The 72,089-nt window shown below is 38.0% G+C and overlaps 1 protein-coding gene across 2 annotated transcripts; it reads left to right on the top strand.

Moving 5' to 3' along the window:
• The first annotated feature begins 17,481 nt into the window (after positions 1-17,481).
• Positions 17,482-47,698, top strand: SOCS6 (suppressor of cytokine signaling 6). Of its 2 annotated transcripts, none has more exons than XM_035317915.1 (2): positions 17,482-17,951; positions 42,788-47,698. In XM_035317915.1, exon 2 carries the CDS (start codon positions 42,913-42,915, stop codon positions 44,515-44,517), a length of 1,605 nt encoding a protein of 534 aa, XP_035173806.1. In that variant the 5' UTR covers positions 17,482-17,951; positions 42,788-42,912; the 3' UTR covers positions 44,518-47,698. The 2 variants fall into 2 exon arrangements, with proteins under 2 accessions (XP_035173806.1, XP_035173805.1); XM_035317914.1 differs by having other exon boundaries at positions 17,482-18,084.
• Positions 47,699-72,089: the final 24,391 nt, after the last annotated feature.

Below are 72,089 nucleotides of genomic sequence, written 5' to 3'. Positions count from 1 at the left end.
CCCGTTTCCTCATTGGCTGAGTACTACAGGTTCACAAGCTACTCAACGCTCCTCTATACCATATATGTACAATTTTTCTTTTTTTTTTCAACCCTTTAATTTCTCCTTTCTTATGTTTTGAGAACTTGTGATCTTGTTGTATTGTTCTCACACTGCTCATTCTGTTTTTCTCAAGCTTCTGCCTTATTTTGGAAGAGTGAGGCCTTCTACTGTCCACTTATCTACTTAGCATTTCTCCTTATGACTACACAACTACCTTGGAATACAGAAAAGTAATTCTCTACTGCAAAAACACAACTTTGTTTTTCACAGATATGAATGAATTACTTTACATATGTGCAATGGAAAACAAACTGGTTAAAGGCAAAGGCAGACTCAGACTCGGTCTCGATGGGAGGATGGCACAGCCTCCTGCCTGCTTCTCTGTCACATGAAGTTGGCACACATGCACCATGGCAGGTGGAGATATGGCTAGGCCCTCCTTTGTGTTGCTCTTTCATATATAACCAAAAGCAACATTTTTATGAGTACCTTCAAATGAGAAGCACATGTCTGATTGATTATCCTTGCTTTCCCTAGGTCTGATTTTCAGGTGTTAATTACCTCTTGCCTCTTGTCTTTGGCTAAGTTTGGAGATGCTTGGGGATCTCTCAAGAATAGTTCGCAAACGTTTAATTAGAAGTTTAGTTTCTTCTTTGAGATCTGTAGAGCTTACACCAGGAACAGTTTTTGTGTTCTGTTTTTAGTTTTACTAAAAACATTTACTTGTAGATGTACCATGTTGAAGCATGTTGTCCCCCCACAGTCAACAAAGGACTATGCTGGAGCAAATATCCATGTCTCTGTAGAGGACCCCAAGCTGCAGCAAGGGGATTTGCCCTGAAGGTAGATGCAGCTCATGAAGGACCATGCTGGAGCAGTTCGTGAAGGACCCCACTCTGGAGCAGGGGACCAGTGTGAGGAGCAGCAGAGAGGGGCTATAGTATTTTTGATAAAGGAAAAGCACAGATAAATAAGGTCAAAACTTATACCTATTTTCAGAAGAAAAGAGCATGGTATTGTATTCCAAATACTGAAACTGTTCAGAGATAAACAAATTGTCCTACCTAGCTTATAGGTCCTCTTTTTGGATTCTTCCAAAGATCTATTCTCAATTTACGTCTTAGGCACTTCATCAGTGTGACAAACAAGAAATTAAGAAAGCTTTTGAAAGCGTTCCTTAAGCTATCCTTATGCTGCAAGATACTTCTTTCAATTATTGTCCTATAACAGAGAAAAGTAGATACATATCTAAGAGCCTAAAGCTTCTGCTTTCTGGTAGCATTCAGCCATCAGTACATCCTGATCTGGTGTCCAAACATCAGACTGTAACAGATAGTTGTTAAATACCCTACCAAACACTATGCCTTTAGAAGATAAGGCTAGTAGATGTGATAGATGGGATTTGCCCATGTGATTACACAGTTTCATTTTGCAAGCTGGGTGTCACCTATCTTAGGTTACAGTAGGTGATATGGCAACCTATAGAATGATTCATACTTCTGAAAATATCTAAGAACAGCAAAGATTTCTGCCATTTTTTAAAGACAGCAAAAGCTTTTAGATATATAAAGAACTTCAGCATTTTTTTTTAACGTTGCACTGTCAGACAAGATGTCACTTCAGTTGAGAACAATTTTCTGTGGCAATTTGAAGAAGCCATGAGAAGTTTTGATAAGGAAAAACAAAACAAAACAAACAAACAAACAAAAAGCAAGCTATGAAATGGCCTTCTGATGAGATGGTTTCCGGGTAACTAAAAATTGCCTCCTCAGCCAAGATTTCTTTCCTGTTCTGTGTTACTGCTTGATTTCACTTCCATGCCTAGTGGGAAGTATTGCTAGTGTTCTTTCTGGCTTTCCATTTTACTCTTCTGTATTCTCCAGATGCCACTCCTCACAATGCTCAATAGAAAATGATCATCTCTGAAATGAAAACCTCTGCTCTGTGATGGTCATTGCCATGCAATGAGAAAACATTGAGATGAACTCTGCAGAGTCTGAAAAAAGCAACTTACTCCATGACACAGTGTCATCTAACAGAAAGTGACCTTTGCCAGAAAGCAGGCTGAGGATGCTTTCTCTTCTATTTATTACTATCTTGACAACAAGATAGTTGAACTACAATATGATCTTGAACCTAGCCAGATAACAATGCACTTAATTCTTAATAAAGAATATTAATTAACTTTTCTAACTACAGAACTTTAGCAATGAAATCAACATCTTTACAAATGGATTGCAAAAATGCACAATTTTGCAGAAAGTTTTCTGGCTATGAAGTTTTGCAATAATATACTTCACAGTTTTGCACGATCTGCTTTCTTATGCTGTACATTTATTCAAGATGGATGACAAATTAATTGGGAACTAAGGAGAATAAGGAGAGTTACTGTAAGCTCTGAATACTGTTCCCAACCAGAAAGCCCCCAACCAATTGCTTTCTCTGCCTATATAAGACTTAACTGCAGATCTTGAAAGAATCTCTTGTGAGGAAAGCAGATTTAGTTATTTAGAGACTAAAGAGCTGACTAGCTTGTATCTATATTTGATTCTGTGTTTCTAGACAGTTGAAAAAAAATCCAAGCCTGATGCTTACACTGTTAAACCTTTCTCACAGTTTTACAAGAACTGACAAGGTCATAGCCTGAGGTAGTATGGTTGCCAGATGTCACACCATTAGTTACAATTTCAGACAGAATAGGTGTAAGTAGGGAAAAGCAAGACTTAAAATAACTGTTCATGTAATGTTTTTCCTGCTGATGCTCTTCTAACAATGTAAGCACTACTTCTTATTCTATAGTATTAGGTAGTTCTTACTATTTCTATTTAACAGACACTATTTTTACTTAACAGAAGTGAGCTCAAATTATAATGAAGTGGAAATAACTGTAGCACCTTCTCCTGTACTGTGTTTTTAATTATCAAGCTTTTCATTGGAAAAAATCCCTTGAACACTTCAGGTCCTACTGGTGACCTAAGATCTCTTTGAACTGAAGATTTCCACAATCACTTTCAGATATATTTGTTATCTATTTCACTTTAATATATTGTGTTCAATAGAAAGAGTAGGGCTTAGTTTTGTCTTGTTTTGTTTTGAAGCAGAGGCATTATTTTTTCAAAACACCCCTCCTAGCTTTGAAAGTCACTTTCTCATACTGGGATGCACATAAATAAATCATTGCCTCACTTCATTGGCTTTTGATGCTAGTTTTCTGCAGTCCATTCTTCACTGAATGAAAGCTATATATCTTTAGTAGCAAGCCTGGTAATGTCAAGCTGACGGTGGTTAGTTGTCCTGAAACTTCCCACCAGAAGCTGGAAAATTGCAAGTCATTTTCTGTACTTTTGCTTTTGTTCAGCTTGTCTCTCCTGGGCAATGCATTCTTACTTCTTAAATAAAATTTAATACAGGGAACTATTTTACCTGCTGAAAGTTTTCTAGAAATTACTCATCATTGTAAAAAAGAAAAGGAAAAAAATGGTACAATTACCAAAACAAGTAGATCAAATTTTCTTCTATAAGAAGATTAGCAATTCAGAAAGAAGAAAATAACTTGTACAAAGAAATGAATGTGTGGAAATGTGCGTATATGTCTGTACCTGTATTCTGTTTGCACAAAAATGCTGTTCTGTATAGTTTTGTGTACAACCTATTGCATATATATGTAAAGTGATACAAAACATTTAACCGTATTCTACCATTCAGGTGTTATTTCTCCCCATTTCACAGCAGAATAATAGAGACTGAGGTCTGGTAAATACTTCATCATTGATAATGCTGGCCAATGGATTCAGGAACATTCATATACTGACTGGTATGGATCCGGTACAGATGCTAGACTAGAAATCACCAAAACCACATCCAAAGTCTGTAAGAATATCCATTCTTCTTCCAATAAGTTCTCCAAACCATTCCTAACCAGGCAAATGAGAAAATTACAGTACAGGGAATAATAAAAATGGTGGTTATACTGAATAGTAAATCTGAACTTTGAAATAAGGAAATGAGCAAGGCTGACTTAGAAACATTTTAAACTGTTAAACGTTATTGCTCTTTGATGTGTTTAAATCTGGTAAACTATATATTACAGTACCTTTCACCCTTATACAGAGCAACACCATTACAAATTCAAGTCAGGGTAATATGTAAATTATTGTATTGAGAAAAAGAAAACGCACAAGCCCTGTACATAGACTGACCAATGTAATTTCACTAGCATGTGTTCAGAGGCATAGCAAAGGGAGTAGTCCATGCATGAGAACATAGTAGACCACTGCATGTAAGTAAATAGTTGTTCTATGCCTGTTTTCATATGGTGGTCATTAGAAAAACAAAAGAAGTGCCTCCAGCAGATTTTCTTTACAAGCAGACAATGTAGCTTTTGTCTTTTGAATCTATATAAGAGAGTTACAGACTGGAGAAACATTTAGGTTTTCCCTGTGAATTAATGATAACTTAAAAAAAAAAAAAATGTTTTGACTAGTAGATGGATGTTAAAGTGTAAGAAGTGTAAGTAATGCTCTATTAAATTTTATTCTTGGAGAAAAATGACCCTTCCAGATGCATTGCCTATTTGCTTAGGGCAATCTTACTAAGAAATGTGACAGTAAATTATCATACACAAATTAAGCTTTGATATGAAGGGCGTCCTTAGAGAGCTGGTGAGAACTACCTGCATATAAATAGTCACAATATGGTACTGATGAATCTAATGACTTACAGGGTAGTGACAGGAAAAGTAGTATAAATTACTATAGAGAAATAAAGTCACCATAGTGATTATCTTATGTGCCAGTAACCTAAAAGTTTTCACTGCAAGGCTCCCATTTACTTTCTACTGCACCAGTGACTGATTAGTAAATGGCTAAAAAACAGACTCTCTGTTAGTGTCAATTACTGTATTTTCACTGAAATTAATCAATTTTCATCAAAGATCAGTTATTTAGTTTATATCAACATGCAGACTGGAAAAGCTGAAAGTTCTAAGCATTCCCAGAAGAATCCTCCCATGGCATAAAGTAAGTAGTTAAGATTATTCTGATGTTTATGAATTGTGTCCCTTTCAGAAACTTTTTAGCAAAACCAGGATTTTTCCCACTAAATGCTTTACAGCTCTTACCTGTTAAGGAAGATAAATTCTGGAACCAGAACAGCAGTAGTCAGCTGAAATAAAAAATAAAACCTCTGGAAAGCTGTGTGCTCGCTGCTGCTGAAGTGCTGTTTAACCTTGGTCAAAACACAGCACCTTCCACTCATCCTCTAGCTGTCTTGCCTATTCACACTGCAGTGTCTTTAAATCAGGGACTTCAGAGACTTTCTTTTCATGTACGCAAGGCCCAAGAGAGTGAGATCTTAACCTCAGAGCTTCTAGAAGCCAGTTACCAGGATAGAAATGCTGAGAACTGATGGAGTTGCTTCTTTGCATCACCCTACACAGGCATGAAGTGCACGTCTCATTTGCTCATTTGACCTCAGTGCCAGGGAAGCTCATGGAGCAGATTATCTCGAGAGTCATCACGCAGCACTTGCAGGGCAAGCAGGCGATCAGGCCCAGTCAGCATGGGTTTATGAAGGGCAGGTCCTGCTTGACAAACCTGATCTCCTTCTATGACAAAGTGACGCGCTGGGTGGATGAGGGAAAGGCTGTGAATGTGGTCTACCTTGACTTCAGCAAGGCTTTTGACACCGTTTCCCACAGCATTCTCCTCAGGAAACTGGCTGTTCTTGGCTTGGACTGGCGCATGCTTCGTTGGGTTAGAAACTGGCTGGATAGCCGGGCCCAAAGAGTCGTGGTAAATGGAGTCAAATCCAGTTGGAGGCCGGTCACTAGTGGCGTTCCCCAGGGCTCGGTGCTGGGGCCGGTCCTCTTCGATATCTTCATTGATGATCTGGATGAGGGCATTGAGTGCACCTTCAGTAAGTTTGCAGATGACACCAAGTTAGGTACGTGTGTCGATCTGCTCGAGGGTAGGAAGGCTCTGCAGGAGGATCTGGAGAGGCTGGACCGATGGGCCGAGGTCAACTGCATGAAGTTCAACAAGGCCAAGTGCCGGGTCCTGCACCTGGGGCGCAATAACCCCAAGCAGAGCTACAGGCTGGGAGATGAGTGGTTGGAGAGCTGCCAGGCAGAGAAGGACCTGGGAGTGATGGTTGATAGTCGGCTGAATATGAGCCAGCAGTGTGCTCAGGTGGCCAAGAAAGCCAACAGCATCCTGGCTTGTATAAGAAACAGTGTGGCCAGCAGGGCCAGGGAGGTGATCTTCCCCCTGTACTCGGCTCTGGTGAGGCCGCACCTCGAGTACTGTGTTCAGTTTTGGGCCCCTCGCTACAAGAAGGACATGGAGGTGCTCGAGCGAGTCCAGAGAAGGGCTACGAAGCTGGTGAGGGGCCTGGAGAACAAGTCCTACGAGGAGCGGCTGAGGGAGCTGGACTTGTTCAGCCTGGAGAAAAGGAGGCTCAGGGGTGACCTTATCGCTCTCTACAGGTACCTCAAGGGAGGCTGTAGAGAGGTGGGGGTTGGTCTGTTCTCCCACGTGCCTGGTGGCAGGATGAGGGGGAATGGGCTAAAGTTGCGCCAGGGGAGTTTTAGGTTGGATGTTAGGAAGAACTTCTTTACCGAAAGGGTTGTTAGACATTGGAACGGGCTGCCCAGGGAAGTGGTTGAGTCACCATCCCTGGAGGTCTTTAAAAGACGTTCAGATGTAGAGCTTAGGGATATGGTTTAGTGGGGACTGTTAGTGTTAGGTCAGAGGTTGGACTTGATGATCTTGAGGTCTCTTCCAACCTAGAAAATTCTGTGATTCTGTGATTCTGTTCTGTCCCTACCATAATAACACAATTCTCATAGAAATTTCTGGATTGGTCAAAAATGTTGTTCTGTTTTGTGGAAAATGCAAAGAGTATGTAGTAGCTTAGGCGCCATCAATGTGTTTCATTTAAAGTATATTTCCACATTTATTTTTATGTGTGTCCTTTTTACAGAGGAAATCCAGCTTTGTAGGCTTGCAGAACAAGTGGGATTTTTTTCTCCTCTGTACAAAGTGTTACTTCATTAAGTGTGTTATTAAATGATATACAAAGTTATAAAAAGTACCAACACTAATTTATTCTTCTATAAAAAAAATGTTTAAAATGAAAGAAGTCTTTGAAGAAAACCATTACTGTTGAAAACCTGTTTTAAGACACAGCAAATCTAGCTTCAACAGCAGAAAAATCCCACTGTGATGTTCCTAGGGGACAGGATGCAGTTTGTGGCAAAGGGTTTGAATTTAATTGTTCCACGTGCTGCTCCCTCTTCCCCTTCTCCCCAGTAGCACCAGTAACAGCAGCAATGGGCCCAGCAGTGCTCCACGTTCAGAGGAGAGAACCTGGGGCACTTTGCTCCGTGGGTGGGGAACGAAGTGAAGAAGTTTGCAGCCTACACCTGCTGGAGTGTGGCAGCACCTGCTGAAATGCATGTAGCTGCTTCCCAGCTCATGGCACCACCGGGCAAGAGCCAGTTGGAGAAGGGCAGTGGCTGGGCCCATGCCAGCTTGGTGCCAGTTCTGCCAAAAACATAAACCTCTGCTTGACAGCAAGTCTGAAAGCACTGCCATGGAGAGTGGAAAAGCCTCCCACTGGCCCCACAGCCACACCGCTGCACAGTGCTCAGCCCCAGTGGTTCTCTCAGGGCTATGGGAGACTGGGAAAAGGCTATAAAATAACAAGTGAGAGGGGTTTTGGTAAGAAGGACTCAAAGGAGAGAAGTCTGGTTATTTGCCAGACATCATAGTTTTACATATATATACATATGTATATATATATAAAGTTGGCCTTGGTGATCTGGAAGGCCTTTAAGAGCCTGAAGGGTTCTGTGATTCTATGACTCCACATGAAACTGCTCACTAGAAATAGGCTGGGTCTTACACTACTGATCATACAACTAAGTGTTTGATTAAGAAATGAAACCACCTCAGAATAAAAGCCCACTAATTGATAGATCTGAAGATGTAACAGCAAAAAGAGAACTGCCATGGATAGTCTGTTTCGCACGGAATTTCACTGGATTCCTCTTTGACCCAATGCAACACCTTATCAGTGAGCTGAAAAATAACAAAAAATTCTGCAGATGACAAAAAGACAAAAGACTAGTAAATAAAGAAGAGAAAAATACATATACAAGGAAATCTGAATCACTAAATAAACCAGGTGAAAACAATAGAAAACAATATATATATATATATTTTAATACAGCCAAAAGAAAATGTTATGATAATGTTTAGATTAACTCTCATGGAAATCCTACACTGAAGTACAGTTTTTCATTTATTGTTCAATACTTTTATTTATTTATTTTCAGAACACAGGGAAATGCAAGATCTTTTAAGAAGTGGGACAAAGGAGCTGAATAGCAGAACAGTTGGTGTTTATTGATACCAATTCAACAAAGAATGAGCAACAGTCAGCACTAATTTGGTGTAATGATCAATAATAGTAAGATATATCTCATAAAATTTTAGAGAATTAGTAAACCAGCACTTTTTTATAACAGCGATGGCCTCCTCTAAAACAACAAAAATTAGCCACTTCTGTTTGCATTAATTTGGTTTTTATGCTCCATTTAGCTAATTGTGATGTTTTTAACTAAATTTTAAAAAGTAGTTTGTCTTCTTCTGAATCTGAAGCAGGAATATTTTAATATTACATTTCTTTAGTTTTTACTGTTGTCTTAGATTAATACAGGAGTGACTTATATTCAGTAGTATACATAATATTGGCCATTCTAATCAGGCTTCTCTCAAGAGTGAGAAAACCACAGTCCTCCTGAAGTGAATGGCAATTCTACTAAAAATTTAAATGGGATTAAGACTTCATTTTGAGCTGCTGGCTAGATAAAACTTCATGCTGATTGATAATTATATTAAAAAAGCATACCTTTAGTTATTCTGGTATTTTTTTCCCATAGTGTATCTACTTACATATTACAAGCTTTTAAAGTGTTTTATTATTTTTTAGCAAACATGGCTATCGTAATGGCTATATGTGTCAATGTGTTCCAATGCAGAATATGTTTTTGAATATTGTTGCTTCAATTTTTGTTTCAGATCAGACAAAAAGAGCTTTTATTTCTTTTCATGTATGACCAAGTAGCCTCTCTGGTGCGATCACAGAGAGATTGTAAAGCATTTTTCTAGCTTTTGAATACTATTTAAGTCAATATTCCTCAATTCACACTCTACACTTTTTCTAAGTATCCTTCAGCTTTACACTGATTAATGTTTTCCATGCTGCCTATCAACACATTTATAAAACCAAGAGAACATTTTATTTACAGCAAAGAAATTATAGATATGAGTCGTAAAAGGAAAAGAAATTGTGCATTAAAAAAAAAAAATCCTAACAGAGCACAGAAGGATATTTCATCAAAGGCATGAAGATCCATGAGACATCTAACTGATCTATCTAAGTGCCCTTCATGTCTTTGAAATGCCCTGAATTCATACCACTTTCAGATGTCTGACATTGCTTCCATCAAAGTAGGCACTTCCTTTTCTAGAGCAACATTTGAAATCCAGGTAGAGACTTATTTTTACCCACAAGGAAAAAAAAAAAAAAAAAAAAAAAAAAAAAGACTGTGGTTGTGTATTCACTATGTAAGCACATTTTGCAAATGTATCAACCTCCTTTTTCTAAATGAATAGCCCGTTTCAGATGAAAGCCCTCTCTCCTGGGGCTTAACATTATATCATTCTTTGTGTTGCCTTTACCGATGAAGATTTTAGTGGCATATCAAGAAGCGTGCTCAAATTCATAGTGAAAAGAAGATGCTGCAAAGTTATTTTGCATTAGTAATAATTTCCAGCTTTGGAAGAACATATTACATATTCAGTGCTGCTCTTTCCTTTGACAAAGTTCTTGGATGCAATCAGTGAGAGCTGTGATATGATCTTCAGCTGTCCATGCTGTAGCTTTTGAGCTTTTGAGTCTTTTTTTTTCTTCCAAAAGATGCTGTCAGTCACTTCTACCCAGAGCAGAGTAGGATGATTAATAAGACCTTTGCTACTCTATAATCACAGTGGAAAAAATGCACTTTTTCATAAATATAAAGCGGAGAAATGTTTAAGGGATCTGCAAAGCATCTGTGAAAGAAGAAGGCAGGATCAAAAGATCATTCACTTACTGCTGGAACTCTGTCCTCAGTCATCGAGGAGCAGCCAGAGAAGCTGATGGACCATTTCCTGGCTGTTTTACATACTGAGGACGGCCTACAAAACCAATCACAATCTGAGGATTTTTCACTTTTATGCTATTGAAACTGTGAAAATTAATCTTGTCCTTATGTGATATAAATATGCATTTAAATGTTCAAGATATTTGACAAGCTATTATTTCTGAGAAACAACTCAGATTCCATGAATTGATTGTAAAGCCTCCTCACACTTAAATGTAGACTATATTTCAGTGCGTCTCTGTACTTGCAGAGGAGTCTTCATATATGGCACCAGGAAGTTTTTGATAATAATATGCAGAATCACAGTGAACTATTTTCTAATGAATGCAATGCCATTTCAGGATCTTACAGTGATTTGAGAACAAAGCCTATTGAAAATGTGTGAGCAACAGAGGCTTTTCCACTCTGCCTTACCAGCCAGCTGTACCTCCACTGAGAGACCAATGTGCATGTGAGGAACTGAAGCTGAAAGCTTTGCCTTCAATGAAAAAGTAGGTTTCAGAGCTTTTAATGTCAATATTTTATTAATTGTTGGGACAAATTAATAAAACAGTGTTCTGGAAAACTGTAAAAGTCAGTAGTGTTGATTTTTTTTGAGAGGTTTTATTTTTGAAAAGAACCATATTTAACCTTGCAAGTTCAAAGCACATTTAGAAAAAAGTTCAACAATTATGTCCCGTGTGCTATCTACTTCAGAAAAAAAAAGAGAGCACCAACTCTTTTAATATTTGCTATGTAACAGATGTCAGTTATTGATAGTTTTAATTTGCAGGTAATGAAGACCATGATTGAACTTGTGACCCAAATGTGAAAGGTTTCATATGTACCTCCACAAGCCATTTAGATTTAAATATTTTTTTCTTCACCAATAGGGAATTTTGTTCCAGAAAGCTGTGAACTATTTTGCTTGACTGGTATAGTCTGAAGCAACATTTTATTTTATTTATTTATTTATTTATTTATTTTTAATTTGAACGTTATAAGTGTAATAAATAAGAGTTTAAATTATTTACAAACTATGTCCTATTGAAACTAGCAGCTGCAGGTGTGCTCTGTAATGATGAGCTCTTGACAAACAAGAGTATCGGAGCAACTCTTGATCTAGCTGAAAGTACAGCATATAATGGTAAGTCCCAGAGAAATGAGAATACTGGATCAAGCCTGGGTCCAGTTGCAATCAGTGGGAGTCCTGAAATCAAGAGAAATTGCTCATAGCATCAGAGACACTGTCTTATGGTGTAGCATTGATGTGGGTCTTTTCTGTGAACTGGAAGGGAAGGACAATCAAAGCCATAAAAAAGCCGCTCAGACGACATTTTGAAATCTGCTAACTTCCTGTAACTTTACACGCATCTTAAAAGGCAAAGACTTTTTGTTTTAATATCCCTACGCCCATGAACTAAGTATTGTTTATGCTTTGAGGAATGCTTTTAAAATTACATTCTTAAGAAGATGGCTGAAGAGAACTCATCCAACTTTCTTTTTCATAACTAGGGAAATGGCTGCAACATATAAAGCCAAGAGGAACAGTTTGTCATTATACAGATAGTAGAACAACATTAATTTCTAAACATACATGCTACATTTTTAAAGACATTTTTTAATTTAAGGTAATCCTTTGTAGTGAATGTTCTGATTTGATACCTATACTTTACCTTGGTCTCTTTCATGTGGTCTAATGAACTAGGTATAATTATTGTGTAACCAACTTTTATTTTGAGTTAGTTTAATAAAATTCTAGGTATCTAGAATTCTAAATTTTCTAGGTATGCTTAGATCTCATAATTCTGACAGGAGCTGGCTGAAGAAAAGTGGGAAATAATATCAACACTAACTACTACTGCTTTTCCTTCTAAGCTGTCCTGTTTAAGATCAATAGACTTCTAAAAAATAGAATTGTTTATTCTGAAGTGACAGAAAAAGTTTTGGGTGCACATTTGTCATAATCTCTAACCTGAAAAAACAATCCAAGTGCAACATTTGCTTGACCACATTCACCCTCCAGACAGGGAAAACAGGATACGGAAGCATTAAGCAACACATTCCCTTGCTGCAATCTCAGTCAAATCACAAAAATTTCCTTTTGATCCTCCAGACCTATGACAACCACATAGCCAAAAATTCAGAATGATTAAATATTATAAAGTGACATCTAGAGTTGCTTTGTTTTTGTCTTCAGTGCTTGGTCTCAAAAATTATTGCCTTGTGGTGAATTCTATAATTCTTGGACTGGTTGTGAATACTTATGTAAGGACTACAAAACTAAGCCCACAATCTATGTTGTAAAGAATGACAAAGAAATTAAATAGAATGAATTTGGCCACAGGGAAGTAGTTGCTAACTATGTCCTAATTCAGGTTAAAATTCACTATGCCAAGAAATTCAGTTAACCGTACTTGATGAGACTTGAGTCAGGACTAGTTCTCCACTTTGCATTCCTGTCTCTATCTGCAGATCTACATGACTCATGGCATACCTGAACTAGTGTACAAGCAGGTGTATAGGCAATATGGACAATCAATGAATAAGATGCATAGGCTAACTTAACAGTATATAGGCCTACTTACAGAGAATTTCCACGTTGCTTCTCCAGTGGGCAAGCACAACTACTCTCATGATTTATTGTGTGTCTTCAGAAAGAGAAAAGCGATATATCATTTCCCTGGTTTAAACAGAAATCCATTCGTGAGGCCCAATTTATGCTGACTTTATCCAGGTTTTGGTCCATAGACAATTAAAATGACTCCTCCGTTACTCAGCAGATTAGAATTTAGTCTTCCTGTGCAGTTATTGAAAATGCCATTTTGCTATACTCTAGTGTCTATCACACTATAATTCTCAGAGAACTTTGATCTAAGAAAGTATTGAGCTATTCTCTTGCTGAAAATGAACACCCCTATCATCAACAGAAACTTTGGTAATGGATTTAAGAATCTTAATTTCAGAAAAAACTCATCAAATATTTTAAAGAACATTTTGTCTTAAAATGAAATGAAACTGAAGAGAGTGGCACTCAAATCTAGGTGCAAATTAGAACAATTTTAAATAAACAAGCACTGATTTTAGACATAAGCATAACAAAGATACAGAATAACAAAACATAACCACAGTATGAAGTAGAAACAATAACACCATTCTGATAAAAATGTGACACATAATTTATATGTTTGTGTTATGGATAGTTTATCCTCAGTAGTTATAATGAAGTGTTAACACCTTCCATGCCTTCATATGATTTGAGTAGTTCCAGTAAACACTGCAAATGTAAGTCCAAAACTCCCATTTGAGAGAAAAGGGGAGGTAAAACTATTTCCTGTATTTTTTTATTTTATTTTATTTTCCTTGAATGGTACTGTTAAACTGTGTGGAGTTAAGACACTCAAAAAGGAAAAAAGAAAAAGAAATAAAAAACGAAAAATATACTTTGAAAATTTTTACATGCATTAACTGCTGTAATGGAAACTGAATTTATTTACAGAAAATGTACAAGATTCTATGATAAAACAAAGTGGAACAATCAACATACTGTGTCCATAAACTATGTGATGATGTTATATATAAAGATTGCTGATACATATTATAATATAGGAATATAAATATACAATATTCATATGAATAAAAACACAGTAATATATATAATACATAGGATAAATAATACAAGAATTAGAAAAACAACAAAAAAAAGCGCCATAGTTATCATAAATGTCCAGCAATCTACGCAATCTACAATGATTTTGTGTGTATTGCTTTCTTTAAAAGTCTGATTTTTCCAAACTGTTTGAACATCATTTGACGATTGCAATACAACGACAACAAATGCACTTTCAGAATTATACTTAACAGAATTGGAAAAGAAGGCATTTGTTTCCTTAGAATACAACCACATACAGTTACATGCCCGCAAAGAGCAATAATAATAAGAAGGCATTGACCTCCAGCCCCAGTTCAGGCCCAAGAGCTAGGAGAGTTATTGTTGTAAGACCACGGCAACCTGTGCCAGGCAGGTAGGCTGCAGTAAGATAAAAAGTGGATACAACAGTTAAAACATCGTCTTTGTTGTCAATGAGTGGTCATAAGTTAGGTCTCTGACCCATCTCTCTGATCTGCAGATTTGCATATACACAGATCAGGCACAAAAGTTATGAAATAATTTGCAATCACAGTTTTTAATATATATATAAAGGGGGGGGGGGGGAGGAGGGGATTTAATTATCAAAATGATGACTACATCAACTTTCAGACCCATTGAAAATAATTAGAATTAAGTGGAAAGTGGAGCTCCAGGTTGTAGAAGTTCATGCATACAAGCACATGAGATATGAAATATTTGAATTCTGATTCCTAAATTCTAATTTCTAGTCCTCATTATTTTGAATAAAAGACAGCAACTGTGAGGGAAGTGTAATAGGGTCATATAAGTAGGGAACATTACAACAAGATGTCTGAGTGTATGAACTGCCCAATTTAGTTCAATATGTGTATTTAAGCCAAGAACAAATTTATCTGTGCAACGCTGCTAACTTCCTCCTAGTCTGCCATCTATGTTGCAATGCCAGTGGCACTCTGAAGTGATTTCACCCTTGGTAGTAAAACTGTTGCTCTTACCGGGATGCAGCTGTTTGCTGACAAATTTGGATGGAAAAAGTCTATTCCAAACATGAAGTTACATGCTAAGGCTGAGACAAGCTAGCAGCACCCTGGTAACATACATGAGAAGCCACCATCCCTCATTCTCTTCTCCCTTTCTCTCTACCACCACCCAGTCGCACAAACTGCCTCTTTTTCTTTGTTTAGACTGTGATACTCACCTGATAACAGATTTCTGATCCAGCTGGGAAAGTATGGTTTGGTTTGGTTTTGCTTTTTCAGTTTGCCTGTCTGCCTTGACAGATCTTGATTTTTCACGAACTGCTTAATGCTAACAGTCTGAAAATGCAGCTCTCATAAACCAATACAGCAAGAGATGACATTTCTAACTGAAGAGAGTGAAAATTTAGGCACCTATTCAAATTTATGTCATGATTTATCATTAGTTAAATGAACTCCAAGAGATTTAGCTACCTGAGCTGGCTTAGAGAGGTCCACTGAGCACTAGAGCCACTATAAGAAAAATGTATGGGCAGGAGGAGGGAGGGAGACACAGAGAAAAATTAGGAAGGCCACTGCTTTTGGTAGTGATACTAATTTAAGCCATATTTACATACTCCTTAATAAAAATAAAGTACGGAAGACACACTGGGAAGAAAAAAAAAGGGGGGGGGGGGGGGGGCGGGGGTGTGGATTCCTTTCCTTCAACTCTGAAAGTCTATTAGTGCAATTTCTGCCAAAAACTAATCCTTTTGCCCCATAGGAGTGACAAGGGGACAGTTTCAGAAACATGGAAAACTTTGGTCAACACATGGGCAGGAAAACTTTATCTTTCAGAATCAACATTTTCTTTTATTTTTTTATTTTTATTTTTACTTTTTTTTTTTTTTTTTAACAAGGAAGAAGGCTCTAGAATAAGATTCCAAGGACCAACTTTTAATTTTATCTCACACATAATATATTCTAATGCAAAAGTTGCATATGGCAAAAGATGTCTGAAGGCAAAAAAGACATTTTTAGGTCATTTGGCTCCTTTGTGTACAGCAAGAACTCTTAAACTATGCTTTCCAATACTGCCATCATCCCACAGCTGCTGCTGAAGATTCTGGTTAAATTAATACTATGAACGCACATCAAGCAAGAATACCAGCTGGATCCTGAAATTAATTGCTCATTCAAATGCCTGCTATCCAAAGGAAAAGGAGTCCTGAGAAGCATGTATGAATGTAAAAATCATGTTTGAGAAAAAATTGTGTCTCAATTGAACTGAAATTTTCCTAGTCAGGGCCTTCCTTTCTAGCAAGGTTTTTTCTTAGTTCCTGTTTGGATTAGGTTGGTGAACTCCCAATGGTTTATCTAGGAAAGGGGGAACCTACTCTGTTGAAAAAAACTTTTGCTATTTATTGCATTTTTGTTCTTTCTTGGAATAACATGGCAGACCAGAAGATTGCTCATACTTTTCATACCAGCAGTACTAGTTTTACATACAAGAGCTACACTCAATAAGGATTCCTAAATGATCCACTTGGAGCTATTCTTAGTTTTGTTTGTTATACTACTGATATCATTTAATCACAACTGTAAAACATACAGTTTTGATACAAAACGTAACAAAAACATAAATAAGTCTATGTATTTGATATCTGAAAAAGCTAATGATTGTATTAAAAAAATAATAATTTCCTTTTACAACACTAATTAGAGTCATTGTGCCCTGAAATGGTTCTGGCCTGCCAGCAACTTCAGTCGATCAGACACATAAAGAACCAAAGACTCTTGGATGAAACTCAAGAAAAGCCTTTAACTCTCCATAAATATCTGAGGCATAAAAATGTAAATGCAATCAGGACACATTCTGACCTCAGATAACTCAGGCAATTAAACAACTCACAGACCTCAACCCACAGATACCCTCGATTTCAGCAGGACATGCAAGAATATTCTCACAGCCTCACGAGTTTCAGTGATTTCTCTTTCAACTTCAAATCAGTTGTGTGGGTGAGTAGCGAGTCACACAAATAATCTCACTGACTCTTAGGCGATTAGATAGATGAGCAAATCATGCATATCTTTGCAAAATCAGGTTCTCGATTTGCATCGGTTATGTGCCACAAGCAGGAAACAAACAATGAAAAAGCTTCTGAAGGCATTGTTTTACCAGCTCAACACCAGTCAGCAAGCATTACTTTCCACAATTTATATTGTCCACAGATTTGAAATCCTCATCCTCTGCTATTCACTTCCGTCACTCTCACGCATCCTAAGTTGGAAATTGTTTTGTTGCTCTTCATTTTATTTTCGAAAAGGGGCCGGCAAGGAAGCAAGCAGCCCGCCTGGCTAAAGTTTCTGTGGCACAGCTGATGTGGCTGGAGTTTAGCGGCACTGCAGGCAATCCGTGAAGCAAAGTTCAACGTGAAAATGCCTCTTCTCGCACATCGCTCTCAGGCCGAGGGAGGCGAAAGGGGCACGGAGGCACCGGAGGGGTCAGCCTCTGGGTGTGTGTGTGGGGACCCCCTCCGGGGGTGCAGCACGAGCGGAGTCTCCCCAAAACTGGGGAAAGATAGAGACACCCAGAGAGAAATCAAACAGCTCGCTGTGCATTTTATTTATGAGGTTCCACGGGCAAGGAGAGCCTTCAGCAGCTGGGGGAGGAAGGGGGCCGGGCACTAGGGAAGGCCCCGAGCAGGCGCCGGCACCCCCCGCAGGCTCCCCGCGGCCTGCCCGAGCCCCGCGGCGCGGAGCGGCCGAACCCAGGGGCGGGGAAGGGAACGAAGGGAAGGGAAGGGAAAGGAAGGGAAGAAGGGGTCCGGCCGCCCCGGCCGGGGCAAGCGGGGAGGCGGAGGCAGGGTTGGGCAGGAGGAAGGCGGGCGGCCCGCCGCCCCCGCCGCCGGGCTGAACGCGGCCTGCGGCAGGCTGCGGCCATCGCGGGCTCGCCGCCCCCGTGCGCCCCTCGGAGGACGGAGGGGTGGGGGCAGAGGAGGCGGAGGAAGTGGCGGCGGCGCCAGGAACAGGGAGGCGGCGGCGGCACGGCGAGGGAGGGAGCCGGAGCCGGGCCGGGCCCCGCCGGAGCAACAGCAGCGCCAGCTCCTCCTCCTCCTCCTCCTCCGGCTCGGTGAGTCCCGCTCCGCCGCCCGGGAGGCTGCTCGCCGCCCAGCCCGGATGCCGGCGCAGGCCGGGCCGCGCCGCCGAGGTGCCCGCGGAAGGAGAGGCCCGCGCCGGGAGCGGGGCACCGCGGCCTCCGCTGGGTGAGCGTTCCCGGGCAGCGGGCGCGCCGAGCCCGGCCGCTCCCTCCCCTCCCGTCCCGTCCCTCGGTGGCCGCGGGGGTAGAGCCGGCGATGGGCCTGGCGCAGGGCTCGGCTCGCCTGCCTGCCTCCTGCCGAGCCGCAGCCACGGCCCCGGCCCCGGCCTCTCCTCTCCCTTTGTTTGTGCCGTTCCCCGAGCCCGCGGCGGCGCCAGGCCCTGCGGAGGCAGCGGGGCTGCGGCGCGGCCTGCACGGGCGGGGGGCAGCGCCCTGGCGGGGGGCTCAGCACCGGCCTCGACCCCCGGCCGCTGCCCGGATCCCCCCTTTGGGGGCAGGCGTTGCGGCTGGGTGAGGCTGCGTCTTCCCCGCCCGCCTTCGGCTTTGGGTCCGGAGGGGTCCCTGTCCTGGGCAGGGCGGGTGGCCAGAGGTGGCATTTTGTGCCCCTGCTGCGGGGACTTGCGCTCTGGAGGAGCTGTGGGAAAGGTGAAGCTGTGAATGTCATGTTATTGTTAGCCGAGGGTATGCCAAGGGCTCCTGAAGGGGCGGGAGAAGCGTTGCTTTATGTGACAGGCAGCACTTAAAAGCTTAAAAAAATTAACATTTTTTTTTTTTTTTCTTAAACATCAACAACCAAAAACCCCCAAACTTTCCTGGCTTTCGCTGTTCTTCAAACTGCCTCTTGCATTCTCTTTCCCCAGTGGTGCCACTTCTGTCAGAAACAACTGGTTCTGGCCCGTGTCCACTCATTTGCCTGAGAAAAATGCCTTTCCCAAATGCTTAAGTTTTAGGAGATGCAGAGAATGCTGCTGTGATGTGAGATGCATTGACCATGACTTCTTTTTTCCTTGGTTCTTTCATCTTTTCTCCCCGTGTTTTCAAAATCACGTTCACTTGGAACATGGCATTTTCCAGCAGAGAACGTTACTTTGTTAAAGGAGGAGAACACACTTAAGATAGGGAAAGTGCCACTTCCAGTTATGAAATCCTTGGGCCCTTTCATGATCAGGTCTCAGCCCCTCTTTCCTACCTGCCAGTAATGCTTACACCACGTCCAACCTCTTAATACACCTGTAGTTAAAAATACCTGCTACAGGCCTCCTTTCTTAGAGAACTACAGAAGTACTTGAGGAATAATACATCTGCATTTCTGCCGTGGGTAGAAAAAATAGCGTTATTTTGTATCATGTTAATAAGCCTGTCCTTGTACTGTAGAAAACATGGAAGCTTCAGTGTAGTTATGAGATAAATTACTCTAGCTGGGCCAGAAGACTTAAACCCCTGGAGAATATCTAGGTATTTTTGGAGTCTTCTGCAGCAAGACAGTGAATGTAGCTCACACTTTTCTGTGTAACTCACCAAGGCAGATTTCAGCATTTTCAAAGTTAAAATGTTCCATCTTTAATGGAGTTTTCATTTTCTATTGTATATTTCTTGTTGTTACGGCATCACATGATGGAACTGAGCTTTTACTTAAAGCAGGCTCACTTGTGTATGCTGAATTCAGCACCTATTCCCTATATTCTGATTTATGAGATTTAAACAGACATATTTCCCCCACCCCCAATTAAAATTCAATGAAACTAAGCCTTGAAATTAAGTATGAGTGATCACAGTGTAGTGTTATGTAGAGATATCTGAATTTGCTAACTTGCAAGGCGGTGGAGTAGTAGGGAAGAAGCACTGGATTGTTTCCAGAGCTTTTGTGAGTGTCTTCATTGTGCTGCATATATGCAGCATCAAAGTGTTCTTATGGTTTCAGGAAAAATACTGAATAATTGAAAAACTTTACATTGTGAAATCAAGAAAAAAAAAGATGTTAATTTATATCGTGCTGTTAATTTATTTATTCTGAGATTGTGAAGTTGATCAGTCAGATACCTTGGGTTACTCTTAAGGAAGTTTTGACAAAATAATAACTTGGTCCACATTGTTCTGCAGGTGGGTTACACATCCCAGCTCTGCCTAGCATGGTGAAGTGGAGTGAGAGAGTGGACTCTTAATCAGAAGTTCTTCTCCAGAAGCAAGTTAATTCTTTGTGCTATTATGAAGACTTAGATTCATACAGTAACTTGCACATCACTGTTTGAAAGAGTTTTCCTAGTAGTATCGTCTTGAGTTGACTACATATTTGCTACATGTTTGCTGCATCATTGCTAGCAAAACTGAGGCCACAGTCCGGAGTAATTCCTTACTCCTGTGCCTTATTTGCTGTACTTCCTTCCTAGGCCTACACTGCGCTATTTTGATAGCGTTTGGGTAGTGTAGTGTTGTAGGGAGGTGAGTGATAGCACAAAATACGTGGAAAAGAGAGTTGTCTTAGCTAGTGTGTCCCAGCTTTCTCTTGGTAGTGCTTTAATGTGTATTAGCAACAACCAGAGAGGCTTGTGATGCTTCAAGGAGGCAAATATAGTATTAGGAGTACAAAAGTAAACATAATGCAACTTGGGAGTGCAAATCCTAAAGTGTATTGAGTAAAAATTGGGCAGGATGGGGATTGAAAAGGAGAACAGAGAGTTCTTATGCAATTTAACTCTATTTCTATAAAGTGTTCAAAGAAGTACAGAACTTGGAGTTCACTTTCTTTTATTTTTTTTTTAGTGAAATAGCAATATCTGGTAAGGTACCTCATCTTCGTATTTCTGCCAAAATCTAATTTCATTTCATTTTAATATATGCTTATTTTCTGGAAATACTAGTCATCAGAAAACAATAGATGTACAGATGCAGAGCTCCCAGCTTCTTATGAACGCCTCTTGTGAGATGCTCCTATGAGTCCTAGCAGCTCCTTAGTAAAATAAAAGAGTCTTGAAAATTTTCTGTGAGAATTTCAGATGGCGAGATGCATACAGTGGTGTGTTTTTTGGAAAAAAAAAAAAAAAGATTGTTCTTGTAATGGAATATTCCTTGTCCATGTTTAAAAGGCAGCTTCGTACCACTTAAATATTATTCTGGTACAACAGAGTGTAAAGACAGGTGATTCATGGTAGATTCCTTCTGCTGTCGATATTTTTGCATTTTTCTTTAGAAATAATTGGATTCCAGATTAAAACATATGAGCATGTGCTAACAGAGATCCACAGAAATTCATTTAAAAACAATTAGTTTTGCAACAAATATTAAAATTCTGTAACTTTGCATTTCTTTAGTGTTACAGCTTTTTGTTTCTCCGAGTAGCTTACTAATATACTAAAACAAAAACAGCTCACCTACTTCAGCCTCTCATGGTGGTTAAAACCAAAACCAAAACCTCAAGAAACTGACCTTGAATTATTGCCCTGGATGAAAACGGGAAGCTGATAGCATGTGAGATGTTGTCTAGTAGATCAAATATATAAAGAAAGTTGCAGAAGTGTTTCTAGAGTCTACATAGACTGACATTAAAAAGGTAACAAGTCAGAATCAGATTTAGACTGCTTATTGTGAGAATTAACGTTTTCAGATCGGGTTAGAAATTCAGCTTTCTGACTTCTTAAATTGGCTTAAGTAAAAGTTATTCCAGATTTTTTCTTCTACAAGTCTTCATGGTCTTCTGACTCTTATGTCATGTATCGGCATGCAAACAATAAGCATCTGCAGCTCCAGATAATTTCAGCAAGTTTTTAAGTGTATGGCTTTGTAAATCTGACTACTGTTCGTTAAAGGCTGTAATAGAGATTCAAGGACCTACCTTCACTGTTAGAGCTTTTTTTTTTTTTCTTTTTTTAAAAAAATTAACTATTGTTTGTCATGATTTATTTTTTTTCTGGAAAATATCGAGGTAAAATACTTGGGAAATTATTTGCCCTTTTCAGTGCCCTTAATCATTCACAAAACACTTTGAATTCTCTGGAACTCTGTTTCATTTATGAAAAGGATGTAAGCCACATGTTACTTAAGAAATTGTTCCTGGGTTGCTATATTGCAAAAAAAAAGTATGTAAGTTAAACATAAATCTTTGTTTAGTGAGGATGCAAGTACATTAATTCTGTCATTGTTCTAACTCTGACTTTAAAACTCCATTGAAGGAGTATGAAAAATAATCTTGTTTGCAGTTAATCCCAACCTAAAGATGTTATATGTAGGTATTTCTATCCAGGTGCTGCTCTCCAAACATTGCCCCCTATTGTGTATATATAGGGGGCACAGAGCACATGAACTTTCTTGTCTTCTGATGAAACATTATTTTCTTTTGTGATTTGCTAAGTGCAGTAGGTTGGCACTTCTAGAAAATCTTAGATTTGTAAAGTATGTGGGCTTTTTGTTATAAACACCAAATAATTTTGCTATAAACTTCTGTAAAAGTTTTGGATGAGAGCCATTTACTCTGGCAGTGAAGGTATAAATAGATGTTAGTGTTGTTTTTTTTTTTTTTTTCATAGCTCATTAAGTGGTCTCTAGTTAAAAAAAAAAAAAGTTAAACAATGAAAATGAAGCTCTGAGTATCGTTAGGTAAACCATACGGATATGTGGTATTTTTCTTTGCTTTCCAAAGCAGTATATAATCAGCAGCTGTATTTGTATTATTTAGCTTGCTTGGTATGAGATACAGATCTGTAAGAGGACTTGTGTAAGGTTTTAATAGTCTTGAGATAATGTGGTGAAAACAGCTAGCAGATAAATTGATGTGTGTCAGGATTTGAGACCACAGAGTTAATACCTTGGTTATTGTTCCTCAAGGATATTCTGTATTATTTAAAACAATACATAGATTGCTTCTCTTGATGACAAAGTTGTTGGAAATGAGATTCTAGTCAGGCTTGGTTTTACAGTGTGTGATCTCTGTTTTTCTTGAGGAGTTTTATTCTTAATTAATCTTGGCGTTCTGTGGTAAATGTGCTAAAACAGCAGTTTGTAGGAGTCTTGAGTAGGTGATTTTTTTTTTTTTTTCCTTCTCTAAAGCAGTCTGTATTCCTCAAATAAGTTGAGAATAAATTACTAGGCTACTCCAAACATTTCCAAAGTGTGCTTGTTTGATCCCGAGATGTCTGATACAGTGGTCAGGCTTGCTTTTCTTTTTGTTCCTTCTGATTTAAGGAATCCCCTGACTTTGCCTTGGTAAGTGCTACAAGACCTGGGCAGTTACAAGCTACATAGTGTTAACTGTGTTTCTGACATTAGTAATGGGTTTGAATACTCTCAAAATCCTTTACGTATTATTTCGGTTGGTAATCAGGTATCAGATTAGGAGGTTTATTAACTGAAAAAAAAGAAATGGAGACTGGTGGCATTGGGTAGAAGGGTTTTTGGTTACAGAAAGTGTAACTTCCAGGGTGAGATTTGTAGAAGCTTTATGCCAAAAACAGGATAGGCAGCTTTTTCAGGATGACACTCGTCTTTCAGGCACTGGTGAGAACTCTGTGACTGAGGAATTCTCACTGGATTCACTGAACAGAAGCTGTTTGTGCAGGCATATTGGTTTTGATGAAACTTGTACTTGGAAAGGCTTCCAGGCTGGAATTTTGGTCAGCCCAGGGAGACTGATTCCAGAATAGTTGGTTTGTGCATTCAGAGGTACAAGTCTCTAGGTTTTATGTAAGATCTCAGGTCTGGGTCTGTGTAAAGTAGGAGTCTCATGGCATTTTTCCCCCCTCCTTTTCCCAGTTCTCTGGTGGAAAAGAGGCAAAAACCAAATCTCATCCGGTGCTTTCTGAAACTTTGACTTTTCTCCTCTTCTTGTTTTTTGAAAAGAAGAGAGGTTTTGGCTAATAATAACTAACGTTGAGAAGTAATAAGGGATTAATCATAGACTTTTGGCATGATTTTGTGCAAAAAACCCTAGTTACTTGGGGGAAAACTTAAATGCAAATGTAATTATTCTTCAGTCCCTTGCTGAAGGGTTAAAAGAGTCTGTGGTGACCAATGTATTAGTCTTATTTGCAATTTAATCCACTGATGGTCGAGAGAACAAGGTGAAGGGGAGCTATGTCAGTACTGAATCAGATGCTTTCTGTATCCTCTCTAAACAGGTGCTTTTTGGAATCTGATGTCTTTTAAATGGTTTGACATGGAAAACAGGAACAGAAAATCTGTGTATGAGCATTGAAGAGTGTGTGCCTATTCTCATGTTTTTTAATTGGGTTAATACATTTTTATAGTGTGTGTAAGTTTAAATTTTTGTCAGAGAGAACAGGAGAAAAAACAGAGTCTGTGTGCATGTATATGTCTGTCTTCTCTTCATGCTTGAAATTTCAAGTTTAGCAAGCTTTTGCAGCAGGGCTCCTATACTCCTGGCTCTGCAGAAATTTGACCGTAGTTCTGGAGATAGCTATCTTAAGGGCTTTGAGTTTGTATAAATTTCATGCAGCATGTTACTTTGTATAGATGGTGAAAACTTTATTTCTGATCCTGCACACGAGAATTTATACACCAGAGTGAAGTTGCCTGGTATAAGGCCCCAGTTCTTCAAGTGCAAGCTAAGAGTAGTGTACAATGAGCAGTACCATTGAGTTAAATGTCTGCCCACAGTTAACTAATCTTTGCTGGGCTGACTGTTAATATTACGAAAATCAGTTTGTTTAGCGCTGTGTGGAAAATTGTTATTAAAAAAAGAAACAACCACCACTGACAAAACAAAACAAAAATAACAAAAAAAGAACACAAATCCCCCTTCCCTCTGAGCTTTCCAGTGTGCATCACAACAAAACAGTGTCTGTCTAAAAACTTTAACGTATTCTTTCTCCATTTTATGCGCTGCTTGGGGTAGCAGGATGTCTCTGGCTGCAGGTGATTAGAGTGTGGGAGGGATAAAAAAAAAAAAAAAAGCAGTTCCTGATCTTAATCATGAATAATTAAGAGTCTCTCTAGTTTTGACCCCAAATTAGAGAATTTACATGTAGACTAAGCTTTGTCAGAACGGGTGGTGTCTTGTAAAAAGGTTTTATTCTGGCAAATTGGGACTTCATTAAGAAGATTGCTAAGCAGCCTTCCCCATGCGGTCAAAATTCCATTCCTATTCTGGTCAATGTGCTGGTTGTGCCCTGTTAATGTATGTGGGTTTTGCTGTTTTTGTTCTTTCCAAAAAGCACCCTCTAGACTTAAAAGGACTGTCGATTGTGAAAACCTGTTTAATGTTTCTCCTCCTGTTTTAAGGGAAACAAAGTGGTAAAGTAATTTTATGAGATTATATGGAGATAATAATCTCTGTACAGGTGTGTTTACCCTGTATATTTGACAGTACTTTGAGCACAGTATTTCTACTGTTACCCATATATGGCTCGGCTCTAAACTATAAAAAAGATTATTAGCTTACTCTTTGTTCTTATTGGGCCTTCTGCCAGTGACAATGGGAAAGAAAACATTTAAAATAAGTTATGTTTTACATTCTCATTTTCCCAAATGTAGTGCTTGGAAAAGCAGTCAGTCCTTTGGCAGGAGGTGCCAGGATGAAGAGCAGCTGCTCACTTCAGGAGGTACCTTGAGTTTCTTGGGGTCCAAGAAGCTTTCCTCTGGGGCCCCAACCTAACTGGGATCCCTCAGTCATAGAATCACAGAATCATAGGATATCCAAGTTGGAAGTGACCCACAAGGATCATTGAGTCCAATTCCTGGGTCCCCAAAGGACCATCCAAAAAATCAGACCGTGTGTCTGAGAGCATTGTACAAATACTTCTTGAAATCTGGCAGGCTCTGCGCCGTGACCACTTCCCTGGGGAAGTCAAGTCAGTCAGTCTTCAGACAACAAGAAGGAAGTCCTCTCCTGTTCTCTGTTCCTTTCTGCTGGCTTGTCTGTGAAATAAACCCCTCTTTCATTTCATGAACTGGATCTGCCTTATTGACCATGAGAGACTCAGCTTCAGAGTGTGATTCTCTTCAACACTGCTTGTATAAAATTGCTGAGCTTGAGGTGATCCTAGTGATCCTAGCCTAATCTTCCTGTATGCATTTTAATACAGATACCAATTTTATTTTTTAAGTAAGGAATATGCAGTTAATAGAAGAATCACGATAGTTTAGAAGTATCATTTTCAAATGTCTTAGTCTTAAGGATTTCACCTTTCGTAAAGCTTTAAAACTGTCTCAGCATTGTTTAGCAGTTGACAGGCTAGCTTATGAATCATGGAGAGTCCAAATAAAATGCTGGATATACCGGAAATAGAATATATGGGAATGAGGATTACAATAAAAACAATTTGGAATCATAGTAGTGGAAAAGAGAACAGCATTATGAGCCTTCTTCAGTCTGGTTTTTGTGTGCTATACTCTAAGGAACTTGATCGTCCGTGATCTTTCTCTAGTTGTCTTATATGGACATTTTCTGATCCTGAAGATTCTGAAACTGAATTCAAATCAGTAGTGAAGCTTTATATGTTGTTGTTTTACTTAAGTATCGGTTCACCAGAGCACAATGGGAAGAATGTGATTAGCTATGTTAAAATAATCTTAGTCTTGCAGTGCTTTGATTTTTGAAAGAATGAGTGAGCATTTCCTCCCAACGCCTCCAAATTTGATTTTATTTAGAGCTTAAAATGATTACTGGGGTCCTTAGAAAGGAAGATGTGGGCATTAGAGAGTGTGTACTTGTTAAATATTATCAGATCTAGTAATTTTATGATAATCACTTAAATAAGAACAAAGGGGACAATCTTTTAAAGCAAAAGGAATGCTTGGTTTTATTTTGAGATTAATTGTTGAAAGGCAATTTAAATTTGGTCTTGCTCACCTGTCATAAGTGATTTTTTTCCCCTTGCAGAATATATCAAGGAAGTCCAACCTAATGGATCACTTTCCATATACTGTTAGTATAATCGGTTAATAAAATTTGATTAAAATAAATATTTTTCAACTTTATGAATTAAGTTGCTTCTGTGTTGTACTAGTACTGTGGTGACCACAATTTGTAAGCCTCTCAGTGTTTATTACTGTCTTTGTCTCTAAAAAACAAATGCTTTAGTTTAGTAGTAATGGGAAATGGTATGCTTTCTTCATCAATACAAGGCATTAAGTTATTTGAAAGAAGTCAGCACTTCTTTATTTTGTCAAAAAAGATTTGGACTTTGGTTTAAAGAAGGTTTAGGACAAAAATTCTCATTCAAACCTCCTTTTGTAATACTAACTGCTAATGTTATGATTTGTATGTAACCAGCAAGGTTGTGGGCGGTACTCATGGAGTGTTGCACATTTATTTTTGAGTATAGCAGCTCTTTCAGCCTTAAACTCTAGGTGGTAAAAGGCATGGTGAAGATGGAGTTAAGGATTTGTTTGGTAATTATTTTGTTTGGATAGAGCATTCCTACTAACTTGGAGAGAGAGAAATGCATATTCACTTGGGAAGAAGTTATTAAAAATGTTTTTCCAATAATGCTATATATGTAACCTTTTCTTTAAGTTTTTCCCTTCTGTTAAGTACCCAGAACAAACCAACGTTAATCTCATTTGAATTGCACCTTGGTAAATAGTGTAGGTGTTCCACAATAGAAATGATATGTGAACATAACTATGTAAGACTTCTTTATACTTGATGTAAAATTCTTTTTTGCCTTTAAGATCGATTCCTAAGTGAGCAAAGTATACTGTCGTTACTGGTCTTTACTGTGGACCATGTAATAGGTAAACATGGGGCTTAGGGTCCACATAACAAAAATAACCTACAATACAATATAAAGCTAAATATATAATTATCTAAAACTTCCCTTGTTTGTGCATACAGGTTTTACAGGCTGCAAGCAGTCCAGTCTGCATTTGCCAGTGATACAGAATGTACAGCTTGGTAGCTAGAGCCCTCGCTCTGAGCATATGATAGCCAAGTTACTCAGTTCTGCCCTTTCTGTAATGGAGGCTGCCTCGAACATAATCCTGTTGGCTGCTCTGAAGTACGGAAAGCTTTCTGTCTGTTCTTTTAAAACTCTTCTGGTCTGCAGAAGGTTAACGGAGCTGAAAAAGAAAGGGCTAGAGAAGGTATATGTTCTCTCAGCCCGGTGGCTGAAGGAACTGCTGTGGAAGGGGAAAACCTGGGACTGTCCTTCTGGCCCAGTTTGTCTTGTGTCTTAAACTATTTCTTCATGACAGAGTATCATAAACAAGAATAAGGGAGATTTTCCCTTCCATGATGGCTGGGACCACTATCCAGGATGCTAGAATTTGTAGTTTGGTTTTCCCATGGAGCAAAGTCCTTATGAGAAGTGGAGGGAATCATTTATCCACTTATCGTGGTGTCCAAAAAAAGTAGTTGACACCATCCTTTACGCGTCTTTAGGAGCTATGTGAAGACAGCCATGAGTTAGGCATTGATATCGTTCTGCTCAGATGAGGTAATTCTGGAGATTTTTTTGTTTTGTTTTTCCTTACAAAAATAAAGTTAAGGACTGCTGAGGAGGTTTTAATTAAAAAATAATACTAATAAATTGTAATTTAGGTACTTCCTAATAAAGCAGTTTCCCACATGTGAAGGGGAGAGGGGTTTTGATGAACATCTTAAATATCAAGTCCTAATTTCGTTGGACTCTTCAAGAACCTGACTCTTCTAGTAAGCCCTAAGTATTTGCAGTGATTTTTGGAGAAGTTACTTATTCTTAGGTACTGAAAAAAAAATAACTTGGACAAAAATCAGATGCTTTATCTCTATTTTAGGTAAGACTGGCTGTAGTTCTGACCTTTGCAGTTTGTCAAAATGTGCTTTTCTTTGAATTGTATTTTTGGAAAGCAGGCCACCAACCTCAGATCTGTTGTGTCACAGGCAGAATGTGGTAGGAATCGTGAGAATACCCCATGCTGGAGTCACCAGTAAGCAAACTCATAGTGTTTTTCATGTAAGGCTTAAGCTCTGGAGAGGAATATTTTTGGCCTATTTGTCATTCTGAATTTACTTTCTTTGCAGGTTGCAACTTCATTAATGGTTTAGATAACCTTGTATCTTGGTATCGCATTCTTTGTTTTTCTGCATCTTTCTAACCCCTTGAGATATAATACTACAGATGGATGTTCTGCTTATCATAGGGTTACTTGATAATGCTTTGTACTGTAAGATGGGTAATTCATTTGCTTATTGCCTTGATAAACTTTAAGCAGTTGGGCTGAAAAGACTTTAAAATTCAGCAAGCATTTTACAAAGTTTTGAAGAATGTCAGGAAGTAGAATCATTACTAAAAGAGAGGACAGTGATAGAAGCTACTCAAGCTATCCTGAAAGGCTGGGTATTTCTCCACAGAGTGATGAAACCCAAGGTCCTGTGTTTGCCTATTTCTGTAATGTCAGCTAATTCCTGAAAGGAACCACAGGTTTAACTGATTGATCTCTTGCAGTGGATGACAATTTGTTGCTGCTGCAATTAACTACTTGAGTCACACCCATTTTGTTCTGTTGTCACCATATACTTCCATGGAGAAATCAGGGTGGTTTCAGTTTAGAGTAGGCAATTGTTCAGAGCCCTCTACAGGTCAAGCCCTCCCTGCCCTAAATCGTTCCACATCATGAAAATTCAAACTTCAGGTTTCAGAATGAAAGGGCCTTAATTGGGCCTGCTGGTGCATATCTGTTATTATTCAGCTTATGAATCCGTATAAAAGAGTGGAAATTGAGCTCTCCATGTTCTGTCTCATGAAATGCTGAACAGAGCATTGAATGCCTACATATTAACAAGTGTCAGATATAGAAACAGCAAAAATTTCCTCAACGAAGCCAATAATTCTGTTTGTGAGCTCTGGAATTTGGAGTTTAATTAGTATGCTGTAAGTAAACGATGGGATCATACACTTCAAAGGGTGATGAAGAGAAGAATTAATGTAAGCGTTTCTATTCTGTGTTTGAGGCAAGACAGAGGAGAGAATTGCTCATGCAACCCTTCTGGCTTTTCTCAACTTCTGAGTTCTTGAATTCTGAAGCTTTATGAAGTCTTCTACTATGTTTCCTATATAAATAGTTCAGATAAAGGATACAAAGCCATGTTTTGCAGTATACTGTTTTTCAAGAGTGAAAACAAAGGATTTTGCTCACCATTAGAAGTTGTTATAGAAGTTGCCTTTGATTGGTTTAGTGTTTATTTTAAAATTTCTGGGGAAATAAAATTGGTAATGCAACTGACTTTATTATTTATTTCTATTTCAGAAATAAAAATCAAATTTTGAATTCATCTGATATATAGAAAATGTTTTCAATTTTTAATTGTCTTGCTAGTGACTTATTACATTGATATAAAAGGTATTGCTTGAGCCTTTCTCGTTTTGACTGCTGCTCAGAAGTAAAAAAAAAAAAAAAAAAAAACACCACGATGACAAACCACATTTGCTTCTAACGAACATATGTAATGTCTTGGTGGTTGGAGGTAAACATTTTTTTGTCTGTGCTGCAGTGAACAAATTTTGTGAAACACAGGGCTCTGCGTGGAATGAAACTGTTTAATCCCAGTTTCCTCCCTGGTTCTGGAGATACTTCTGAACTGTCAAGAAACCTTTTCCTCTGTTTTGAAATGCCCATTCCTTGGATTTTATATATAAATATAGATATATATTTCTTATATAAGAATATACGAATTTTTGCTATGGCTGCTCCCTCACTTGAGACTGTCTGCTGAACTGATTAAAACATTGTTTGGCAGTCCTGAAGGGGATGCAGTGTATACAGACAGAAAGAGCCATGCTTGCTCAAGCTTTGTTTCTGTAGGAAGCAAGGCAAAACCAAACTATATTCATTGAATTTAATTGTGAACTTTCCACAGCTGGCTAGGGGACTGGGTTGCTTGAGTAGTACCTGTACTTTTTGAGTTACTGTGTAACAGTGTTTTATCTAGTTGCTATTTTTTCAAGGATTAGGAAATCCCAGTTTGGCTAAAAGTAGTTACTTATATTTATCCAATGCATTTTCATCCCAGGTGAAACACTTCATGTTTCACTTAGCATATATTTCACTTTAAATCTGTTTTACGATGAATGGTGGCACATACTTTCATATTATGCATGTTGTGTTTGTGCTAATGGTATACATTCATAGTAAAACAATTGGTTATTGCTTTGGAAAAATGTGTTTAATAAATCAACGAATAAAAAAAGGTGTGTGAATTTCACGCACACAGAAATTAGCTTTGACTTCACATGCTTGGAGAATTTATAGAACATCAGCTGTCAATTTTTATATTGTTTCAGAATTTTCCACTGTGAGAAATTAAAGGAACCAGGTGATTTAGTGTGCATACAAAAGCAAAGGTACGGATATAGGAGTCTGCGTGATTGTCAAACACATTAAATTGTTGAGCTGTATGGAAAATGAGTGCCTTCATATGGGGCAAGTATTATGTTGTGTTGCTATTAAACTCTTTTTTATAATTTGGAGGAGAAGGGTGCTATCTTTGTGGTGTCCTTGGAGCAATTTGTATTTATATCTCTAATAATTAAGTGAAGAAAGTCTGAAAACAAATCAGTTCCTTCCTGTCTGTGATTCAGAGGAATGTCTTTATTAATTGCTGCTTCTTCCTCTGCACACTTTGAGGTTTCTCCTGGTGTGTGAACATTGTATGGGTGCTATAATGAAAGATCTTCCCACTCTTCTCTTTAATCAAGGCCCTGTGCTCTCTTTCCCCTCAGACCATAAATGGGTCCACTTAATCTTTCTATTTATGTAGGGGGTTAACTGCATTATAAAGGATTGCTGCATCTTAGCTTAAATGGAGAGGATGGAGTGGTATCTTCTAATGAAAGAAAGCTTTTATTGTTATTGAAAGTGGCAGCACGGTAGATGTGGCAAGGGTGATAGCTGTGAAGATCTCAGAGAGCCTGTTTGGTCATGTGGATTTAAAGAGTGTTTCAGCCCCAGACAGAAACTAATCTAGTTAAGGTTAATTTGAAGCCACAGGTGCAGCTTTAATGAATTGCAAGATCCAAGGCAGAGTAGAGTGTTGGGTACAAAGTGGTGTAAGACTACAGTGTATTGCCATTTGCACAAACCCTCTAGACAAGCTGAAAATTGGAAAGTGAGTCTTACTTCAAGCACAGATCCTGAAAAAGCAGTTTTTTTAAAATTATTATTTCTTTATAATACATTTTCCAACTTGTTTCTATCTGTTTATTTTAAAAGCTCGTTTCAGCTTCTTTTGTTTCAACTTGTGTATGTGTTAAATTTCTGTGGAACAAGAAAATTAAAGAAAAAACGGATGAAATCCTTAAGAGTTTAACAGTGTTTCACTTGTTACCGGTGGAGTAGATTAGATATCTAAATTTGGATTATTGGTGGAAGAAAATCATGTTCTTACTATTTAATTAATAAGTTCATAAGATATTTTGACAAAGTTGATTTTTCTCTCTGACATCTTGCAACTGATTGTACTACCTTGAAAGAATTGTTGCAGAATGTTGATCTGTTTTTTCACATCTTTGATACCAGTTAATGTTCTTTGTAGGAGCAAAGTTCAATATACCTGCATATGTTTCCTCTTGTCTGCCAGATAAGTATAAAATAAAGTGGGAAAATGATCAGTTTACAACTTAATGCTCAAGATGTTAATCTAGCTATTTAAATAAGTGCAAAGAAGCCATCAGTTGACTACAGAACAGGCTTAAAATAAAAGTTAGTTTTAACTTTGATTTTTCTATGAAAGTGACTTCATAGCTCTCCTGACTTGTACCTTAGGTTTTTCATCCCCACTTGTCAAAAAAAAAAAAAAAAAAAAAAAAAAAAAAGTATCCTATGTTGTGATTAAGAAAAACATCGTTACTGTTGCCAGTCAGACCTCTTGCTTGGTGCTAGAATGTGTAACACTACTTCCTCCAGATTTCAACCTACACCTCATTTTCATGTCAGGTGAGCTAGACAAGCAGAAGCAAATGTGATTATTATTACAAATTAGTAGCTCTGAACTTAAGGAGAATGGCAACGTAAAATCTTTATAATGGCAAGTAGCATAGTGGACTTTCGTCATGTATATGGTGATCCTGTGTAAATGCTGTAGGTTTCAACAGAAAAATGGTTTGAGGCTTCTGTTTCTGTTACTTTTCCTGTATTTTCGTCCTGCCCCTCACATTGTGCTCCTTTCTTTTCTAGCATTATTTCTGGGGATGCAGATAAGCATGCACTTGTGTTAATTGAAAGATGAGTTTCTGTATTGTCCTTTCAGTGTGTGTCTAGTGGAGTGGATTGGGGGGGGAGGGGGGGGGGAAGGACTTGAAACTGTACCTCACAGTCATGTTATTTAGTCAATAATATTAAAAGAAAGGGTCAGATTAATTCTGACCACACCGTCACTTGGAGAGAATGGTCTGGTCTATTATTTCTGTCTTTCTGGCACAAGCTTTAAATGGATGGGCAGTGTTTCTGAAGTTAGTTTTGCAATGCATTGGGATTTAAAAACAAACTGCACTGCGAATTGGTTTGTGGTGCCTGCAACCATATGATGAGATAGGTTATGTTCTTTTTGACGCACGTTCCAGGATTCAAGCATCTGTGCGTGCTCCATAAAAAGAATCACAGAAGTGCAGATTTTTCTCTTTTTTTTTCCTGATTGTCCGTTCTGTTCTCCCTTTTTATTGTCACTATTTTCATTTCAAACATTCTTTTTCTCAAATAAGTAGACACAGAACCTGTTACTTGCCAAAAGCATTTTATTATTGTGAATTGTACACTGTTTTTTCTGCAGGTAACTTAACATAAATCTTCAAGCAAATTTATTTTAAGTTATTCCTTTTTACACAACATGGTCCGTGGCACTGGTGCTGAGAAGCTAGTTTGTAGTGGATCGCAGTCCTGCAACTTCTCTGACTCCTAAAGTAACTGTTTTAAGGTTTAAGAAGACTGCATAAATATCTCTGTTAATCACGAAGTGTTCCCTGTTATCATGCTGAGGGTACCAGCATACCTTAAAACAGAGGAGAAGCATTTTGGTATTCTCAGGAAGGAGAAGTGGGACAGAGCCCTATTTGAAATTCTCATGTATCATCTCCCAGTAAATCTAACCTTTGCTTATGAAGCTAAACTTAATTTTTGCTGACAGTCTGCTGCAAGGCTGGCTGCTGCCGGCTTGTAGAATAACAAGAGATGAAAATTGAGCCTGACTGAGCATTATTCTAAGTCTTGGTCTGCTTCCGTACAGCTATGTGAAAAAGATGTTGCCCTCGATGGATTTGATTTCCAACAGTGAAACACATGCTATGCACAACAGGTTGCTTTGGTGATTTCTCTCATTTGATTCAGCAGAAATGTTTCACTTCTTCTCATTTTCAGTGACTTGGTATGCATTGATTTGCTCAGTTATTTTTGTTTTCTTGTTTTCCTCTCACTGTTCATCAGGGCCTGCAAGCTGGTTTGTGGCTTATTTTTTCTGTATCTTCTCAGCTGTTACCAGTATACTTTGTTATCAGATGCCTGCTAAAAAGAGATTGATGAGAGATGGTACTTGTGCCACTTGCAGCAAACGTGTAGCAGGTAGTGTGCGCTGTTCCCTGTTGGGGTGCTGGTTCCTTGCTGGGTGCTGAGAGGTTCAGCAGCAGTGGCTGAAGTGGCTGCTGCTCTGTCTGTCACTCACCCCATCCTGCAGGGTCCCCTTTCCACCAGCAGTGCTGCTCTGGTGGTACCCAGCTGCTGCTGAGCGGGCGCAGTTTTGGCCGTCTGCCTGTGCGTTAGCCAGTGCCGACTTCAGTTTGCCACGCCAGGTGAACGTGCCTGCGGCCGCCGAGGAGCAGACGAGCAGCACAGCGCAGCCTGCCACCCTGTGCAAGGGTGATGTGACTTTGGCAAGGATAGTTTTTGTTAGTGGCTGGCTTTGGCTATTGCAGTTACGCGATTATTGTAGTTACGAGGCTGTATGTACACAGATGAACTGGAGTACAAAGATGCCATTTAACACTCCGCAGTTACTCCCCAGAGGAAAGCTACCAATCAGATAGAAATATTCCCTTCTGCAACCAAATATGGGAAAGAAGAAAGAAGAACAGGACTTACTGCGAGCAGGCATGGATTAAGTTTTTTTTTAAAAAATAAGAAAAGTCCAGATGTCAAGGGACATCCTTTTCCAACAGAGGCAAGCAGAGTCAAGGTACTAGGATTTCTTACAGGGTTCTGTTGGCTGGTTATGCATAAAGTTAATTCCATTGGTCATGGTGAAGAAAAGTCACTTTGTGTTAAGTTTTCATTATTAATTTACCCTACTTTTCTGCTTTTTACCAAACGCATACCTTGCTTATTCTTTGTTAGAAGTTAGGGTTTCTCTGTGTAGTACCTGTTTGGTTATATTGCCCTTTAGAGAAGCAAGCAGAACTTTCCTTAGATGTTCAAATCTTAGAAGGTGGAAGTTTAAATTGGTGGTGAATAGTATCTACTTGCTGTTCAAGTCTTTGACTTGTTAACTTAAAAACAGAGGTGTTAAGTATTCTTGAAAAGAGTACAAAATACGGCAGATGATCTTCTGTCTGTTCTTTACCTTGTTGCAGTTTTATATGAAGGTGTGCACCTAAGCTTCTTCGTAGTCAGAAGAGCAGGTCTACAGGAGAGGATAGGATGGACTTTTACAAAATTCACACTCCTGTCTTAAAACAGCATTCATCCATTACCAACCAATTACCACTAAAACCTGTTTTGTTGCTTTCAAGGTAGTCTGAACTTCCAACGTGTGAGTATGCAAAAAGTAATTTACATTACTTCATTTAAAGACTCTTCATATTAAAGAATAATATGATGTAGGAGTTTACTTGAAGCTCAGGGGAAGGCAAAACCTCAACATCCTCAATAAACCAATGGCAAGTCTAGTCAGAAAACTGAAAGCTGCCATGTTGTTTGTATGTTCAAGAGAGTGGTAAGTGTTTGAAATAGGTATTTACTCTCCCTGCTTAGTGAATATTTTATATGTATGTAGCTTCTATGACTGAAACTAAAAGTAGATGGAAGGAAATACATTGACTCAACACTTTCTGTTACTGGTGTGAAGAAATAAATACCAACACTACAAAGATTTCATTATTAAAGGAAAAGGAATGGAAGTGTATGTAGAACAATTTCCTAGCAATTTCCTAGCAATTTACATCAATGAGTTTGGAATTCCAGAGTAAATATAGATTTCTGGGTATTTCCAAAATACATCTCTTGAAGTCTGTGTTACCTTAAGATGCTGCTGCTGAGACACCCTGCCAAATAATGGATGAAAATATTTTAGCAAGAGTTTGACAGTGAGGGAACGCTTTCATATTTCTGCAGAAAATTAGACTAGGTTCCACTATCTGACTATAATGAAAATGCAGTGGTTATTACGCCCAGAAATGCAGAAGCTTTTGTTGTGTTTTGCTTAAAAGTATCTTTAGGTAAAATATGTATTTATACACTTTACAATAAATGTAATGTTAAAAATGTAATAAATTGTAATGTAATATAGTGTATTACTTTTGGGTCATGTGCTGCATTTCTGTGGAAGAGAAACGCCTTGTAGTAGTGCAACATTTACAGTTAATTCTAGCTTTTGCATTTTCTTTATAAGCTGAATGCTTTTTCTACACAACAGCAAAAACAATTAACAACTCTGTAGTACTGCACAGAAGTTGGAAATTAAGCTTCTAGATGTTTTCAAACATGAATTTTAATATAAGGTACATCTAAAATGTTAAGTTTTAAACTTCAGATAGCACACAATGTTTAACGTCACAGAACTGTAAAACAGCTCAGTTTGAAAGAGATGTGAGGACATCTCAAGTCCAGTGTCCTCTCAGTCCTGACATCAGAAAAGGTTTCCTTGGGCTTTATGTGGTTGGATCCTGGAAACCTACAAGGACGGAGATTACACAACTCTGGGGAATGTGTTCTGCTGCCTGACACTTCTCATGGTTAAAAAGCTTTTTCTATATGAAGTTGGAACTTGTAAATTTCGAGATATGTATTTTTCATGATTGTTCCTCCACTGTCTATGTTATTCTCTTCACTTCAGCTCCATGCACAGTCATGCCAAATGTTCTGAAGCAAGATGTGCTTAACTTGAAGTTGTAAATGATGCAAGTTTTACTGTGTCTCAGTATAAAGAGTAAAGATTATATGTATTCTGATTGATTGCCAGACTCTTCAGGAATCTTGTAGGTATGGGTGCAAAAAAAAACAAACATTAAAAACAAGTTTAATGCTCACCTGTTTCCCTTTATGGAAATAAATAAGCAGATTAACATTTCTTTTAGGGAAGTGTAAGTTACCTGAAGCAGAGTTGATTAATAGTCCCAAGCCATGTTTTGTGATGGTATTTTTATTAAAAACTTATTTTGTGACAATTCTTTGCTCAATGCTGAGTTGCTATATATTTCTAATATGATGGGCTTTGTCACAGCTCTTAAAAGTTAATGCTGTTTTATTTTGATAGTAGTATGTTCTGAAAGCATTTTTCATGGTATTTGTCTTGGGAAATGAGTGTACCTAACCTGGAAGTGTGAAACAGATAAGAAATGAATAAAGGCCATACAAATATAAATAATTACTTTTTGTTAGTATACTTTTGCATACAATGCATTAAGATAGGTAAGTATTTTACTGTAATTCGTTGCAACCATTTTGTAGTATCAGACTGAAACTACTCTGAAATGTTTTGAATATTCCAATTAGATTTGTACCTACTGGTATTTTTTGCTATCATAACTTTTCATAAATCTAGCACCACTGTAATAAGAATGTGATCATGTGACTGGCCCTTCAGATAAGCATCCTGTAAAGCTTTTGGCTTTAAGCCTGTTCATTAGTAGTTCGTGTTTGTGACTAATACGTGTTTTTTGTCATTTTGATATGAGGCATACAAACTTAGTTTTGATTATTTTTATTAGGAGAAAAGGGACCATGGTACTTGCCAGATAGTAATCTAGATGTCCTGATACTTCTTGTCAGGAGGCCTGTGTTTAATCAATCTGCATAGTTTTAAGGATTCTGAGATGAATTTGGGATGAAAGTTAATAAGCCAAGATTTTACTCTGGCTCTTCAATCTGTGTTAACATTTCATTCTCTTCCTGAGTCTGATTAATGTTCTGCTGCTTTAAATCGCAGTGTTCCAAGTATTTCTGCTTACAGTCATCAAGCTTTGGAATTGCATTAATATCCTTCAGAGTCTTTTTATAGTTACAAATACCTACCAGAAGACTTTCCAGAGGTGTCTTTAGTTAGGCTTTTTAAATGCACTGTACAGCAGATGGCACTGGAAGAGCACATCTGTGGGAGACTTCATTGGTGCCATAATTCTTACAAAATGCTAGTGAAGCTGTTGCAATGCTGAGAGTTGTGATGAAATTCAGCAGCTCATTTTAATGTATTCCAGGAAGGAATGCATGCTGAGCTCTTCTGTTTCAGCTCTTGTAGGTTCAGACAATGAAAAATTTTATACTTGCAAGTACGTGAGTGTATCTTATATTGAAGACTGTTTATAAAGTGTATTTAAACACATTATGTAATGCAGAATTACTGTGTTTTTTGTTGTCACTTTTTAAAGTATACGCAAAGAAGAACATCTGGATTGATTGGATTATTTGACTTCACAGTATTTCTGCTTTCTCCTGTCTTAGATAAAAAAATATGTAAGAGATGTGGAAATGTACAGTGATTCCCATTTATATAAGACTTATTTAGAGGCTTGCTCTCATCTGTAGGTGTGTTCTGTTTGCTTCAAACTTTGACCAGGACTGTCATTCACTGTATTTTATGGTCTTTTCCTGGATGAATGGGCTGGACTTCTGGGTATATGCATATTGTATCTGTGGTTTATATTTGACCCACAAGTTCTTATTATTTCTTTATATGAAATGTTACAAGTATACAAGTAGTGTTTCAAGCATTTAGATGATCATACATTTTGCTTGATTAAAAATACTGGCTGCTAAGCTAGGCAGACAGATACAGAACACTTTCTTCTCAAGCATACTCAGTAGTCACTCTTAAACTGCAACATTTACATTTCTGTATATATGCTGCTATAGAGATTTATCTGGTGAGTTTATTTTTGGATACTGGATTTCCATTTGTAAGAACATATTTAGATACAGATAGACTAGTATGTAATACAAACACATTCCTTCAAATGATTTGTATTTTTGTCTAGTTATGGCTAAACCTAAAGAAATATATCTTCTTTTAGCCAGATTTTTAAACAGTTCTAATTCTCCAGAACCACTGCAATCAAAAAATTGGTGAATTGGACAGTCTGGGGATCTATACATGTTCCCTCTCTAGTCAGCAATGTGGTTGTTCTTTTATTTTCTCCCTAGCTTAGAAGGCAGATTTGACTTTTTCTTACTTGCTTTTTCAGGGTTAGGAATTGCAAACAGTATGATATATTTCCTATAAGGATGTGGGAGTGAGCGTATTTCATAAAATGGAAATAATTTCAGTTTGTGGATGTCAGTCAGAAACAGTTTGAGAACATCATGGATTTTAAAAGTGGGGTTAATGTGAGTCTTCCAAGACGTGTGATGTTGCATATACAAAAGCACTTTATCAAATGAAAAAATTCTCTGACGTAACTCCATCAGTTCAGGAACTGAATAAAATCCCATAGTTATATTTTTTTCCTCATTTTATATGTTCATTTAGTTATGTATGATGAAAAAAGTACTGTAAATTGCAAAATCCAAGTGGTTTAGGAATAGAAGGTCAACAAGGCATTACAAGTTTGCTTTTAATTGACATGTAACTCTCTCTGTATGTGTAGCTTTTTGATAATTACTGTATGCTTATAAGTTCTGATACCCCAGATTCCAGGCTTATAGAAAACTCTGAAATATTCAGTGTATTTGTGGTGTTATCACCCTGATGGGCAGCTTAACTCCTCCATACCACTCTTTCACTACCAAGGAGCAGAAGACAACAATATGGTGGAAAGGACTCAGGGGAGATATGAGGGGAAGGAGATTTCTCACCAATTATTGTCACAAGCAAAACAGGCTCAGCATAGGAAGTTCAATGTAATTTATTGCCTACCACTAGCAGATTAGAGCAGTAAGAAATTAAAATCCAACTAAAACCCTCCTTCCCCCCCGCCCCCCATTCACCCTCTTCTACCACCTCCTCCTGAGTGGTGCAAGGAAAGGGGGAATGGGGGCTGCGGTCAGTCCCTAGCGTTTTGTCTGCCACTCCTTCATGGTCATTTCTCTGCCCTTGCTCCAGCATGGGTCTCCACCATGGGGTCCATCCATCAGGAGCAAACTGCTCCAGCATGCATACCCCACATGTGACAGCTCCATCCAGACCCCCTGATCTTGCGTGGGCTCCTCTCCATGGGCTGCACCTCTGGCCCAGGAACTGCTCCTGCGGGGGCTCTCCATGGGCCGCAGCCTCCTCCAGGCCACATCCACCTGCTCCACCGGGGGCTCCTCCACGGGCTGCAGTGTGGCGATCTGCACCGTGTGGGACCCGTGGGCTGCAGGGGCACAGCCTGCTCCACCAGGGGCCTTTCCACAGCACCTCCTACCTTCCTTCTGCACTGACCTTGGGGTCTGCAGGGCTGTTCTCACTCCTCTCTCTCCCAGCTGCTGCTTCCCAGCAGTGTTTTTCCCCCTTCCTTAAATCTGCTCTCCCAGAGGCCCAACCAGTGTTGCTCAGAGGCTCAGCTCTGGCCAGCAGCAGGTCCCTTTGGAGCTGGCTGAAGCTGGCCCTTATCTAACATGGGGCAGATGCTAGGTTCTTCTCACAGTTGCCACTTGTGCAGCCCACTGCTACCAAAATCTTGCCACTTAAACCCAATAAAGTATTCTACTCATGTTTGTTTTCCAGTACTTTCGTAATTTCTAGTTCTTCCAAACACACAAAGCTCATATTAAACAGATATTTTAAAACATGAAATTTCATGGTTCTGCATGTATCCGTCTTAAAATAAAAATTAGTGTCCTGCTCTCTGGAAATACATATCCATATCACTGCATCCCCTTTAAATTTTGTAAAGGAAATGTTTAAGGTATCACGACTCCTCATACCCCAAGAGTTCTGTTATGGTGTTGAAAATAAGTAGTGAACTTCTAATAAAGCACTGCTCCGTTTTTTTTTAATTATTATTATTATTATTTTATTTTTAATTTAAGATTTTATTTATTTATAGAAAGGATTGATTCTTGGTCCTGTGTTTGTTTGTTTAGGAAACAAACTTTTAGTATATTTTTTTTCTGGTGGCATGTAAATTAGTTTACAGGCAAAAGAGAAAACATTTAGTACTCCCTATTGAAAAAAAAGTAAAGAAAACATAGTGTCACTTAGCTTGGTAATCAAGAAAAGGAAGTGGAATGAACTGCAGGTATTCCAAAGATGGACTAGGGGAATGTCAGAGGTTATGGCTGAGAAAGAACAGGTCTTCGAAGCAGTGTGACGCAGTTGGTGGAAAGAACAAGGTTACAAATCCATGTTAATCAAGCTTTTGTATTTCTGCTGTTTATGAGACCAGTGTTCAGCAACCTAGCAGCAGGCCTTTACTCCTTTTCCCTTTTCCCTTTTCCCTTTTGCTTTCCTAAGGTATTTTGAAGTTCAAAATCCTTAGATTCCCTTCATTGTCTTTTAGTTAGTTTTAGATATGATCCTTTAGCCTTTGTGTTTTTAAGGCCCACAAATTTGGGCTGGATCGGAACAGTAATCAGTGGACTGCTGCTTGAGTATAGTAATCGTTCCCCTTATATTTCTTAACACAGTTTTTGAACAGTTACTTAAGAAAAATCACATTCAGTTGATTAAAAATGTTTCTGTTCATTTTACTGTGTTCCTCTGTTGTGTGTATTGTGATATCATGAGAGAAGTGGGAAGTGCATATTTAAGGGATGTTTTGCCTCTCGCTCTATCCCCCAGACTAGGAATACCCTTTTATTTTATTTTTTTTAAATGATTCTTGGTCTCTTCCAGCTTGCCGTACATAGCCAAGATATAAAAGCCAGGCTTACTGTTGCAATTTGTTCTGCTATGTAATTGCATGTACATGGAATGATAGCTGTTTCTAAAGGTATTCTCTACTTCCATGGCAGGAATAACTTCCCACTCTCTTCTCCTTCCCTTGTTCTTCCCCTTTCTCTGCAGAGCTGTTTGCTTGGGTAGGTCTGATCAACACTGAAGAAAAACAAGCTAAAAAGTCAAGTTTAGGGGAGGGGCAGGGGGGTAGAAGATGCTAGGTTGTCTAGGATGCAGTTGTCTGGGACTTGATGAGATTTGTCCACATAGCCTTGGCAGAAGTACTGGAGAAAGAAAAGCAGCAGAAGTGTAACTAGGCAAGGGAAGCCAGTGATGTGGCTTTCTTTGTGTCTAAAACAAAATTTGGAAATATTTTTCTTTCACAGAGGTTTAGGAGGGGACTTCCATTGTTTGCTCTAAATAGATGTTATTTTGCTGTTTATTTCCCTCAGTTTTCTTTGACTAGAGTTAATTTTCCCATATTTATATATGATAATCGCTCAGCTGTCCTGTGTAAAGAAGGTTTGACCATGGCTGATTAGGTTTACCTGTACATAGAAAACATGTTGGGTAGAGTATCTTACAGTTTTATGTTTTCTAGTTATTTTTGTGTGGGCTTTTCTAGATGCCTTCTGAAAGAGAGGGATGTTTCTGTGCTAAAAAATTCTACATACATACATTAAATATATGTGCATGTGATGTGTGTGTATTAAAAAATAGTATAGTAAAAGCGGAATAAATAGTGTAGATCAAGGCTCTAGTAGCACATTCACTTTTTAAGCCTCATTGATTTCCAAGTCAACTCTCTATATTTACTTTTATTTAATGCTCATTACTTAAGTACTTCAATTTCTGTTTTGTTTGGAGGAAAAAGAAAACGCCCTTATGGATAATTTTTCAAATATTTCTTTTGTGAAGTTAATTGTATTTTATTTGCTTCCAGGAAATGGCTCTTGAAGTTAAATGAGGCTGGATAAAACACGTAAATGAAGCAGAAGCTGCTCTGCGTGTGTTAGGGCTATACCACCACGAGCACTGCTGATCAGCCAGACTTGGTAACTTGTCATAATGAAGAAAATTAGTCTCAAAACAATTCGTAAGTCCTTTAACTTAAATAAAAGTAAAGATGAAAGCGACTTTGTAGTGGTTCAGCAGCCATCGTTAAATGAATTTGGAAAAGATGACTCCTTGTTTGGCAGCTGCTATGGTAAAGATTTGGCTAGCTGTGAAGTCAATAGTGAAGATGAAAAAGGAGGCAAAAATAGATCAAAAAGTGAAAGCTTAATGGGTACGTTAAAAAGGAGGCTTTCAGCAAAACAAAAGCAGAAGGGCAAAGGCAGCACACCATCTGTAAGCTCTGCAGATGATGACACCTTTTCTTCCTCATCTGCTCCAATAACCTTCAAAGATGTGCGAGCTCAAAGACCTCTGAGATCCACTTCCCTCCGTAATCACCATTACAGTCCAACTCCGTGGCCCCTTCGACCTACAAATTCAGAAGAGACTTGCATCAAAATGGAAGTCAAAGTCAAGGCTTTGGTCCATTCTTCTAATCCAAGCCCAGCACTGAATGGCGTTCGAAAGGACTTCCATGACTTGCAGTCAGATAATGTGTTCCAGGAACAAAACAATGCATTAAAAAATACGGAATCTCAGAATGGGGACTTGCATCTTCATATTGATGAACATGTGCCTGTAGTTATTGGATTAATGCCTCAGGACTACATTCAGTATACTGTGCCTTTAGATGAGGGAATGTATCCTTTGGAAGGATCACGTAGTTACTGTCTGGATAGTTCCTCACCCATGGAAGTTTCAACTGTTTCTTCTCAAGTGGGGGGAAATTCTTTCCATGAAGAAGAGAGTCAAGTGGATCAGGATGTAGTCGTTGCACCAGACATCTTTGTGGACCAGGCGGTGAATGGTTTGTTGATTGGTACCACAGGAGTCATGTTGCAAAGCCCAAGAGTTAATCACAGCGATGTCCCTCCACTCTCACCTTTGCTACCTCCAATGCAGAATAATCAAATCCAAAGGAACTTTAATGGATTGAATGGCACAGATGCCCATGTGGCTGAAAGTATGCGCTGCCATTTGAATTTTGATCCTAACACTGCCCCTGGAGTTGGAAGAGTTTATGATTCTGTGCAGAACAGTGGCCCTATGGTTGTGACAAGTCTAACGGAAGAACTGAAAAAACTTGCAAAACAAGGGTGGTACTGGGGCCCCATTACGCGTTGGGAGGCAGAGGGAAAATTAGCTAATGTGCCTGATGGCTCGTTCCTTGTTCGAGATAGTTCTGATGATCGTTACCTTTTAAGTTTGAGTTTTCGTTCACATGGAAAAACGCTTCACACTAGAATTGAACATTCAAATGGTAGGTTTAGCTTCTATGAACAACCAGATGTGGAGGGGCATACATCTATAGTTGATTTAATTGAACATTCAATCAGGGACTCTGAAAATGGAGCTTTCTGCTATTCGAGATCCCGATTGCCTGGATCAGCAACTTATCCAGTGAGACTAACAAATCCAGTATCTCGGTTTATGCAGGTGCGTTCTTTACAATACCTGTGTCGTTTTGTAATACGTCAGTACACCAGAATAGACCTGATTCAGAAACTGCCTTTGCCAAACAAAATGAAGGATTATTTACAGGAAAAGCACTACTGAAAGCTTATGGGAATCTTGCATCTTGCACTTTGGGAACAACAACAACAAAAAGAGATTGAATTACAGTTTACAGACTTTCATTATTATCAAAATCTTTTGCTGCCATAACAATTTCATTTTTTTTGTGTTAAAGACAATTAATGCATTTGGATTTATGTTTGTTTTCGTTTTTTTTGTGTATTTTGGGGGGCTTTTTTTTTTTGAAAAGAATGATCTCAAGTTTATTTTTAGAAGTGTGAAATAGCTATCTTTCATCAATGTGCAGATTAATCACAATGTGAATGATCAAATTCTCCTTAATTTCCCCCAAGTCCTTTGCTGCTATCCACTGTGATTTTTATGCATTGAAAGCACATTTCATGTGTATTCAACCATAAGTAAAAGTCAAATGAAACTTGTTGAATGGTTTTTTTTTTTCTTTAAAATAGCCTGTTTGAAAAAGATGATCATGGATAAAAACATTGGTGTTCTAAACTAAAGAATTTACATCTATGCTAAAAAATGATTTCCTAGTATCCTAATAATAAATTTCTATAGAGATATGCCCTAACGTGGAATTTAAAGAGTTGTGGGATAAGGACATGGTTATGCAGCATATCTTTCAAAAAACAAACAAACAAAAAACAACACAAAACCAACAAAAATAACTACAACAACAACAAAAAAGTAAAATAAAAACACCTTTCTCTTAAGCCTTGTATTGTCTGTACACTACTTTGTGTTTGAGAAGGTTGGTTCAGCTTTCGTATTGTCTCAGTATTTTGTCCTTCTAAAAATGGCCTTTAAAATGGAAGTCTGTGAGAATCAATGCTTCATACCTGTAAGAAAATTGCAGTATCATTGCAATTGCAGGATCATGTCAAATATTACCTTTTAAAATGCCATAAGTTAAATAAACGAACACCTGCCAGGTCCTCTCTTTTTCATTTTCCCTCCTGCCTCCCCTTGAGAAGAAGAAGAAAAATAAGGGAAAATTAAAAAAATAACAATAAAAAAGGTGGGGGGAACAAAAACAAAACAAAAAAGCCTGATTTTGTAGGAAGACTCTAGGAATTATTATTATGGAAATGCAAATTACTAAGCCATTTCAGGGATTGTGTAAAACTAATAGGAGGATTTCTACAATTTATTCAGAATACTTGGGATTTCAGTGTTTTCCATTTTTCTGCATTTTTCACTTCTAAAATGCAGCAATACACTAATGTCCTTTGGATCATTTATTCCTTTTTGGATCTTTGGGGAGGAAGGAATTGGACTAATGATATTTTGGATGGAAGATGCTTAAAGTGAATCTCTAATTCTATTTTCGTAGCCTCTGAAATTATGGGGAAGAGAGGTTTGGAGTGACTCTAGAAAGTGTTTCAGTTAACTGTTGTGAAATATGCTTTGATATATGAGATATTGAAACAAATAAATGTTTATGATATCTGTCAAAGATTCTGGCATTTGAAAAGCTTACAGTTATTCTGACCTTTAGGGGAAAAAAAAAAAAAAAAAAAAAGACTTTTAGTTGGGAGTACAGTTAATATTTTCTCCATGCAAGGTTAATCCATGGCATTTTTTTTTTTCTTTTCCTCTCCATGATTCTGTCCCTTTTATGATTTACTTGTGAAAGGGGTCGTTGCTAACTTGCTAACTGACATGGGAGGGAGGCTTACTCTGCCTCCCTCTGCCCCTGGATTTGTATTTTAGAATGTCATCTTCCAAATCTGTGGTAGGAGCTGCTAGTCCGTAAATATCAGTATAGAAAGGGCTGTTGATACAGCTTTCTTATTTACGTCATTTTCTTCTCTGTTTCTCATTTTCTAGACTTTTGTCCCCTGAAATGAGTGTTAGTAATGAATACAGTATTGCTGCAAGGTGGTGCAATAGCACTACATCTTGGGTTGCCTGAATTGATAGACAAAATTTATATTTTTTTAATTTATTTTTTGACCATAATGTTTAGCAAAAAAAAAAAAAAAAAAATCAAAGGTAGATGAAGGCTGCCTTTGCTTTTAAGGGAGGGAGAATAAAGATTTCTTCTTTAGTCTGATAAAGTTTTAAACTTAAAAGAAAAAAAATGTAGAACTGTCTATATACATAATTTGTTGGCTCTGCCATTGAGATACATGTATGCAAGTGTGAATTCTGTTTTCTTTTTTTCCTCTATTGACCCCCCTCCCCCCCCATGAATCAGAATCACTAACTTTATTCAAAAAAGGCACAATAATCTATAGTATGGTACAGTGTTCTGATTCTGTCTGTGGGGAGGAAAAATGAAATCATTTTTATAGATTTCAGACTCATACTTGGAAGAAAATCTCTGGCATTTTCTTCACTTTAAAAATTCTTTCCCTGTACAAGCTGGAGGGCCTATGCTTTCTACAGAATCTTTGAAAGATTACAGTATATTAAATATTTTCTTTGCTATTTAATACCATTATTGGGTGCGTTAAACTTATACTATGCCACTCGCATTAATTTAATTTAGCAGTTACTGCATTGAAACAAATATTTGAAGCTATAATATCCCAGTTTTATTGCTGAATTGAACATGTAAGAATACATGCTAAATTTCTTGCCCATGCCTTTACAAATTTGTTTGTTCACTCATTACACGTTAATGCTTTTTGAAACTGTAGTTCAGCTATCTAGTTCTTGAATTGCCTTCCTTGCTGTGTTCTTCATTTGTGAACTTAATCAGGTCAACCTAACATTGTCATCTCCCCCACCGCCCCCAGTAAAGCTTCCACAAAAGGAATGCTTTAAAGTAGTGGAGGCCTAGGATGTGAGAACCATATAGCACTTTGATAAAAATGGTGGTGATATTTCTGCTAAGCTTAAAATACTTTAAATCAGTAGTAAGTAGACAAAAAATACTTATTTTTACAGGTTTCATTATTCAAAATCCCTCTGTGTGTTTTATACTGAGGTAACTGGCCATCCAGGAGAAAGAACCCAGAAAAAATGACTTTGAAAGCATTAAGGATGCTTAAAATCTCTTACAATAATGATTAATATAGAAGAAACACAGTAACATTTAGTTATGAAACAATTTAGAAGTATTCAGAAAAAAAAAAATAAAAGTTGTGTTGACTTCAGCTTCATAAAAATTAGTGAAACGAAGTGTCCTTGGTAAATAAAAAGGAAAATAGAAGATATTTTGGGAACCTTTGGAAGTAGATAAACTAGGAAAAAAGTTAACTGACTATGATCCTTACAGAGTAGAAAAATGACTAATCAGCACAACAGTTTAAGGGTTCAGAAGGTATGCTTTTTATGCAATTGAATTGTGAAACAATGGTTTTCCAAATGAGACTTTGAAATAAAACTTTTTTGAGCATCTGAAGTGATTGAAGTTATTGATAACATTTCTGTTATACCAATTAATTTGAAAAGTAAAACAACACCTTGTATTTGGACATACAGAAATAAATTTGCACATTTTTTTGTAGGTCAGTGTTATAAACAACTGAAAGTGATTTGTATTCTTTGATCCATTTGAAGGATATAGCACTTATCCTGCTGTTGACATAGTGAATGCCATCTTTTGATAAAAAATGTTTTTGTCAGGAGGATCAGAAATGCAATTATTAGTTAAACTCTGTTCTCCAATGAGCTGACTTTACATTTTTTTAAAGCCAATTTCTTTCTATGAATATTGACTGCTGGGCTAAGTGCAGTAATCTGTGCAGTTTTTTTCTTGTGATGCATTTCATCTGTGTTAATACCGGAATTATAACTTTAAAACAGGATACCAGCAATATATGGGCTATGATTGTTGAGAAGTATTTCTCTGTTAATGAACTTTCAATTTCTGAACTAAGCTATGGATAAATTTCATTTCTTTCAATCTTTTTATGACTGCAAAGAATAAAAACTAAAAGCATTCTTTTTAAATAAAAAGTGGACAAGATGGTAGTTCATAATATTGGAAATGTGGCCTCAATGTGTCTGGAAAGCTCTAAATTTTACAAAGATGATGAAAAATTCTTAAAGAATTTTCTGTGACTAAATGTTGGGTTAAAGAATTTTTATAGTGATGATGATGGAGTGCCATGAAGTTAATACTCGCAATCCAGATTGCTGTAGTTTACACTTTTCTCTGTTTCAGACCTGGTGTGTGCTATTTGTACTCAGCACGCCACAGAGTGAATTATCCAAAGTCCATTGATTTTAACGTGTTTTGGTTTGTAAACAAAATTATAGTAATTTCTTGCACATTTTTGAAAAATAATTGTATAAGGATTTATGTATCTGCTTCTGGATACAGTGTGTAAATAAAAATTTCATTCACAAGAAGATTTGTGGAGTGTTCTATACCTGAATGAAGTTCTAAAACAACAACAAAAAAAAAGATACTGAAAGACAATGTAGAATTTGGGCGTCTTATGTATAAATTTAGATTTTGTTGGTTATAATTTAAACTGTTCCATATGTTCTTACCTCAGTTGATTGACTTTTCAAAACAAATTATTTCTATATACTAATTGTATTAATGCTTACTTTACAAAGCAAGAAGAAAATTTGCTAGAACACGATTTTTAAAAGATCTGCATGTATAATGTAAGTTATCTTTTTGATGTAATTTTTTTTTTTTTTTAAAAAAAAGAGGCAAAACAGCAAACAATACAGAATTCATAAGAGAAGTCTCCCTTACCTCTAGATGTATGTCAAAGGTAATATTGCCTTCCCCTATGTTCTGAATTAGAATATAGTTCTTATTTAATTTCAAAATAATAATATATGGATCTTCAAATATCCATTTGATGCTTTTTAGTCTCAAAATTTGATTCTTGGATTTTAAACAAGGAGTGACATTTTAAACTCTGAGAAATAATGCAAATAAGCAAGAAGATCAAGTGTTAGGAATTTGTATATTATGAAGAACTTTCACGGTTGTATATATGTTTTTAAAACAGACAAAAATTCCGTGGTAGCAAGTAATTATTGCTCATTGTCCACAGCTGACAATGTATGTTTTAAGTATTCTGTAACTTAGGTCCTAAACCAAAATCCAGTAACAACCAGTTTTTGCCATCAAAGAGAAGACTGCCTTCTCCTCCTCCCCACTCTTGGGGCTGGTGTTACAAGCTCAGTACAGTGTGTGATTGCTCCCTGTCAAGAAGCTTGTCGGGGTTCTGTTGTTATTCCACACGTGCTCTTCTCTAATTTCATTCTATTGTTGACTCCAGTAAATTTGGCAAGAAAGAAATGCATTCTTAAATGTTTCACTGGTAAGTTCTGAAAAGTTAGTAGGAGTTAATTTTACAGCTGCCTAGCATGATCCAAGCAGGGCTGAAATGTTTATAGTTAAGATGCATGTAGTGCTATTTACTTCTGCCTCATGTTCAATCAGCTTAATAGCAGTAAGAGTGAAAGAGAAATGCTAAAACACTGTCAGATGCAGAAAACTTGGTGTGTTATGTCTGATAATATAACAAGACCCAAAGGCAGAGCTTTGTGGGACAGGAAGGTGAACTAAGTCATCCTCTGCAATTAAGAGAAGACCTCAGAGATTACAAAGCTGTAGAAATTGAGAAGAAATCCTTAATATTTAGGAAGTAATATTCTATTACTTTCCTCCAGCACACACAATTTGCTTGCAGTCTATGCCTCAGACCTTTTCCATTTTTCCCTTTTCAAACTATAAGCTTCAGCCAAGCATTTCAGCATCTCTTGCTGCATTATTAAGCACATCTTTGGCTTTCCTGTCAAGGTAGTATCTAATGCTTCCTGTCAAAGCAATGCAACACAGAGATAGGATAATGGGGAAAGCAGAGAAAATAATTGTTTGTTTTGAGGTATGACTCAGAAGTAGGAAGTGTCCTGCCTCTGGAGTCTGGAGCCTGTGATCATCTTAGGCCAACTTTCAACATGCTGTCAGTAAACTACTGAATGGCAGACTGAGCTTTGAGGATAGTGCTTCTCAGGGGCTGGGGTAGGCAGAAATGGGCTTCAAAAATGGACTTAAAGAAAGGAGTAGTTTCTTGCTTAGAATGAGTGTGGAAAGAAAAAATAGCCTTGTTTCAAATTCAGTAGGTGAGAACATGACTAAGCTTGGAAGAATGCAGAGGAAAGATGCATGTTGGTGTCTGCACCGATCCTGAAACTGGCAACTGACAATTCAAGTGTCATTTGGGCAGCTGTTAAAGGGAAGAGTTACCAGGCAGTGAAAGGAAGAGGACCTGTAGCAAAGGTAGCCCAAGTTCTGTAAAACTAGGGAGCTACTGTGTCTGATACTATATGTGTGCTAGGTCTCCATCTATTCTTCAAAAAAAAAGTCTAATTCTTTAAACTCTCACTCACAGCACTCTTTAGTTCTAATTTACATGTCTCTCTGACATGAAATAGTGTTCTTGGCTGAGTCTGCTGCCATAAGGGCAGGATTATTTTAGTTTGGTTGGTTGTTTTCTTTTGTTTTTGTTTTCCAAAGCAACCCTTGTCAGCTCTAGATATTTAAATAGGAAATATTGTTTAAATAAATGAAACAATTCAAATATGTTGGTCCAGAATTCTTGATGAAATAGCTAGGGCACCTTTCATCATGTGATCAACATCATATCTATCTACTAATGACACACGTGTTTTCAACTAAGAGAGAAAGGAAGCAACTTCTGAATTTCTCAGATGATCATTGGATGCTTCTGTGCTGGATCATGGCTCATCAACCAAGGTGATGGTATCTGGGCTTGAGATTTTTTCCAGTGCTGCTTGCCCACAGCCCACATTCAACACTCCAGCTTTATCCCAGCCCTCTGCCTCCACCATGTTTTGGAGCTTGTATGGCTAGTCAAAAAGTTTTTAATGTCTACTTCTACATCCCCAGATCTCCACTGAAAGCATACATTCTATTTTCTTTTAAATATCTTTCTTTCCTGGTTGTCTGCCCCATGTCCATCAGAGAAGAAAGTAAAAACAACTGTGGAACCATTGTCAAATGAAACTGTATGTGTTTTAAACAGTTCAATTTTTCATTCAAGTGGGAAATAAAGTAATGGAAAGTTACCTGAACTGTTTTGTGCCAGTAGTGTTTTGAATCAGTCTTACCATACTGAAATATCTAAAAGTCTGAGTTTCAAGACTTCATTGTGTCACATTTACTAAAATACTTTTGTCTTTTGTAGTTCTCATGAGAGCAGGGTAAATCTTGGGAAATGTTTAGATTGGAAAACCAGAAGCAAATACATCCCCCCCCCCCCCCCCCCCTTTTTTTTTTTTTTTTTTTTTTTTTTAATTTCTGACAAGGTGGTGGGGACACTGAATAGTGCTAGCAAAACAAAAAATGAAAAGTGTTCCTTCACAGGCTATTGTAGCTTGCCAAGCTGAAAACTTCTGTTCAGCTCTGTCAAACAGAGATGTCAAGGAATTCTCTAATGGCAGACAGAAACATGTAACTCGTGTACTTCCTGAAAAAGAACATGAACAATTGCTGCACAGGGTAGATGGCACTGCAGATGTGAGTTCTAATGTGCTTTCTGTCTGCTCTGAGAGAGTTCACAGGATATATGACCTTTAATACAGAATCACAGACTGGCTGAGGTGGGAAGGGACCTCTGGGGGTCATCTAGTCTGACTCCCTGGCAGGGTCTCCTAGAGCCCTGACACCAAAGTATATGTTCACGATAAGACTTGCTCCCTTTTGTCACTCATAGGTGATAATGAATTTTTGTTTGTTTGTTTGAATGAAGGAGTCAACACCAAAACCAGTCAATCAATCAAACAAACAAACAACAAACAATTTTTGGAAGAATGCACAGGTTAGAAATTGTTCCTATATCTTATTTACAGTGGGAACTTTGGTATGATTACAGATTGTAGAATGAAAATTAATATTGACATTAATATCTTCACACCAGTTAGATGATAGGAAGTATTCATCAAAGAATCCTTTTAATTGAGAGCTAATTAACTACTAGTGTGGGTCAATATAATGCTGGAAGTGAAGATAACCTCACCACCATATTTTGGTACTTAATTTGCTGCATATCCTTTTTTCTTATGAAGATAATTGAATATTTAAAATGAAAGTCATAGCTTTCCATATTTAGATCGCTATATTTTCTCCAACTAATAGTTGTTTTTATTTAAATTATATTTTTCTTCATACTGTTAATTTTGGAAAGCATTTACTTACATGTGGAAAAAAAAAAAGTTTTTGTCACTGTTACATCATCAAAAGAATACTGATCTCAATAAATTTTCTAGTATAATAAATCTGAAGTGGAATCCTGGAACAGACAATTTCCTGTGGATAGTCATGAAGCAGAACATTGGAATATTGGAATAAAAGAACATTTTTCAGAAAAAGTAAGTGCAGCCATAATGGTTAAAGACTATTTTCTCTCTAACAGTTCAAAAATATATTAATGTAGCATATTGTTTTTTTTTCACAGAATCACAGAATGGTTGAGGTTGCAAGGGACATCCAGGGATCATGTAGTCCAACCCCCCTACTCAAGCAGGATCACCTACAGCATATTACACAGGATTGCATCCAGGCAGGTTTTGAATATCTCCAATGAGAGACTCCACAACCTCTCTGGGCAGCCTGTTCCAGTACTCTGTCACCTGAACCATAAAGCAGTTCCTCATATGGTGATGAAACCTCCTGTAGTTCAATTTATACCCATTACCCCTTGTCCTACCACTGGCCACCGCTGAGAATAGTTTGGCCCCATCCTCTTTACATTGTCCCTTCAGGTATTTGTAGGGGTTGATAAGATCCCCTCTCAGTCTCTTGTTTCAAGTAACTTTTCAGTGAATTAGCTATCCCTCCAAGAACCAATTGCATCTTAGTCAGTAGAGGCTGATTTTTAGATAGATAATTGTTCCTAGTTAATATCCACATTATTTGGTAAATTTTTATTTACTTATATCAGAATTTATTTACTTATATCAGAATTTAACCTGTGGTGGGGTATAACATTTTTTTCCCAATATTATCAGCTGTGTTACTACAGAAATGTGAATGTTACATTTAGCATGGGCTCAATTAGGTAACTGATGTTTGGTTTGGTAGAGATTTGCTCTTTTAAAATTGTAGGTAGTGTGTTCAGTCATTGGAACAGTATTGTGCTTGTAAAACTTGCAATATTTTGTAGTGTGGAATATGTGACATGCAGTGCAGTGCAAAGGAAAAGTAGCTCTGAGCTCCTAGAATAAAGCCTTGAAGAAATGTCTTTACATATATATATGTACAATTTTAATGTTCTGTTTGCTTTTTTTCGGAAAATGTAATTTTAAATATAAGGAAATCTAATTGAAGAGTGATAATATTTTAAATTGATGATTTTCTCTAAAAAGTTATTGTTATGCGCTAGGATTCCTGACATTTCTTTAGACCCATACTTACACTGGATGTGTGAGTGCATAGAGATGTCAGTTCTCTTCAGTGCTATAACTCAATTCTGACACTTCTCTCCACATACACTTTACCCCATTTACAACCCAATCTCTCCCCAGGCTTTAATCACTCTTTTTAGTGTCATTTTCCCCAGCGGCTCTTGCAGTTTCACTGGCATGCTTGCTCTATGGGATATGCATATTAAGACCTCAATGGGGCTTAAAGATAAACCACATTCTTTGATCTCTGTCCTTTTATACCAGAAGAAATAACAATATAAACATCATCCAGTATATTGCTATGTATGTGCCACAAGCTGCACCAAGGCTCTCACAGCTCTGTGCAGTGACTCTCTGCAATGCCTCTGGGTTAAGTCTTTGTCTGGTTTCCACAATGTGCTAATGATGGCTGCTTGACAGCTTGAAGGAAGCTACCCTGCAGTTCCAGAGAGCAGCATAAGTATTTGTTTCTAGAAGTCTCTGTAGAATTCTTCCATATACGTGTCAGTGCCTGAGGCTTTTCATGATTTAAGACAGGAGTTCACAAGAGTTGTCATAACAAGAATAAGAATAATATGGCAGAGAAGTGAGCTTCCATTTACAGCCAGTGCTGCTAATCACACTCTGCCTGCCCCAAGCATGACCTGCAAGTACTCAGCATCTCTGTGACCAGCCCCATGTTGAAGCAGCATGCAGGTCCCTGGCTGGGGGGAATGAAACTATTTCACCTAACAAACACAAGGTGTGAACTAGGATCATTCATTGTCTTTCCCTTAACAAGATTTAGGGGTCAAAAAGTGAAGGTAGGTTCAAAACAAACAAATGAAGTTCTTCATACAGCAGATCTGCAGGTATGAAGCTATTTGTCAGTAGATCTGGTGGATGCCAAGAATGTAGTCAAGAACATGGTAAGGTCATGCATTAGAAATACTTCAAGTTTTGCTAAATGCAGAAATGGTTCAGGATGGCTGAAAGGGCCTTAGAAGGAAGCATCAATTAGGTTTTTCGTATGTGTGTTGTCTTTTCAGAATTTGGCTCTTACTGAACAAATACAGTTTTGAGCTGTGAGGATCTTTGGTCTGACCCTATATCTGTGCTGTTGTTCTTACTTTGGATTATAAATCTTGAAATCCTGTCTAACAGTTCTTCTTTCTATATTTCACTGTTAGTTTCAGTGTTAGTAGAAATTGTAAGGTTGAGTACATACTTGATCATTGTGGAAAGTTTTTTTTTGTTGTTTTGTTTTGTTTTGTTTTTGTTTGTTTTTGTTTGCTTGTTTGTTTTTTTTTTCAAAGAAACATTAAACAGAATAGTAAATAATTTGGCATTTTCAAGACAAAGGATCGCTCCCAGCTGGATCATCTAATAGATTTTTCATGAAGCTCTTCTGTACTTTTCTAGTGCAAAGGAAGTGTTAAAATTAATTCTGAATCTGCCTCAGATTCATTCTAGCACTGAGAGCTTTGAAAAGCATTATATCCAAGAGTTTGTATTCGAACCAACATAAAATCTGTGTAGTATAAATATTTCAGTACATAAGAAGAGTGAGAGGAAATCTGAACTAATGCTCTTTCTCCTGTGCTTGCCAAAGCTTTCATGAGTGTGTTTAGCTGCACATAAATTCATTAAAATCTCTGTGCATCATTTTGTGCAAGAAAAAATATTCCAACCTGGTCATCCTTATGATTGGAGTCATACTGACATACTTATTTCATGTAATATTGTAGGTTTATTTTAGGTTGCAGAGGTAATGAAATTGCTGGGGGTAAATGAAAAAAAAATAAATAAAGGAAGTAAAATGAGAAAAAAAATAATCCTTCTGTTTTTATATGCATGTAAAAAGAGAAGAAATGCTATTGGACATGGTGGAAGCATCTTGGATAAAGATGAACATCAACATTACATTACAGGGATTTTTACTTTTTTTTTTTATTGCATAGCTAATTTTGTCTGATGATCATACTCCCTATGTAAATAATGCTTAAGCTGCATAAGTTGTCATCTGTATATCTTTTAAGACATTTGGTAGCTTGCTTCTGGAAGTTTTTCAAAGATTATGTTTTCAAAGACCTATCAGGGAGCTTTTTTTTTTTTTTTTCCTATCCTGGATAGACTTATAGACTTGGAAAAGATCAAATGCTCAGCTAATGAATGGATTAGTGCTTTTTCTCATTGCTTTATGAGTCTCAGATATTTCCCAATGGAAATATATAAATAGATTTTGATAATGAATAAAGGGAAGATATATTTTAGTCCAAAAGTACTAATGCTGAAGGGCATATCAAATACTGTAATTTTTGTTCTTTAGGAAAGAAACTGAAAACCTCCAAGGAGTTTGGCCAAAGATCTTTTAAAATGGTAGGAAGTAATTAAAAGAAGTAAGTGCATAATGAGTTATTTTCTAACTCTAAAAGGATATTAGAAGGATCTGAATTTTCTATCTGCAATACTGGGAGGTATAAGAAAATTTGGGGTCTCATGAATTTAAAACTGTAAAAGCTTGTGCATTACCTGGTGCATTATTGAGGCTGAAATAGATTGAAAATATTGCATATTTGGAACTGAGCTTGGAGGCAGTATTATAGGAAGAGAAATTAGATATATTTTTATAATAAAAAAAAAGGTTAAAAAAATCTCAAATTCTAATTTGAGAGGGCGGATATTGTGAAAATGTGGCAATCAACTGAAATTCTTCCCTTTCTCTAGGGATCTGTTGCAAACAGATGCTTATCCTTTTGATAGCAGGTGATAGTCAGTGTTTCATTTTAAGCACAAATTATTTTGAGGTGCTGGGGAAATTAAGAAGAAACAGTACAAACTCAAGCTTTTTTCTCCTCTGCAGACCCTTTACCAATTTCAATTCTTAGATTTGAAAACATACATACTTTAAATAATCATGAAGCTGTTGGCACATAGCTGGGAGGATGACAAGAAATAGAAAATGCTATATAATGTATAGAGGTTATATATTATTAAAAACACATCTATCATTAATAGTAAGAAAATATACTATTATATCTCGTATTTCCTTAATAGTAATGCATGTTTTATTTTGGAGCTATTACAATACATTTTGAACCAATCTGAAACTTTTCCATGTCTAAGGCACTGACCTTTCTTGACATTTTTTCTCCAAATCTATTACCTCCTCTTTTTTTTTTTTTTTTTTTTTTTTTTTTTTTTTTTTTCTTCACAGACCCACAGCAATAGTAATATAGACAAAATTTTATTACCTCATAAAGTTCTCTGTCTTACTGTATTTCACACAATTCTCTTAAATGAAGTCATTTGCAGCCATAAATCACGAGGTTGTTAAAAAAAAAAAAAAAAACAGGAAAAAAAAAAAAAAAAAAGAGCCAATTTTCACTTTAAACGACTAGCATCTTATTTTTCTCTCAGCTTCCAAGAAAGAAGAGAAAAAGTAGTGGGTCTCTGTTGTCTAGGAGAGGGTTTAATGGCTGCTACAAGCAGCCATTTATGCCTTTCCTTTTTTTAAAAATCAGGTACAACATTGCTCATTTTTCCCTCGGGGGCGATACAAGAAACAAAAAGAAAAGCTGTGATGAACCTTGCTCATTCTGTCTGAAAAGAGTTCTATGGCACAACTGAGGATCTACTACAAGAAGAAAACCTTGTCTTGACAGGACCAATATTTACCTAAACTTATCTATAGTAAACAAATCATAACACTCAAAATGCTGAGGTTTTAGCTTTTTCTCCCTACCTTGTATACACTTGTATATCTGTTTTTAATTCTTAATGGTAATTCTGGCTGAGCCAAGACTTATGCGACCTTGCACAAATTGTTTAATTTCTCTGAGCCTCAACTAACTTGGCAGAGCAACTGTACAAAAATGTAATATCACTGGATAAAATAGATGGGAAAGAAAAATAAATTTCCACAAAACATTATGTTTTGAGGTAATGTGGAAGGTGGTGAAGCAAACAATAGACTGGATGCAGTCTCCAAACAGATCACCTACTTGACCTACTCAGTGTAATAATTCCAAGGAGTTACTGATCTGAAAACATGTCTGTCCATTTCTGTGCATATATGTATGTGCACACACATTTGATTGAGAGGACACTGAAGAAGTTCAGGCAGTTCAAAGGAAAATTTATCGTCTGATATGCTGTTGTGAACTACTCTTATGCCATCACAAACAACACAATAACATGTAGACAAATGTTTTTGTGTGTGTGTGAAAATTTATGTAATGATGATGCTTGAAAGCATGATGAGGGACAGTAAAATAGAGTGCACACAGTGGTTTCTGCACTGTGTGTGTTACTTGGAATTAATTGAATTTGCTTCATTTTTATTTTGTTGTAACAAAACTTTATTTTGTTATAAACTCTTGTGTCAAGGCAAGAACGTGGGGCCTGACATACCTTTGGAAATGTAGCCAAGGTAGATTACTAGTACAGCTCAAGTTTTGGCTCAGTTATATGAAATGCATGTTACTTCAAAGATTATTTCTAGAACTCTGTAAATAAGTGGAACTTCTGACTTTCCTTGTAAACTAGATTAGCCAATAGTATCTTCTGGGCTTGCATTTCATATTTTAACATTAAGAAAATGCTGTATTCATGAATTCATGACCTGGGACAAAATTATTTTGTATTATATAAATACCAGTACAATTAATTTGAAGTATAAATATAGACAAGCAGTTCCACTTGACCTTTCTGGCTAGAAAATCAGAAGCAATTCATGTCATGACAAATATTCTTACTAAAAACTACAACATTGCTTTAGCAGGCCAATATAAGCTGCCAAACATTGATGAGGCACTGCAGAGTTCAGACACTGTTGTTAGTCAAGATTTTGGGGGCAATTATGTTTCTGTAGAGGTTGGTAGTTGCTCATCTGTGTATTCTACTCAAGGGAAAAATATGTTCAGCCATGGACATTGAACTGTTATGGAAATATTTCTAGGAAATGAATCAAGCCAAATGTTTTTGCCAAATAAAGAGAAAGGCTAATTTGTCAGAAGGTATAAGAAACTACTTGTTTTTTTGTGTGTGTGTGTGTTTTGTTTTGTTTTGTTTGTTTGTTTGTTTTTCTTGTTGTTGTTAAATAACATTCCCAGGCTGGTATATATTGACTTGTTTTAAGGAACTTGGATTTACTAAGAACTTTAAATAGCAAATTACCCTTTTCTTCATATTTCTAGTCTTACTAGTTTCTTGGGTTCAGCCAGCTTTGATTTCTCTATGCTTAAATAGCTTGATGATTTTTCTGATTGTGGTCTGGAGGTGAAACTCATTTGTTTTAAGATAAGAAAATTATGTCTTTTTTCAGTTTCTCTTCATTGTTGAAGAGAAAAATTAGGTAGCCTAAAACGAAACAAAAACAAACCAAACAAAAAACCACAACCAACCAACCAAAAAATCTTAGTGAGTCTTGTCCTTTACAGGAAGTTTCAAAGTTTGTCACAGTATTGGCCATAATTGAGACTATAGCTTAGAAATTTTCTTATAAACAAATTATTTTCTAACTGAATTGATTACTTCATATGACATAAATTTAGTACGACTTTGAAAAGCAATATGGAGATCTTGATGTCATATTTCTGCTTGCATTGAATTCAAAAGCCTTTGGAATAGCACCGAGTATTTTTGTGAATTTCACAATAGAGAGTTTATTATGTAATTTAGCAGCTGGAATAGCTCATGTAGAAAAGAAGCCAATATGATGTGGGCAGGTCATTTAACAGATTATTAGATCATTATTTATCAGAAGATATGCAGAATCACTCTTCTAATCTAGAGTTGTACTATTCTTACAAAGCCATTGCCCTGACAAGGAAGTCAGTTGTGTGTGGTTGGGAATGACTCAGTTTAACCTTTTGTAGTGTACTGAGAGAAATCACTGTTCAACAGCCTGTCTTTGCTCTTTGTCCTTCTTAATCAAATGCAATCAAACTAGGTGTCTGTTCTATCTTGCGTTACTTTAAGAGCCAAGTGTTGCCGGGATCATGATTCCGTCAATCTTAAAGGAAGTTAAAGGGTGAAAATGTCATATTGGTCCAGCACTGAGGTACAAACTAATGGGACTCCTCTGTGAAGCTGACTGGCAGACAACCAAATGCTGATACCACACCTTAGGACACTAAAGGTAATACCTTTTAAAAGCAACAACTTTCACCTGACCTTGGGGACTCTGTGAAGGAAGATAGGGACATATTTAAAATCATATTTAAAAGTATGTTAACTGCTAGCAGTTACTAGCTAAGAAGCCTGGTTTCCACTACTGACACTTGTTTCTGGTGTAGTTAATATCCCAAAGGTAACCCTGAAACCCCAACAAGAGGTTCCGACAGGATTGTCCAGTGAAACAAAGGTGCTTTTGTGAGGTGTTCATCTCCTTCTTTCACCTCTGAAACCATCCATTGGCCCAAAGCCTTGAGCATAATCACTATAAAAGATTGTCAGGTGAATGAATATTTCTACCATCGTTTTACTAAGGTAAGGAGTTTCCAGACTTGGATTTTAGTAATGCTGCTATTAATTTAACATCTAAAAAATATTGATTTAATAATATTTGCAAGTACTGTAGATCTTGATGGTAGTGTACAATTACCAGTTAGTAGAAAACAAAACAAGAATAATCATTTAAATATATTAAGGTGGATGTATTTATTAGTGTTATCAGATTTTGCTGATATACAGTCAGTAGATTGACATACATTATATTTCCTTGTGAAAATGTGACAGCAATACCTTCCTTGTTTGACTTACTCACTTTGTATGTTTGTGTGTGTGTGTCTTTCAAATAAACAACATCTGGCATGCTTGCTTCTTTACATTAGCTGAGTCTTGAATTTTCAGAAGGATTAACATATACTTTTTCAGTTTTCACGCCTTTGTGCTGTCCTAAGACTCATAAAGCAAGAGGGATTGATAGGTTCAGCATTTTGCTCATGTAACATGGATAAATCATTTAGAAAAGTGATTTATGGTGTTGCAGTGAAGCAGTTCATAAAGGATAATGTCTTTCTAGTTAGAATTCACACACTGTTACATAGGAAGGGCTTTGGCATTTGAAGGAAAAAGTCAGCTGTGGTGCCATCAATTTATAACAGGCTATTTGAATGTAAGATAGAGGGAATACCCCATGAAACTTTTTATTTCTGAGAATATTAGCTTCCTTGATAGTTAAACTTAATTGCTCATGGAGGATGCCATTTGACAATTAGCCATAGATTTGCGACTGTAGTGAAGGATCGTTGGAAGAAAAAATGAGACACTAACCTATACAGCATTTCTGTGTGTGTAGAAGAGGTAATTTATTCATGGATGAGCCTCTAATTCTCCTGTCTTTGACATATTAAGATGACATAAAATGGGAAGGTTGAGACAGGCTTACCTAGTTTATTTCCACTTAAATATTCAGCAACAATAAAATTAGAATATATTTTCTTGTTACCAGCTGACCTGATAGTTTTCAATACACACTAGAAAGAAAGGTATTACAGTGATCCCCAGATATTGGACTCTATTCCCATTGCTATTCCACATTCTTTCATTACTAGTTGTGATTTAAATCTCAACTCACTTCTTCTCTCAATTTAAAACCAGCTGATCCTGATCCTACCCATCAGCTTGACTGATTGTTGAATTTGGGATCCTCTCTGCCTGTGGCTGCTTCTCCTGCCCTGCTGATCATAGAAAGCAGGAAATTACCTGCTGACACACTAATAACACTACCAATGCTCTCTGTGGAGGAAGAATATTTTATTTTCCTTTGAAAATTCACAAATATACCTTCAAAATTTTAAGGTACTGTACTAGCATGGGCTGTAGGATGAAGAGGAGTGGGGCATGGATAGCAGGTGGGATGTCAGCTGAAGTGACAGATAAAGAGGGATTTGTTAAAATATTAATGAAATGTGTAAGTTCTTCTGTGTGCAGAAGTAGAATAACAAGTCTTAGGGGACAGACCTAAAACTTTGTGAAGGGTAATTGGGACCAGTCATGGCATTAAGGGGCTGAACTGGACAATGCCTTGCTTGTTAAAGTATGTACAATGAAAAGTCAGAGTAAAACTTTGTATCAAACAGTAGATTAATCCTGTCTCCTTTAGTTTTCTTCTCTTAACTTCTCTGGATGATTATCCCCCTCTATTCTGCCTTTGTGAGGCCCCACTTGGAGTACTGCATCCAGGTCTGGAGCCTCCAGCACAAGAAGGATGTGGACCTGATAGAGCGGGTCCAGAGGAGGGCCACAAAGATGATCAAGGGGCTGGAGCACCTATCCTACACAGAAAGGCTGAGAGAGTTGGGGCTGTTCAGCCTACAGAAAAGAAGGTTCCAGAGGGACCTCATTAATTTCCTTTTAAAAGGAGGGACCAACCTTAATTTCCTTTTATAAAAAATTATCTATCTAGTTGATGAAGAAAAGCCAGCTGATGTATGTATGTATGTATGTATTTATTTATTTTAATTTCAGCAAAGCTTTTGGTACCAGCCCTCACTACATACTTCTAGACAAAATGTCCAGCATACAGCTAGGCAAACACATAATATGATGCATGAAAAATTGGTTGACTGGTTGAGCTCAAAGGGTTATAGTGGCATTCCCTGGGGCTCCATTTTAGGGCCAGTTCTCTTCAATCATGTTTATACGTGATCTGGCCGCAGGACTTGAATGCATACTAATTAAGTTTGCAGATGATACTAAGTTAGGAGGAGCTGCTGATTCCCTCGAGAGTAGTGAGACCTTGCAGAGAGATCTTGACGAATTAGAGTTCTAGGTGATCACTAATTGTATGGCATTTAGCAAGAACATGTGCCAGATTCTACACCTGGGACAAGGCAACACTGGATATATGTACAGACTGGGGAATGGGCAGCTAGAGAGCAGGCCCACAGAAAGGTACGTGGGGATATCTGGTCAACAGGAAGTTGAATACGAGTCAGCAGTGTACCCTGACAGCCAAAAGGGCCAACCATAGCATGGAGTGCATCAAGCACAGAATTGTTAGCCAGTCAAGGGAAGGAAGGGATTGTACTGCTCTGCTCTGTGTTGGTGCAGCCTCACCTCAAGTGCTTTGTGCAGGTTTGGGCACTATGGTATAAGGACAAAACTATTAGAGAGTGTCCAAAGGAGGGCTAGAAGATGGTGAAGGACTGGAGAGGAAGACACATGAAGAGTGGTTGAGGTCCCTTGCATTGTTCAGCCCAGAGCAGAGGAGGCTAAGCAGAGGCCTCATGGCGGCCTGCAGCTCCCTCACGAGGGGAGTGGAGGGGCAGGCGCTGAGCTCTGCTCTCTGGGGACAGCGACAGGACCCGAGGGAACGGCATGGGGCTGGGACAGGGGAGGGTCAGGCTGGGGGTTAGGGAAAGGTTCTGCACCCAGAGGGGGGTTGGGCACGGGGACAGGCTCCCCAGGGCAGTGGTCATGGCACTGAGCTGCTGGAGTTCAAGAAGCATTTGGACAATGCTCTTGAACTCTAGGTCTGATTTCTGGGTGGTCCTGTGTAGAGCCAGTAGTTACACTTAGTGATTACAATTTCTTGGGAGTTTTATATATCTTCTATTTTCAAGGAATACAGAAGGATAAGAGAAGAACTGCTCAACTGGAAGGAAATTAGTTGGCTGTGAGTTAGTTCAGTTTTGTTTTCTGCTAACATTTTATTTTTCCTAAGTAAAGATAAATTTGGGGGGGGGGGGGGGGGCGAATTCTAGTTCTTTCAAGCATAGCTTTGATAGATATGTTTTGGGGAGATCTCTCCTCTTTCTTTCTTTTCCCTCTGCTTGTTACATCAACCACCATGGTAAGGGCTGTCATGTATATGCACCTGGTATTGGTGATCTGAGGAGAGTAGCAAATGGTTCTGTGCCAGAAGTCCTGCAGTTACAGCAAACTGCACGCTTTATCATTGTTCCTCATGACATCACATTCTGTTTAGTGTTGTTACTGATAAAATGGAAATAATACTGAAGCCCTGTTGTTTCTCTGATCATAGAATCAAAGAATCATGGAATGGTTTGGATTGGAAGGGACCTTAAAGATCAGCAAGTTCCAACCCCCCTGTCATGGGCAGGAATACCTTCCACTAGATTGGGTTGCCCTGATGTAGGATTATGCCAGGTAGTAGTAACTGATGTGGTATTCAGTACTCTGCAAAGTAATTGGCTAGTTTGGGTTATTTTTGGAGTTTCCTCACTGCCTGGGGTAGTTGGATCTTGGGATCACTCAGGCCTTATTTGTGCTACTAAGTACATGTGGTTCCACAACAGTGAATTTGCTTAAACATGGTAAGAGATGTGAAATAGTCAAATTTGCAGCATTGAGATCAAAATTTATAAATCACCTTGGGATGAAAAAATTGAGTCAAACTGGAGCCTAGTTAGGATCCTTGGGATGTGATGGTCACAGTAGAAGACGACTCTGGGAGACAAAACGCATTGCTCTGCCAATGGCATGCTTGTGAGCTTGAAAACCAAATCTATTTTGAGAACCAGTTGTAATTAACTCTCAGTTTTCTGGGTAATGGAGGATTTTGGTACCCAAGAGCAAAGCACAGTTAACACAAAGCTATGCAAATGAAGTTTAGAAAATACAATGCCTGTGCAAAGTCCATGAAGTTCTCTGCCATGTGCTTGAAGTTTTACTGTTTTCAGACCTGAGCTTATTTGTGTTAACTGTAACCTGAATTATCGAGAATGTCTACTTCCAAAGATATAAAGATATACCACGATAGATCTAAATCTATGATTTTTCAAAAATGTGATATGATGGTATTACTGGATGCAAAAAAAACCTGGAGGAATGTCCAGAGTCATTAAATTCCATATGGGCAGAAGAAGAGGACGCATCTGAGGAAACTAAAATATGTAATAGTCTGATATCTTCTGAAATGAAAAAGAGAATCAATTGAGTTTATTTGTATCTGTGACCACATAGTCAAAACCGGGGCCTAGTCCAAGAGCTTAAGGGAAGTTAAACAATTTAAAAAATATAGTTCCATGCTTTAGAACACTTTTATCTCTTCAAGGTATAAGCCAGAATTCCGTGCATGAAAATGAACAAATAAGTTCTCAGCAAAATTAAAATGAAACTTCTAGTCTTTCTTTTACAGAAACTGATGTTGAACAATGTGATGAAATCAGATGCCCTCTAAGCACATAATTCCTTTTCAAGTGTCTTCTTTTAGATCCTATTGAGTTATGGATTACTGAGCTTAAGTCACAAATTACAAAATTAATCACTTATTAATTACTTCTGTGAAGCATGTTACACACAATTCCTTTTGAAATTATGTAGCCTTAAGATAAGAGAGACTTACAAATGTGTTGATAAGCCCTAAATGTAATAGTTTTCAGTCAATAGGAGGTTTCCTGAAATCATGAGTGATTGGTAGGAAAAAATGCTATATATTTTTTGTAATTTAAACTATATCTAAGATACAAACACAGCTAACCTTTTGGTGCGAATTTAGTTAAAGGTTATTTTACTAAAAATGTCATCTATCATGCTGTTATTTTCTTCCACTGCAATTATTCTTTAGAAACTTTCCTTATATGAGAAATCATGATATGCATATCCATGAGTCCATGGAATTTTGCAACAGTACACCTGATTGGTATTGCCATACTTAGGATTTTAATATTTGTATGGACAGTTCAAATCCAACCTACCTCTTAACTTAAATTACCCACTTATTTCTAAATCTTTCTAGGATTAGCATCTCTGAGAAATTTGCTCTTACGTTTGTCTTAATGTCATCTTTGCTGACAGAAATTTGTAGATGGGATGGTGTCTCAGCAGAGAAACAAAAACCAGATGATAAAAGAGGCTGGCTGTATTTTCAGGAATTCTGAATCTGGCACATATTTTAGACTGGAAGACATTCAGAATATAAAAATATTTTATGTCACTCTTCTCCAAATGACATTTGTCATCATCTCATGTTGAAACTTAGTTTGGCACTATTTTGAAAATAGGGTGAATAACACGTTCAATTAAATGTGTAGGGAAGTATCCTTTTTTTTTTTTTTTTTTTTCAACCACCCTCAAATAACTGGGATAAATAGACACTTCATGTTATTTCCTATATCTGCTCATTGAGTGTTGTAGAGCTTACTAAGCTGTTGTCATAGATAACCTATCTCTCTTTTTATATCTATCTCTCTATATATAGTCAGAGTATGTTTTTTGTTGTTCTTCCACATATGGTTTTAAATACTTGCCATTTAGAGAAAAGCCTACCTCATTTCAGGTAATGGTTCCCTGTTTTTGAGATGCAATAGAAAATTCTAGAATCATCTAAGATTTATGGGCTCGTTTATGCGCACAGCTCAGTACTGCACCCTTTCTCAGTCATGCTTTCTTTTATAAAGCAATAAAGTGAGTCATTGTGACTAAAAATGCAGTGATAGAGTGATAGAGTAGTAATGGATCGCTAACTCCCCTACAGCTTTCATGCCATTAAACTGTGTGTAACTAATCAGTGCAGAGACTTAGGGGTGGAGTAGAATCTGGCACATTTTCAGGAAAATGCATTTCCTTTTTCAAAGTGAAACTTTGGGTGGCTTCACTCCTAGTGTTGGTGAGAGGATCCGCCTAGTTGATGGGAGTACTATAAGAACTGCACCATCAGGGGAAGAGCTGGGGTGTGGAGGAAGTTGGTTTCAAGATTTGTCAATGCCTTGATCTAAATATTCTGAAGAAAATGACACAGCACTTGACTGCAAACAATGGTAACACTTTGCATTTTCCAACAAATATCTCAAAAATCTTGCAGATATCATTAAACTTGTAAGTATTCATTATTAAAATAAATAGTATCCAGCAAATGTGAAACATGCAATGAAAGAAGTAATCCTATTTTCTATTATTATTTGACTCACTGAAATTCCCAGTAAAGTCATAATAGTGTTTTTAGATAAATTTTAACAGAGGCTCAAAGAGGTTTGGTTAATGTTTCATATGAAGTCTACTATAAAACTGGAGTAGAACCTAGATTTTCTATTTTGTGGGTCTGTTGTAACAAAGCAATCTTCCCTCCTTCATACAATGAACAGTTTGGCCCTACATCCCATCCAGCATTTTGTTGTTTTAAGCTAGAGTAAATGTGTTAAAATATACAAGCACTTTTTTTGACGTTAAGTACCAGACTCTACCATGAATAAGGGAAGGTTACACCAAGGCATCATCTAGGTCCTCATTAGGTGGCCTCTGTCGAGGTCTCCTAATACTGTTTTGCATAAAACATGTTTGTTTTCACTGTGTATATTGCAAGGATGTGAATATTCATAGCCCTGTATCTGTTACTGATATATCCGCTTTTCTGTAGTCAGTGTAGCTGAATTGATCCTTGCCCAGAATCCCACTGAGATGACAGTGTTCCTAGAACACTGTTTTCACAGAATCACAGAATGGTTGAGGTTGGAAGGGACTTCTGGAAGTCATCTAGAACAGGTTGCCCAGGACTGTGTCCAGATGGCTTCTGGATATCTCCAAGGAGGGAGATGCCACAGACCCACTGGGCAACCTGTGCCAGTACCTGGTCATTCTCACAACAAGTGCTTCCAGATGTTCAGATGAAACCTCCTGTGTTTCAGTTTGTATCCACTGCCTTGTGTTCTGTGACTGGGCAGCACTGAAAAGAGCCTGGCTCTGTCCTCTTTGCCCTCCCTTCAGGTATTTATAGACATTTAATGAGATCCTCCTGAGGATGCGAAGATCCTCTTCTCTAGGCTAAGCAGTCCCAGCAACCTCAGTGCTTCCTTATAGGAGAGATACTCCAGACCCTTCTTCATCTTAGTGGCCCTTCAGTGGACTCTCTTCAGTAGCTCCATGTCTCTCTCATACTGGGGAGCCCAGAACTGGCCAGAGTACTCTGGGTGCAGCCTCACCAGGATCCTAGAGGGGAAGGATCACCTCCCTCAACCTGCTTGTTATACTTGGCCTAATGCATTCCAGGATACCATTAGCCTTCTTAGCAAGGGCACACTGCAGACTCGTATTCATCTTGGTGACCACCAGGACCCCCGGGGAGCATTCTGCAAAGCTGCTTTGCAGCTGGGTGGCCCCAGCATGTACTGGCTTGTTCTGCCCCATGTGCAGGGCTCTACACTGCTCCCTTTTTCTGTCAGACCATTTCTCCAGTCTGTTGAGATCCTTCTGGATGACAGTGGCTCTGGCATACCGCCCACTCCACCCAGTTAAGTGTCATCTGTGAATTTACTGAGGGTGCATTCTACCCTAATTGTTCAGGTCATTAAAAAGGTGTTGAACAGGACTAGACACCGTATTGACCCCTGGCGTACATTGATAATTACTGGCCTCCAGCTGGACTGCATCACCGAGACCCTCTTGGCCCAGCCACTCAGCCAGTTTTCAGTCCACCTCACTGTCTGTTCACCCAGCTCATACAGCTTCTCTATGAGGATCTCGTGGGGGGTCAGCATCAATGTACCTTTTTTTTTTTTTTTTTTTTTTTTTTCCCAGAAGTGACTACCCTTTCTATTACCAGGGCTCCATTACACAATGCATCCCAGAAGGATGTCTCAGCTGGGAGATGATAATGGCTCTCAGAAATCTTCATTGGTTCAACTGTGGCCAACTTTGTTGACTCAATAGTGTGGCTTCAGATGACTGAGTAGTGTGGGTCTTGTCATTCTTGGCTGATTCATTCCCTCCCACATCCGGGGACTTGGACCATCCAGCAGCTCCTGCTCTGGGACAGTTTGCTGCAGTTGGTGTTATAAACCATCAGTGCAATCATACCCTCCCAGAAGTCACAGGCAGTTAAAGAGACATAATTGTCCATTTTTTATTTGGGCATATCATTGTGGTCTCACAGGGGTTAAAGGGAAAGAGTCCAGCTGGTAGCTACTTATTAGCAATGTCCTTTAGGGGTCAGTTCTAGGGCTAATTCTGTGCAATATGGTGAGTGATGGGACAGAGATGGGATGTTTGCTGTGCTCTCAGCAGATGATAGAGGACAGGGCTGCTCTTCAGAAGGATCTTGGTAGGCTGGAGAAACAGATTTGCAGGTGCTGCATGATGTCAAATACAGTCAGGTGCAAGTGGGATGGGATAATCCCATGCACCAATGAAATTTTGGGTCTGACTGGCTGGAAAAAATATGTTGGAGGAAAGGCATAGGAGTCATGGTGAAAAACAGATTGACCATCAGCCTCCAGTGTGTCCTTGCACCAAAGAAATTCAGCTGCATCCTGGGCTGTGTTATTGTGACTGTAGCCATCAGATCAAAGGATGTGTTTTTTTTTCCCTTTGCTAGGCAGAGGAAAAACAGATCTGTAACACTGTGTCCTGTTTTGGGCTCCCCAGTGAGAAGCTCCCTGGAGTGCATGGTGTATGAGGAAAAGCTGAGAGGACTGGGCTTGAACAAATCCAGCTTTGAGCTGAAAACCTTGAGAAGAAAATGCTGATAGGGAAATTGTGTTGCTGTCTAGAGTTACCTAGCAGGATAGTTTAGAAAAGGTAGAGAGAGTCCTTTTGGAGATGCATGTTGATGGGGGCATAAGTTAGTACATGAGACATTTCTTTGAGATATAATAATTTTATTTATTTATTTTTACTCCCAAGTGTGGTCAAATACAGGAATAATTTGCTCAAAACAGCTGTAGAATCTCCATTCTTGGAGATTGAAAACTGAGCTAGATAAGACCATGAGCAACCTGCTTTAACTAGACCTTATTTGCACAGGGGATTGAACTAGACAACTTTCAGAGGTCCCTTCCAGCCTGAATGATTCTATGATTCACCCTTGGTGTGCTTACTCTGATCTCGTGAACAATAGCAGTGGAACAGGATGTTAGAAGATGTTTATCCTGAAAGTTATTGGCTTGGGCCTTGAAAATGAGCATTAGATGGTAACCGAGCAATTGTGACCATACAGTACGGCTATATTCTCTCTAAACATCTAATCCCTTCTGTGGTTGTGTTGAATTGTGGTCTGTCCAAAGTAATAAAGAAGAAAAAAAATGATTCTATTGTAGAGCTGAGTGATGTAGATGATACCAATACCCTGTCTGCTTTCCTCCCTCTCTGATGTAATTTGGACTATAGTCTTCATTACAGAAGCTCCTATTTTTACATTAATGACATTTTTCCTGCAAGGTTTCTCATGTTTGTTTGATCCTGTCCTCCTGAACAGACAAAATGTCCATAATGCCCAAAAGCACAGCATTCTTCTGTCCACATCAGTGAATATTCTTGCTGTCTCCACCCATTCATGTTTTTTGCTGCTGTCTTCTATAAATGATTAACTCTGTGGAACTCACTCTAGGATGCTGGACCTTCCTAACTTAATTTGTTACAAATGCTTCAAATCTTACAGTTTAACATTTGCACCTGTCCCTTCCTAGTGTTCTGATTATGAATTCATAGAAACATAGAGTCATTAAGGTTGGAAAAGACCTTCAAGATCATCTGGTCCAACCATCACTCATTACATTTAAGGGTCTTCATTGTTTCAGAATGTTTGATGTGTGTTATCATTGCAGACACAGCTCTGCCTTTATGAGACAGGAAGCAAAAAACATTAAACAAACAAGAAGGATAAAACTAGCAGCTCCACTCTGGTAGCATTACACTTATATTATATTTATTATAGCAAGCTCAGTATATTTTTCAAATCCCTGATAGGTTTATGACCCCAAAACCACCATTTTTAATCTGTAGCCCAGTTCCCTGGGGCATGAGACGTGTCTGAAATAACTGATGCAGTATATTCATAGATATCTGAAGCCAAGTAGAAAAACTGTCTGTGAAAACATGTTCCAACTCTGCTCGAGTGAGAGAGCGTGAGAGACTGAAAGCAACCAGCAGTCTCCCCTTGGAGGAGAAAGTAAAGTTTTTGGATGTTTCAGTTTATCTCTGATTTCCCCATACTTGCCAAAATTCAAATCTCTTATTGAGCTATAAGTATGCCCCAGTAAAATAAATCTAGGCTCAGGTTTAGTTAGGTGTTCCTTGACTGTTGCTGTGATGTTATTATGGCTGGGAAAATTGTTTTTCATTGTTGATACATGTCAACAAATACCATGTAGTAGAAAATCTGTTCATGTTTCAAAACATGCTAGCTTGGGGGAGGATGACCCTAGGATTGGCTAGAACCTGATGGCACTAAGGCAAGAGTTACACTTAAAACATGGTTGCGTTTTTAATCTACAACCTATGCCCAACAGGGTAAAAATGAAAATAGAAAAAAACGAAAATGTATTCAGTGTGGAAATACAGTACTCTCTCAGACCCGTGTATAGGATTAATAGAAGGGTGTGTTCTTTCTTTGTTCTATTATGCAAACTAGACAATACATTCAGTAATTCAATCTAATCAGACTTTCACAATCAGGTGCTGGCATAGGACTATTGCAAATATTTCCTGAATTCTTGGCCAGCCACATTTAGAGCAACTGGGGAAAATATGCTGTGATAACCCTTTCATTGCCAACATACTTCATATAAGAAGCAGAAGTCCTACAGACTCTGTTTAGGAGCTTTGGCCTAGTAGGCCAATGATTTTCTATGTGTGAAGAAAAAATGCTGCCTATATTTTTACATCTCTGTCAGGGTTGTTTGTCAGCCTCCCAGGAGCTCCACTCGTGCACACACCAGGGTACAGCCTGATGAGGTTCATCCCAGGTCACTGTTTGCCTGTCAATGCCCTTTGAATGTTCCTTTTTAAGGGTGATAATGGATCTTCCCCCGGGAGCCATAAGGATATTTATTATGAATTTGCTGGTACCTGCCCTGTCTGGTTGTCAGCTGCAAATCAGTCCTCTAAACTGCAAATAAACCAAGCTTTTTAGCAACTGCATTTTAAAATTGTCTGGGAATTCATGTGAGTTTTCTACAACTGTTAGTAATAACAGGCAGTAATGGAACATCACAGCTTTGCAAAAGTCTTTTAAAATGGCATTGTTTGGGCAGTCTAATTAATTAAGTGAAGAAAGCTCATAGAAACAATGTCAACATATCTCAAAATGTATCCACTTCAATGTGGAGTAACATTGATTGGCTCTCTTTCTGAATAACTAAACATGATATTCAGGAACACAAGGAAAATTTATTTTTTAGTGAATGACAGATTTTACAGTATCTGTGCAAGAAATGATTGGAATAGTGAAACAGTTCCTGTGCCAGAGCATCTGAATAGAAGTCAACTAAGCTGTGTAGTCTTAAAGTTGCATACTTATAAAAAGTTTTTGGTGTGTGACATGAAAAAAATCAATTTCAAAAATCAAATCCTAGACACAGCAA

Source organism: Oxyura jamaicensis, chromosome 2 (genome assembly GCF_011077185.1).
Source record: "Oxyura jamaicensis isolate SHBP4307 breed ruddy duck chromosome 2, BPBGC_Ojam_1.0, whole genome shotgun sequence".
NCBI lineage: Eukaryota > Metazoa > Chordata > Aves > Anseriformes > Anatidae > Oxyura > Oxyura jamaicensis.
This window is presented reverse-complemented; position numbering and strand designations above follow the sequence as displayed.

What these genes read in the sequence shown, in the direction of transcription:
- SOCS6 (XM_035317915.1), top strand. Translation starts at nt 42,913, where the DNA reads ATGAAGAAAATTAGTCTCAAAACAATTCGTAAGTCCTTTAACTTAAAT.